General features: G+C 39.3%; 1 protein-coding gene across 2 annotated transcripts; it reads left to right on the top strand.

Annotated features, from left to right (window-relative positions):
- Positions 1-38,228: 38,228 nt before the first annotated feature.
- On the top strand, positions 38,229-70,456 carry LOC113019446 (uncharacterized). 2 transcript variants are annotated; one of them, XM_026163175.1, is made up of 20 exons: positions 38,229-38,615; positions 39,212-39,312; positions 40,879-40,948; positions 41,030-41,160; positions 41,246-41,334; positions 41,418-41,517; positions 41,818-41,861; positions 43,113-43,190; positions 45,623-45,819; positions 49,794-49,858; positions 50,007-50,113; positions 50,239-50,341; positions 51,503-51,602; positions 55,525-55,564; positions 55,717-55,768; positions 56,926-57,037; positions 61,436-61,519; positions 62,060-62,177; positions 66,633-66,723; positions 66,831-68,004. In XM_026163175.1, the coding sequence occupies exons 1-20, from the start codon at positions 38,363-38,365 to the stop codon at positions 67,152-67,154; spliced, it is 2,259 nt and encodes a 752-aa protein (XP_026018960.1). In that variant the 5' UTR covers positions 38,229-38,362; the 3' UTR covers positions 67,155-68,004. The 2 variants fall into 2 exon arrangements, with proteins under 2 accessions (XP_026018960.1, XP_026018961.1); XM_026163176.1 differs by lacking the exon at positions 66,831-68,004 and adding an exon at positions 69,009-70,456 and having other exon boundaries at positions 38,237-38,615.
- The last annotated feature ends 1,633 nt before the right edge of the window (positions 70,457-72,089 follow it).

Genomic DNA, 72,089 nt, shown 5'->3' with positions numbered 1-72,089 from the left:
TTGTCACCACCATCTGGTTCAGAGATTAAACACATGACAAAAGAAACCAATCACAATGGCACCACAGCTCTGTGCAGCCTACGGTGTCGTAGTGCCACATTAACACCCTTACGATGTTTGTTATGGAATCGGCACAGAAGTTCAATAACAGAACAACACTCAGTTTCAGTTCTGGCAGACCATTCCTCCTGATCAGCTTCTCCAGGTCTCATTGCCCTTTGACTGTGGCACTCAGGGGTGGAAGCCTTGGGAATCCAATCCCCATGAATTTCATTTTGCTTTTCTGGTAAATTGGGCTGTGAAGTTTTAAAATGAACTGCAAACACTTGGTGAGTGTGTTTTGCAGTGGGTTTAATAACACATTGCAATATGGAGAAACACTCTGGTCAAACACCAAAGTAGTCTCTGAAGATGGGTGTGGTTCGCTGTCTTATATGCTCTGACCAAACTCATAGAAAATTCCTGAACACATCACTCGTGTTGAGGCCATTTAGAGATTTAAAAGCAAACAAAAGACATTTTTTAAAAGGATTCTAAAATGTACAGACAGCCAGTGAAGGGAAATTGTCAGCACGAAGCACTGACAAGAACGTAGTATTGATGAGGCTTTTTTGCAGAATGAATAATTTGAAAAGATCAGCTACAAACAAGAACATCATCAGTGTTAGTGATATAGTGCATGTTGAAACTCCTGAAAAGTATTAAATTATTAAATATATTTATTTTTACTGTCTTCAACAGACCATGTTCATCAACTCTTCCTCAGCTCTCGGTGATCCTGTCTCAGTCTCCAGCTATTTAAACTTTAACTCCTCCAGATCATTCGAATGTCCCATAGTCGGTTATGTCATTTTCACCAGTTTCACCATCACAAACACCTTCTTCCTCTTTCCACTCTACATCTTCATATTCTACACGGGCTTTCAGCGTTGGAGGCATCGGCACAATGCACCTGCAGGGACGACAATGAGCCACTCTGACTTTTTCACATACAACATGATTATTGTGGAGATAATTGGTATTTTGGGATCAGTTCTCTCCACTATGGGCACTTTTACCATTAACATGAGAGTTCTTTCTCCTGGGAGGTACTTATTTGAAAATAGTTTTCCTGGACAGACTGTGTTTCACATGCTGACCTGTGTGGAGCGCTATCTGGCTGTTGTTCACCCCATCACCTACATGCGTCTACGGGAAACACGCGGGGTCAAGATTAGAAAAATCATCACTGTGTGTGTTTGGGTGCAGAATGTTGGATCGTATGGGATACTATGGTCTGCTAAGGATTCAGTGAAAGTACTGCTACTACTATCATATTCAGGTGTCTGCTTATTTGTCATAATTTTCTGCTGTTTGTCTGTTCTCCATGTTTTGTTTCGCTCAGGGCCGGGGGAGGTGCGTCGAAACAGTGAACGGATTGATCAGGCAAAGCAACGAGCTTTCCACATGATCGTGGTCATAATGGGAGCACTGCTGCTTAAATTTGCTAGCATCCTAATTTGTTCCATCGCAGACCAGTTATCATTGGTGGAAAAGACAGATTTATGTGTTGTGTGGAATGTAGTAAACTTGCTATCTGTCCCCAGCAGTCTGGTTCTTCCTCTGCTGTTTCTGCACAGAGGAAAAAAACTATGTTGTGTGAAGTAAACTGGATCAGGATAGAGTCAGAGGAATCAAGAGTTTATGGATGTTGAAAAATAATGGAGTGGTGGGATTTTAAAATATTGAAACCCTATGAGTTATTACAAGTTATGAGATTGTATACTCATTGAGTAACTAATTAAGGGTTTAGGTTTCAACTTTCAAAACAGAAAGTTGTGATTTCACATTGGTAATGTATCTGCTCAGAGGATCCTGGTTTATGTTCGTAAATAGGATTTTTGCACTTTATAGAGTTGTTAAACATAGAACGGGGTGTTTTATTTGTTGATCAGTCACTGTCAGTAAGATTAGGGTAGTTTAACTGAAGATTTGAAATATCAGCTAAATACTTCCTTGGTCTTGTTTGTGCTGCTATATCACACTATCACATTAACTGTGGATATATGAAGCAAAAAGCCATGCATTATTGCCTAGTAATCCATGCCAGCTAAAATTTAACAACTAAAATGCTGTTAAGTGCTGTCAGGGTCCATTTGTCTTGTCAAAGCAAAGCAACACAATTTTTTACTTCCAATTCAAGGTAAGAGACAAAAAGCATTGTCAGAAGAAAGTGAGAGCTGAAAGCTAAAAGCTATCTTAACTCTGAAATTAGATGTTTACCTACTTGTGTGATTTCTTTTCAATTCAATTGTATTTATATCATTCAGATCACAACAACCATTTCCACAAAGCTCTTTAAATTATAAGTACAATAATACAAACCCCAGCAGTGCTATTACATTTATTACTTTTGCTACATTTACTACTCATTTTTATATACTTGGTCAGAGATGATTTCTATATCCTAACTAACTGTATGTAGAGAGACTTGTTCCTTCTCAGTAGTAGTTGTGCAGGTTATCATTTTTACTTGTAAACAGTCACTGTCTGTGCTGAACTCTGCAGATGTTAGCTGTACCCATACACTGTAATAAAGAGGGATGACATGACTCTTGTTTCTGGACTCTATATCAAAGTCTTTTTTGCTGCCATCTTGTATTTTGAAACCAAATATGAAAATATTTGGAGCACAGGCTGGAGTCTGGGCTATCTGCTGATCCAGAAAAATGGACGATCCACTCAGATGCAGACTAAATATTGTTAAAAGCCATCAAATAAATTTTTTGCCCACTGGAACTATAGCATGAATGTCTTGAAGGATCTGTACCACACTGTAAGACATATCATTTGTTACATAATTCAATTAATGTTTTTTTTTCAAAATGTGCAAAAATACAGTCCTGAGTTCAAGCCCAGTGACTCCAGTTACTTAAAGTTCACCAGCAGAGAGCTAGTTGTGCTGTGACACTTGTCAGTGTCAAATAGACCACATGTCACGGTTGGCTGTGTGGCAGGCAAGCAGAAGTGGTGGACCCAAAATTGCAGGACTCTTGGAGACGGGAATAAACTGAAAACGCAGCTTTATTGCTGGAGGAATGATTCACAAAATAAAACTTACAAAAGCAAAACAAAACTCTAAACCGAGGTGCTGGAGGACAGGACATTACAAACACACAGCAAGTTGAGGGTACAACGCGACACTGACACAGAGAAACACAGGGCTTAAATACACAGACGGCAGTAATCAAGGGATGAGAGACAGGAGGGGAACACACCTGAGAGAAATCACAGCTGACAAGACAGGGGAAACGTAAACTGAGCACACTCACATACGACACAGACCTTCACAATAAAACAGGAAACTCAGACACAGGGAACCAGACAAGACGCTGAACTGAACAGACAGATTCACAAACAGACGGGGGGACACCATAGACAGACTGAGATACAGACGCAGACTCAGAGGCAGACCGAAGAGAACTCAAACAATAATAATCATCATAATAATAAACTGGAAAATGATAATAATAAACTTAAAGCGCTGGGTCACCGACCCAGGACCATGACACCACACCCTCTCTGAGTATCCAGATGAATTATTTACAAAAGAAAATCTGAACTAAGCCTCTGAAAATATGTTTAGTCCAAAGATACCAATCTTTTCTTAAGTCACAAAGCTAATCACACAAATGTGACTGGTCAGTAGTTAGAATAATACTGTATTACTGTGTATTGCATTAAGAAATAGAAGATAAACTGTTTGGGTGACTGTAAGCCAGGAGTCCAGTCCTAATATGCAAAACAACAGCCATGTCATAATGGTTAGTTTTGAATAATATGTACTTGATGTTAGATGAATGCATGTGGATTATTATTTCTGGCTCAGTTGCACTAATAACAACACTTGTTGGTATTAAACGGAGCTCCCCGCTGACGAACAACAGGACTCAGGTGAGTGACAGCATTTCTATAATTAGAAAATATTATTTGATAAGGGACTGTATAAGTCTTTAACCATCACTCATTTCTTTATATTTTAGCTTTAATCGTTTTTTATAAGGAGCCGGACTTAATGTTCTACATTTATAATTCTCCAGGCTTTTGTAAGATCTAAAGGGTTCGCACTCACTCCTCCTGTATATCTAGCTAAATGCCAATAATGACAACATCCCTGAGTCTGAGCGCCTCAAAGGAAGGAGAACGGAGCTGTCGAGTAAGATTTAAGGAAATTCAGCTCCTGTAAATACTCACATGAAAAATAAAGTCACCGGGCATTTTTTAATAAACTGCTAATCTCATTTATTTATATATGGATTAAATATGCTGGGACAAAGTTAATGTTTGGTCCTGATTATAACTCAAACTCAAGGAAAGGCAAATCCAAAAGAGACGTGCAGCTCAAAAAGTAAAGTAACAAAACAAAATTAAACCCTACAATGTTCAGTGGTACTATAAAGTATGCAGTGCATACACTAAATGTTGGATCTGGAGTTTAGAGAGATTAAGAGATTTTGTGCTACACTCAGACTGCTCAATACCTGGAGGTGCTAAGTCATAAAACAGTATGTGGCAGATTTAAATTACGGGCCATTAGTGGTTTTGAAACGTGCAAAGAACTAGCTCTTTTATTTGTTTTACGTCTTCCTCACATAACTATCCATCAACATGTGTTCTGATAGGTTAATTGAGACACTTTGAACAAGCAGCAAAGTGACACGTCTTCATTTATTAAGAAGAAACAAGAAGAATACAAATAAGGTTTGACTCTTTTAAAGCATGTAATGTTTCTAATACACTACGATGTAGGAACCCACATACAGCTGCAAACAGGTTTTGTTTCAAGGAAAAATGCTAAAGGCAAATTTTTAAAAACTGAAAACTTTGTAATTGTTCAAAAAGGAAAACATTATGAGAAGATAAAAACATTTTAAAGACAATGTGGATATTAGCAAAACCGAAGGCTTGCACCAGTGATGGAATTTTGCTTGGGTAATTACAACATGTTTAAATTTTGACCGTTTGTGATTTCTTCAAAAAGTTTCAGGTTCTTCATCTATTGGAGACTTCTGTCAATACTCTTACACTTTCAGAGACATTTTATGGTTCGGTAATTTAAAACCAGTCAATCTTGATAGTTATGAAGACTTACAATTTGATTATTATTTTTTTCCATACCATGTTGCAATAAATACAGTGGTCCCTAGTTTAAGGTGGGAGTTACGTTCTAAAAATAACCAGTGATAGGTGAAATCTGCAAAGTAGCCAACTTTAATGTATTTTTACAATTATTATAGATGTTTTAAGGCTGTAAAACCCCTCACGGCACACTTTATACACTTTTCTCAGACAGGGTTGAACATTTTCACACTTTTGTCTCATGTTTAAACACTCTCAAAGTTTAAACCTTCGTAGAAAAATAAATGCAGGTTCCTTTGGTGCAAAACGTTTCGTGTTTGTTTCAGTTTTGCCACAACTACACTGTGCTTGGCTTGCCAGTACCTGTCCGCTATGTCCAGAGCCCTGCAGGCTTACCGAGCACACTGCAGCCCCTTCTTTGTGCAGTCTACAGTATCCTAGTGCCACATGAACACCCTTACGGTGTTTACTATGGACAGGCTAGGATCAGCACAAAAGTCCAATAACAGATCAGGTAGGCCGATCCAGGTGATATATGTGAAAATTTGAAGTTGTAGGAAATGGCACTAATTAAACGCAGCACTGACAAGAACATATTACTGTTGAGTGTTTCTTTCAGGAGAATTAATGATTTTGTAAGGATCAGTTACAAACATGAACATCATCAGAATAAGTGATATAGTGTTGCACGTTGAAACTGCTGGAAAGTATTAAATGATCAAACATATTTATTCTTGGCGTCTTCAACAGACCATGTTCATCAACTCTTCCTCAGCTCTCAGTGATGTCTCCGGCCTTTTAAGCTCCTCCACTTCATCCGAATGTCCCACAGCAGGCATGGCCCTTTTCACCAGTTTCACCATCGCAAACACCTTCTTCCTCTTTCCACTCTACATCTTCATATTCTACACGGGCTTTCAGCGTTGGAGGCATCGGCACAATGCACCTGCAGGGACGACAATGAGCCACTCTGACTTTTTCACATACAACATGATTATTGTGGAGCTGTTTGTTGTTTTTGGAACACTTCTCTGTACTGTGGGCACTTTTACCAATAGGATGATAATCAAGTCTACTGGGGGGCGCTTGTTTGAAAATAGTTTTCCTGGACAGACTGTGTTTCACATGCTGACCTGTGTGGAGCGCTATCTGGCTGTTGTTCACCCCATCACCTACATGCGTCTACGGGAAACACACGGGGTCAAGATAAGAAACATCATCACTGTGTGTGTTTGGGTGCAGAACATTGGATGGTACGGGATAATTCAGTCTGTTGAGGAATCGGTCAAACTACAACTAGCATTTTCAGGTATCAGCTTAGTGGTCATTATTTTCTGCTGTTTGTCTGTTCTCCATGTTCTGATTCGCCGAGGACCGGGGGAGGTGCGTCAAAACAGTGAACGTATTGATCAGTCAAAGCAACGAGCTTTCCACATGATCGTGGTCATTATGGGAGCACTGCTGCTGAAATCTGCTGGCATTCTGATTTGTTCTGGCATAGAACAATTATCACTGATGGACATGAAAGTTTTATGTGTGATGTGGGAAGTAGCAAACTTGCTATCTGTCCCCAGCAGTCTGGTTCTTCCTCTGCTGTTTCTGCACAGAGCAAAAAAACTATGTTGTGCGAAGAAAACCGGATCAGGATAGAGAGTCAGAGGAATCAAGAGTTTTATGGAGTGATTAGATTTTAAAGTATTAGAACTTTATGAATTATAACAAGCCTGAAAGACTGTATACTCATTAGGTAAGTAATTAATGGTTAAGGTTTCAGCTTTCAAAACTGGAGTGAATTTCGTGGTGGTAACGTTTTTGCTCAGAGGATGTCTGCTTATGTTAATAAATGTAATTCTTGTACTGTGCAGTGATTTTAAGCATTGAAAGGTGGTTTTATTTGTAGATCGGTAAGTGTTTGTAGGATTAGGGTGGTTTGATAAAAGAAAAGAGGCCTTATATTGTAACGTAAATACCCTACAATCCTGGTGTTCTATATATACAACTGACAATTAGGTTTTTCCTTTTTTCTATACTTATTTCCACTGATAAACATTCCATCACTCCATCAATAACGTCATTCTTCCCATTCTTTTGTACTTTAGGTTTTTATCAATGTAAAGTGCCACCGGTCAATATCAAATACGCCACAGCATCTCTGCAGTATCCAGATGACTCAGAAAGAAAAAAATCTGAGTCAAGCCTTTGAGAATCTGACTAGTCCAATACAACCAATCTTTTCTTAAGTCACAAAGGTAATCACAACAATGTGACCAGTCAATGTTTTAAATGATATTGTATTGCTGTATATTATATTAAGATATACGCGATGAACTGTGACTGTAAGGCAGGTGTCCAGTCCTGATATGCAAAACACCAGCAGTGACCTAATCAACAGTTTTGAATATCATGTAATGCGTGTTAGAGCGTGTGTGGATTCTTTCTGGTTCAGCTGTGCTGAAGACGACACTTGTTGGCATTAGAGGAAGCAGCTGGCTGAGCTACATGGAGATTCAGGTGAGTAGCTTTAGAGATTTTTAGGAGATTGATTAATTTGAAATTAGTATTCAACAAATACTATTGTTCAAAATTATATATTCTTCATATATGTTGGTTTCAATTTAGGTTTTATTTTGTAAGAGCCAATTAATACTCAACTATGAATCATTCAAGCATAAAAAGGCACCTGACTCACAGGATATATTTGTCTAGACTTAACATAGAACTTACAAAAGAACCAATCTAGGTACTTTTTTTTTTTTTTTTACCCCTGAATCTATGAAAACCACCAAAGATGACACCATTTAAAATAGCACTGTTACACCAACGAGGTTATTCCCAAAGGATCCAAAAAGTAGTGTTATATTTTAACGTGATGTGTAGTGTGTTTTTAGAAATGTGAAAAAAATTGTGGACAAGTGGACAGACAAAAGAGGACGTGGCAGACCTAAAAGGTACAACAGTTTCTTAAAGTCAAGTTCTTAAGAAATAGAAAAGCATCCAACAACAACTTGACACATATCCTGGAAGATGCATCTGGTGCATCAGTGGATTAATCTATAGCTTGTTAGTAAAATATATGGTGGAGTTCAGGAGAGAGGTACAACATGTAAAACATGCTGCTGTCATGGTTTGAAGCTGCATGTTAGCCAGTGGTGTTGGGAATCTTGTCAAAATCAGAATCAGCTTTATTGACCAAGTGTGTGACACATACCTTCATTTTTTATTTGCTCTCAATGTACTAAAGAGAATACACAAACCTATAATACAGCCAACACGAATGGCAACATACTATAATATGCTATTAGAGCAAACTGACACAAAAATGAAGTAATATTATGTTATAAAATACTAATATAATTTCTTTACTAACTGATTAAATTTGCTGAAACAAAGTTGATTTTTAGCTGACTAGACTCAAATCAATTTGAATTCAATTCATATCACATCAACAGTTTCCTCAAGGAACCTTAAATTGTATGTAGTACAGAGAAAACTCAAAGCTGCACAAAACAGATGTATAGCTCAAAAAGTACTCTAACAGAAAAAAATAAAAATAATTCCAACACTTCTACAATAATATTATTGAATGTGAGTATGCATCATTAATGCATTTAGTTTTATACACAAAACCCTCTACACCTGAGGCACTAAAAGCATATTATAGTTTTCTAACATGCAAAGAACCTTCTTCTTCTTTTAAGGTATTTAAAGCATTTAATATTACATTTGATATACTGTTTAACAACTACCACAGCCTTGTTGAACCATCTATTGGGCTAGGAATGGGTTTTTTCATGCTAAATTGCATGAAATCTAAAAGATGTGACATTTGACATAAGGTCTTAGACTTTTCGTCCATGCAGTTTTTTTTTTTTGTTAAAAACTCTTCCAAAAATGAAACATTTCCAAAAACTTCAAACTAGAAAAATATATGATTAGAAAGTATGAATGTTTCAAAAGGTAACATCTATAAGAAAGATGTAGATGTTAGTTAAAATCAAACCTGAAGCTTAGTCATAACTTCAGTTGCGAATAACCTGAAGCATCTTAAGAGGTTTCTTCGTTATTATTAATATGTTTTATGGTAAATGGCCTGCATTTGTATAGCGCTTTTCTAGTCCCTAAGGACCCCAAAGAGCTTCACACTACATTCAGCCATTCACACACACATTCACACACTGGTGATGGCATTGTAGCCACAGCTGCCCTGGGGCACACTGACAGAGGCGAGGCTGCCAGACACTGGCGCCACCGGGCCCTCTGACCGCCACCAGTAGGCAAACATGGGGTTAGTATCTTGCCCAAGGATATTTGACATGCAGCCAGGAGGCAGCCTGGGATCGAACCACCGACCTTCTGATTAGTGGCTGACCTGCTCTGCCACCTGAGCTACAGCCACCCACCATGTTTTAGTATTATTATTCAGCCTCCTCTTTCATCCTCATATATGAAGACTTTTCTCTCAGGTAGCCGCTACCGGGCTACTGTCAAAACACGATAGTCTGAAAGACAAATCCCCAAAGGAAACAGTACAAACTAAAAAATGTTAGAAATTCATTTCTATGAATTGTTCCTGCAGGAGCACAGATGCTGGCTTGGTTAAAAACACGTCCATTGTCAGCATATGCAAAACTTTACTGTGTTTTCTAAACAACAATAAATTATTCCATATGTTACTGTTTTTTTCCTTTGCTGTCTTCCATAGGTCATGTTCATCAACACTTCCTCCTCTCTCTCATCCTTAAATTCCTCCGTTAACTCGTTTGAGTCAAAATGCCTGGATTCAAAAGTCAGCAAAGTTTTCTACACCATCTACACCTCCATGACCATCCTCCTCTTCCTTCCACTCTACATCTTCATCCTCTACATGGGCTTCCAACAGTGGTGTCAGAAATCTGCACATGCAGGGGCAACAACGACCAACTCCAACTTCTTCACCTACAACATGATGTGGGTGGAGAGTTTTGGAGCTTTTGGATCAGTCTTCTACACCCTGGGTGGTTATACCAATAAGATGACAATGATTTATGTTGGAATGTATATGTTTACCATCCTTCTTCCTGTAGAGACTTTGTTTCATGTCCTGACCTGTCTGGAGCGCTACCTGGCTGTTGTTCACCCCATCACCTATATGCATCTGCGCCAATCACATGGTGTCAGGATTAGAAACATCTGTGCTGTTTGTGCGTGGCTGCAGTGGGTTGCATGGTTGGGGATACATTTATTGCATGGGTATCAATTTTCAAATATGCTACTTCTGTCCTACTTGGGTGTCTGCATGGTGATTGTTGTTTTTTGCTGCCTATCTGTTCTTCATGTTCTCAATCTTCCAAGACCAGGGGATGTGGGCCACAACAAGGAGCATGTTGACCAATCAAAGCTCAAGGCTTTCCACATGATCATGGTGATAACAGCAGTGCTCCTGCTGAGATTTTTTGGGTTGATGATTTGTTATGTGATAAAAAATATGTCATTGATTGCTAACAAAGACTCATGCACTTTGATGGAATCATCTGTTTGGTTGAGTGTACCCAGCCGTCTGGTTCTTCCTCTGTTGTATTTGCACAAAGCAGGAAAACTGTCATGTTGTAGGGGGAAAAAAAATTCAGGATAGGGGCCTCCGCCCTGTGCTGTGGGCAGAGGCAGAGAAGTTGTCCTGCTGGTGCTCAGAAAATAGCCTGAAGCTTAATGTCCTTCAAACAACACAACTCATAATGGACTTTAGGTCCACTTCTACCTGATTATAAATGAGGAACGGGTAAAATTTGCCTCCACCTTCAGGTTTCTGGGCAGCCACATCTCCACTGATCTCATCTTGACACCTTGGTAAAGACATCCCAGCAGTTGCTGCACTTCTATCTTGTGCTGAGGAAAAAGCTTCTACTTCATGTTTGGTACACAGGGGCCACCACTGAGAACAGGAAGGCTACACAGCAGGTAATTAACACTGTCCGCCAAAATAACTGGCTGTTCACTGCTACTCCTGGAGACCATCAACAGATCCTCCTGTCTCAGAAAAATCACTGCTATCACAGGTCATCTCTACCCTGCCTACCACCTGTTTGACCGGCTGCTCCCGGTTGGCGCCTCACTAACAGCGTCTTCCCCAAGACCATTCAGACTGTCAACAGTATCACCCCACACACTCAGGCCACTCACATACAGCCTCTAAATTCAAACCAAGTCCGATGTGTGCTTTGCTATTGTTTGTTTGTTTGTTTTTTTATAAATTCTTCTTGATTGTATATATTTCGCGTGTTTTTTTTTTTAAATCTATTCTGCTGTCTTACTATTTATATTTGATTCCTGCACAGTTGGCATTGAGCATCCAACATTTTGTTGTGTATTTACAGCAACATTAAAGGGTTAGTCTATGCTATTCTATTTATTAGTAGTAGCATTTATTTCCAATATTGTTGTATTACTAATATTAGTTAAAAATTTACTACAAATACGCATAGGTGGGAGTTGGTTTTGATGGTTTTAGATGATGTATAATAGTTGCGTAAATTGAGAAAATTTGACAGCTTAGCTGTACAGACTTGTTAATACCTATAAACAGTACACATTTGTACTGAAGTCTATGGATCTTTGCTGTATCCATATACTACAATAAAGATGGATGTAATCACCAGTGTTGGAAAGGTTACTTTTAAAATGTATTCCATTACAGATTACAGAAAACACCGTTTCTGCTTGGTGACAGCTCGTACTTTTCCACTCTCCTTTTTCTCCCCCCTCGCGCTCACACACACATAACGTGAATGGCAGTCCATTCTCCCTGCAACACGGACTACACTGCCTATGATGCTACATTCTTTAGGGCTATGCCTGTAGCAATCTGCCTATTAGCTTAGCACAACAACAACAAAAAGGCACTCTCTCACCCAGAAAACACGCAGAGAGAGAGTGTCACCCTGTAACCATGGCAACCGTAACTCTGCCGCCTGGAACAACAGAACAAACTAAATCCAAACTGTCCTGATCCGTGACAATATGAAGCAGGAAAGTACCGCAGTGTAATCCATTTATTTCAACAAAGTAACTGTATTCTAAATACCACCTTTTTAAACGGTAACTGTAACGGAATACAGTTACTCATATTTTGTATTTTAAATACATAACGGCCGTACATGTATTCCGTTACTTCCCAACACTGGTAATCACCATGACACAACTAACTGGTTTGTGGATCATTGACGTTGTGGCTGTTGCTGATGTTCTCAAATGTGACCATATTTGGATTAAAAGATGGGGTGTAAGCTATCTAATAGTTGCTCACTTGGTTAACAAGCTTGATCCAGAAAATTTCCTGAGCTACAAAGGTGCAGTTTAAGTAGTTCCAGAAGCCAACAAGTACAGTTTTGCCGACCACTGAAGAATGAACTTCCTGAAAGATCTGTGACAGAAAACTCAATATATTATTTGTCAGTTAATCCCATCAAAATGTTCCAAAAGGTACCTATATGAAAAACACAACCAAGAAGTCCAGTTTGGTCACTCCAGTTGGCTTGGGACAGCAAATGGCTACAGCTGCCTGTGTCCCCCCTCCATTATCCACGTGGATCCATTATTAAAACATTTCCATATAGTTCTCATGAAGAGTAAACCTATTGATTGTGGCCTAAACAATGTCATGTTCATTTCAATAATCAAATTGGAAAGGAGCTTTGACCTAACCCTCTGAGAATCAGCTGATTCATGCAAAAGAACATTATCTCAACATTCACTTCTCCTTGGGTCATAGTGATCATATGGATGAAGGTGGATGTTTCTGAATTTAGCTCTGAAAAGTTTTGGCATTCAAGGAAGCTAAAGGAGGATTCAGATAAGTGATTAATATTACATTTCTATCATCTTGATTGATTTGATTAGCTTCTGTTACTTTAAAAGTTTTTGTGCGCCTCTAATACGATTGAAAAATTATTCAACTAAGTATAAAGGGTGAGTTTGGTTATTTTGATTATTATTTCTTTATTGGCCTATTAATAAAGATCATCATGGTTCAGTTCAACTAACTTGTGTCACTGAAGCCAGGGTCACTACTGAAAACAAATAATTAATTAAAATAGACCGTGTCTATTTGAGTTGCCTTTAAGGTAATGTAAAAACAAAAAAAAAATAGATGTCTACTTTGCACCTTTTTCTCCTACTTTTGCATTTTGTTAAAAAAAAATTGACTTAATAAGTCAAAGCGCTAATGAATTGAAAGGTCTTTAATTAACAACAAAAAAGCTTATGATTTTGGTCTTATAAATTTTAAATTCTTATTTTGTAAACTATGAATCTTCAATGGCAAGCCAACACTACTCTATTTAGTATGATGCCATGACATTATTGAATTAATGTGTTAAATGGACAAAGCAAACAAGAGGAATGCAGTTTTAAAATAACCTGTTTTATAACCTTTTAAACCATCCAGCCTTTAAATAATTCATGTACCTTATTACCATTTTCTTTATAATCAAAGTAATCTTACAGTATGAACAAACTCAATTCAATTTAATAATTTTTTTTTTTTTAACTCTGGTTTAATGGGGGAAAATTCAAAATAATGTCCAGTCAAATTTTCAGGGTTTCACCCCACAGTGCATGAAAACCAGTAGTTTGTGTTTAGATGTGATTTGGAGTATTGGCTGTCCAGCACATAACAGCAGGGTGCAAGATGCTAGAAGCCTGGGCATACAGTCATGGTCAAAAGTGTTGAGAATTACATAAATATTGGAAATTTGAAAAGTTGCTGCTTAAGTTTTTATAATAGCGATTTGCATATACTCCAGAATGATCCAGTGATCAGATGAATTGCATAGTCCTTCTTTGCCATGAAAATTAACTTAATCCCAAAACATCCCTTTCCACTGCTTTTTATTTCTGTCATTAAAGGACCTGCTGAGACCATTTCAGTAATCGTCTTGTTAACTCAGGTGAGAATGTTGATGAGCACAAGGCTGGAGATCATTATGTCTGAGGACTGGGGCAAAGTCATATTGTGATAAAGCGTGCAGGCAGGATGAGGACCCACTCGCAAACTCACGGAGGCAGGAATGAACTCAAAGCTTTATTTCTGGAGAGCAAAGCCATACAAACTAAACTGGGACACTATAAAGTATTACACAGAGAAACACACAGCCATGAATGAGGGAGAACACAACACAGAACTGAGAGAGACACGGACATAAATACTAGGGGTGCAACGATATTCGTATCGATATTGAACCGTTCGATACAGTGCTTTCGGTTCGGTACGCATATGTATCGAACAATACAACATTTGTAATTTATTTTATCAACTTTCCTTCTGACGATGCTGTCTGTGTTGAGCGCTCAGTGAATCTGCATTCGACTACTCCGCCTAGGCTCGACAGTGCAGCCTAGGCGGAGTAGTCGAATGCAGATTCACTGAGCACTCAACACAGACAGCATCGTCAGAAGGAAGAGCGCAGGGCAAGCTAGCGAGACAGAAGTTAAGCTCTCCTTGCAACATGGACCTCCCCCACCCTCATTCAGATCTGGCATTTGGAATTATTTTGGTTTTCATGTGACGTATGACCCTGAAGGTAAGCGAGTCATGGACTAAAGTAAAACAGTATGTTGGATGTGCCATGCAATGCTCAATTACATGGGTGGGAACTAGTGTGTTAGCGCAGTTAGCTCGTTAACGTGTTGGCCGTCTAGCCCCATGCACGGGCGATCGGCGGTAGCTCGTTAACGGAGATTTGCCGTGTTGTGGCTTTAAGGTCATTTCAACGAGATTAACCTGAAAGCACTAGTGGGAACACAACGAATATGACTGCACATTTACGCCGACATCATCCTAGTGCAAAGACAAGTGGAAGCAGAAAAAAAACAAGCAAGCATGCTACTAACTTTAGCCGAGTCATTTAGACAGCTGTTAGCACATGATTCTCCTTATATGTTTAATATGCTGCTGAGAATATAGCCCAGAAGAAGCGGATAGTATAGCTTTTATTTTGGAAAGAGACATTTCTCTGTAATAAACTCTCTTTTCCAAAGATGAGTGATTCTTCAGTCAGATACACGGCTTGCAATATCGCTAGCCCGACGTCCCGGGGCTAGCGATTTTTTCAGTCGGGCTACCAAAATCTATCTCTGCCCTGCCCGTCGGGCTATTGTAGGAAGGAAAAATATATGTCAATGCTTTTGCATTCTTTCAGAAATGTAGCTGGGTAATTATGTCATTGGCATCGGTGAGCCACTGTCAATATGTGACATATTGAAATCGCGTTTGAATTTGCGCTTGTTTTTTTGCGCTTGTTTTTTTGCTTTCACTTTGCAATCTTGCGAACTGTGTATAGAGAGCGACAGCACTGATCTGTGAGTGATGATAATTTGTGCACCAATTCCTCTGACATCGTCTTATTAATCGTTAGCTTACTATGCAAACATGACAAGTGAAATCTCCCGCAGCAAGCTTAAACATGTGAGAGGTTGATCGCGCAGAGAATCGCTGAGCTTATGTGAGTGCGTGTGTAAAAGCAGCAGGATATATATTTGACTACGATGACCTGGATGACTGAGAACCTTCACAGACAGATATATATTTTAGTTCTGCTGGGCCAAATAAGACAGGTCAGGGTGAAGAAGTGACAGTCAAAGAAAAGCTTACCACAAAACGGAGAAGTTATGACAAATCAGAATATAAGGCAAAAAGAAAGTGCAGCTTTATGGTTTCATGGACAAAAGAATTTCTGTGGCTGCAATATGACGAGCTAAATAACCAGGGCTGCACATAAGTGGTCCACAGGTGCGCATTCGCTGTCAAACACGCACAAGGGTTAGGGTTAAATTTAAAAACTGATAATCATAACGAGACACGGCAGGAGTAAACACAACACTGACGGGAGACTGTCAAAGTAAAACAGGAAGTACACAGAGGTGCAGACAGGAGGGGAGTAGAGAACACTGGGACAGCACAGACATAACGGGCTGAGGAAACATGGAATAAAACACAAGGAGGGGAGACGAGGGCTAACAGATACACAGAAGGGGTAAAGTCACAAGGGGAAATCAAATAAGGAACATAAAGAACAAAATACAAAACACACAAAAACTAACAATGCTGGGTATACATGACCCAGGATCATGACACATATTCTCCGATGAAGCCTCTTTCCGATGGCTTGGGGTATCTGGAAAAAGGCTTGTCCGGAGAAGAAAAGGTGAGCGCTACCATCAGTCCTGTGTCATGCCAACAGTAAAATATCCTGAGACCATTCTATGTGGGGTTGCTTCTCATCCAAGGAAGTGGGCTCACTCACAATTTTGCACAAAAGCACAGCCATGAATAAAGAATGGTACCAAAACACCCTCCAACAGCAACTTCTTCCAACAATCCAACAACAGTTTGGTGAAGAAAAATACATTTTCCAGCACGGTGGAGCACCGTGCCATAAGGCAAAGGTGATAACTAAGTGGCTCGTGGAACAAAACGTTGAAATTTTGGGTCCATGGGCTGGAAACTCCCCAGATCTTAATCCCATTGAGAACTTGTGGTCAATCCTCAAGAGGCGGGTGGACAAACAAAAACCCACTAATTCTGATAAACTCAAAGAAGTGATTATGACAGAATGGGTTGCTATCAGTCAGGATTTGGCCCAGAAGTTGATTGAGAGCATGCCCAGTCAAATTGCAGAGGTCCTGAAAAAGAAGGGCCGACACTGTAAATACGGACTCTTTGCATAAATGTCGTGTAATTGTCAATAAAAGACTTTAAAACGTATGAAGTGCTTGTAATTATATTTCAGTACATCACAGAAACAACTGAGACAAAGATCTAAAAGCAGTTTAGCAGCAAACTTTGTGAAAACTAATATTTGTGTCATTCTCAAAACTATTGGCCACGACTGTATACAGAAACATCTGTGCCGAATATAGCCTGGAAGTCCTGAGGTCAAAATGGGAGATGACCCCAAGGGTGGTGGAGAATGACCGAGCGAAGATCCTGTGGGACTTCAAGATACAGACGGACAAAATGGTGGCTAACCAACCGGACATAGTGGTGGTAGACGAACAGAAGAAGACGGCTGTAGTGATAGATGTAGCGGTTCCTAATGACAGTGTGGCACGTTGTTAAACACAGAGACATGAAGATAGTAGCCCCCCATTTTATTTTATGCTCAGAGACACTTTCTTTTAGTAAGTCCACTGTAATGTCAGCTTTACTGTTATATAAGTTCCACCAGCAGAGGGCGCTCAGTCTTGTACGCATCAGTAGCTGACGCTAAACTAGAAGAAGTAGTGTCAGTGGTGAATAGGGCTGGGTATCGTTTAGGTTTTATCCGATACCAGTACCAAACCGGTACTTTTGAAACGGTGCAGGTGCTTAAACGGTGCTCGAACCAGTGCTCGAACCGCTGCTTAAAGAATGGAGAACACAAAACTGGTCCAAAAACCTCTCATGTTCAGCTGTTTTTTTTTGTAAAAAGACAACAATGTTAGCCTTTTCTGCAGCTACAGGGCATATATGGTATCACTCTTGGCTGGAAGCAGTGCTTAAACAATGGAAAAAACACAAACTTTGTCCAAGAACCTCTCATGTTTAACTGTTTTCCACTTTTTCTTTGGTCATTTTAGCCTTTTTGGCCAGGGTGAAGGGAGTATCTGCCATCAAACAAGAAGACAGCCGCATGTAGCTATGATGATGTTTGCTAGTTCACCTTACATGCATTAATGTAATAACGTCGTTAGCCTACTCAAGGTAAATTACACATGAACAACATTAAGCTACTCACGCAGAGAAGAACGGCTGCTGCTGCCATCATCATCCGTCATCATTTCTGCTACACTGGCAGGGCTAGGGGCCAGGACTCCCCTCTTCGGGTTTTTGGGGGATGTTGCTAACTCCCTGTCTGATAACAGGCACCACACCTGCAGTAGATGTGCTCGGTGTGAGGTCTCGCAGCAAGCTATCAAATACGGCGCATTTCTCGGCTTTTAACAAAATGCTGTACGTCGCCAGGTGTTTCATCAGATTTGAGGAGTTACCTCCTTTGCACAGTATCAGCTTAAAGCACTTGTTGCAGGTTGCTGAGTTTGCATTTTTTGCTGTGAAGTACAGCCAGACTTTCGCCTTGGGCATTTTTAATCTGTAGCTCTGCTCTAAAAGAACGTACGTACCTGGACCCACCTACTACACTTGCAAAGGTAAAATGATTGGCTAGAATCCAAAGTGTGTGACATCTCAGGAAAAAAAAGCACAGAAATAAAGCATCGAAATGTGCGCTGCTTTTCGGTCTGGTTACTACCGTTTATGTCAGAACCGGATACCGGTATCCATCCCTAGTGGTGAATAGGCAGCGTACGGTCCGCGCGCCGAAAGAAATGATTAATGACATCTTTTTCTGTCTTTACAGTTTTCTGTAAAAAATGTTGCACGGGAGATGAGTTGGCCCATCATTTCAGCGGTGTAACATATTTTGGTGAGGCAGCGCTAGTGAGTCAACACCATCACCAACCACCTTCTTTCCCAAGAGACGAACCTTGAATCAAAAGAAATGGAATCTCTGCAACCATTGCGTGATGAAGTGAGTGAAGTCTTGTGGCAGTTGGAGAGAGAGAGCATCTTGTGGACGTCTGCAGGCGACTGAAATGTTCTGGCCAGGACAGCGCAGAGTCTCACAGCAAGACCAAGAGAACACTCATCAGGTTGGCAGAGGGCATGTTTGATGATGTGGAGAAAAGTGAGGAAGAGGATCAAGTAAAACAGTGTTATAAAGACATTGCTGTATACATCCAGAGACTAAGCAAAGGAGAGTGTCAGTCAGAAAGGGAACCCCATGGCACAGAGTCTGGGCAAAGAAAGATCTTGAGAACACCGCATGTGCTACTCCATTTCATATTGCAGATTACTCACCCAGAGCCCGACCAGAGGCGATGCGAAGTCTTCAAGAGGTAACACTGAAGAGGGAGTTTAAAATCTGTGGGCAGATTGGAGAGCATGGGCAGAAGGATAAGTTATTCTATCTCAGCCTGATTCGCCAGATTGGCTCACCATATTAAAGGGACAATATAGGGTAGACAGCCCCACTGAGCTTTACCATCAGCTCCTCAATATCTCCCAAGAGCCCAAAGAGACTCCCTTAAACTTTGTATTTCGTGCCATTGAACTTAAAGAGAAGTTGTTATGGAAAGCGGCAAATGAGGAGACAGATGAACTGTATAGCAGAGCCACCATGCAGCGCAAATTCCTCCGCTCCATTGAAACTGGGTTGCTCAGTGACTCTATCAAGTATCAGCTACTGTCCCCCCTAAACGACATAACCATAACAGAGAGGGCCACTACTCCCGTGGATGCCGAGCACCGAGACTTTCATCGGGACCGTGGGCTTTGGACTACTGAGATAGGACCAACAGTAGTCCAAAGCCCATGGTCCCATAACAAACAGCCAAGCTCACCGATCTCTTCCAAAGAAACTGCAGCTAGTGTCCCATCAGCGGTAACTGAGGTTCACTATCTACCCCCTCAACGAAAGTCATGGCTAGTAAGCCTGGTAGGAAACAGATATACTGTAAACTGTTTTATGGACAATCACCCAGCCAAGGTGTTATGGGATTCAGGGGCACAGTCCAGTATAGTAAATGAAAACTGGCGGCAAAACCATCTCCCTCACACGGTTGTCAGACCCGTTTCAGAACTGCTAGACAATGAGACGCTCAAAGTGTTTAAAGCAAATGACACACCCATTCCCTACATTGGCTGGATAGAAGTCAGCTTCAGACTAGGCAGCGATTTGTCTCCAACCAATGAGCTGCAAGTCCCAGTACTTGTATCCAGTGACCCGGCTGTGGCTAGCAATCCCATCATTGGCTACAATGTCATTGAAGCTATCGTGAATCAGGAAGATGTAAAAAACAAAGGAGGAAGAAAACAGCTAGCACACTATGTGAGTAAAGCATTTCAAATAACTGTATGCACTGCACATAATGTTGTCAAGCTTGTGCAGAACAGCAGTGAATGCCCAGAGACAGGTGTGGTAAGGACTGGCATAAGAAGAGTTCCTTTGTCAGCAAACCAAGTCACCACAGTTTATTTACGGGCACACGTTGGTTCACATGCCCGGGGCCAAGACATACTCTTTCTGCCTGATGGGGCTGACCCACCACCAGAGGGCATAATATTCAATGACGTATTGGAGAAAATCCCAGACAGAAAAGTACCATATGTGCCCATCCCTGGGACTTACACTACAGACCACACCATTTATCTGGAGAGCCATAAAGTGATTGGATACCTTAAACCAGTAAAGACTGTATACGCAGCTGGCATCCAGACTAAAGTAAACAAGCTGACACGAGAGAACAAAAACGGTAAAGAGCTAAAGTCACACAACCCGAGTAACACACAGACACAAGAAAACCAACAGAGACCAAAGTCATGGGACCCACCAGTGGATCCCCAGCATCTGGACGAAAATCAGCGAGCGGCTGCGAGGAAGATGTTGCGAGAGGAATGTGGGGCATTTGCATATGACCGTGATGATGTTGGCATACCATCTCTGAGGATGCATATAAGCCTCCATGACACAAGTCCTGTGAAAAAGACCAACATGTCCATTAGGGCTGGGCAATATGGCCTAAAATCCATATCGCGGTATAATTCGAAGCACTTGCGGTAACGATATATATTGCGATATATTCTTTTCTTCTGTATAACGGAGCTTGCAAAGAAAAGCGTCTGGACTTCTTTAAGTTGCTTAAAGAAGCAGCTTAAAGAAGTCCAGACGCTTTTCTTTGCAAGCTCCTTTGACTACGATGACCTGGATGACTGAGAACCTTCACAGACTTCTGTATAACGTATTTTCCACACTATAAGGCACACTTAAAATCCTTTAATTTTCTCAAAACTCGAGGTGTGCCTTATGTATGAATTCTGGTTGTGCTTACTGACCTCGAACTGATTTTGGCGTGCAGAAATCTGTTAAAAAATGTTTTAGTACAACTTTGGTAAGGTGCACTGCTTGATGGATTGTCAGAGCTTGCTGCTTTACCAGGTGTAACAATTAAGTTTAACATCCAGGTATCCATGAAAACAGAATTTATTAAATTTAATGGAGTTAGAAGTTAATAGGAAGTTAGCTCGCTAGTTTCCCCCTAAACATGATATACCATGTTCTGACTGAGAGATTTTTGAAACTAATTAAAACGTACAGCTCTGCTACCACTTCCAACATAGATGAAGACAGAAAACTAAACAGCAGTGGCGTTTGCAGGGTTACTGAAGTTGGACTACCTGATATGTAATGTTGTGCTACGCGATTGCTAGCGACATAGTTATGTTAGCATAACATTAGCACATTGAAGCTGGAGGATGAACGCCAACTTTTTTTTCCACTCGATAAAAGTAACGTGAGGGATTCTGGTGGTTAGGGACAAATGCAATCGCATAGCAGGATGCTATACACGGGCTAAACTTCAGTCAGGAGAACAACTGAGATTATTCATTCACAATACGAGGTTAGTTATTAAAAAATAAACTTTTGTAAATAACACATTATTAACTAACATTTCCTGTCTTTATGTCATTTATGTTTTTACCCAATCCTTCATCCTGAATCCATTTTCTTCCTAAAATATAATAGTTTTCCTGCTCTATGCAGGTGTTCTTAAAGGTCGAAACACTGTAGCTGTCCTTAGAGCAGATCATTTAAAAAGTTTGTATTCAAAGTCTGCTGGTGTCAGTAGACTTTACTGCCTTTAAGTTACTTTACATGAATAGTTTCCAAGAACATTAATGTTACCATCACTCAACAAAATTGCAAGACAGGCACGCAGCCTGAGAAAACAAAATAAGATACAAGCGACATGGACGAGGAACTGCAAAGTAATGATAAGACTAAATGGCAATCCCGAAGAAGCGAAAGTTGTGATGATAAGAGAACTCAAAGACTTAGAGCAATATAAATAATCAGGAATCTGTTATGGAATCTATTGGAAAAGTGACGATTGGATAATGAACAATGGGTATGGAAAGTGTTTCTGGCCTTATGGCTCAAAAACAATGGAAACAACAACAACAAAAACACATAAATGACAAGTTTGGACACAGATTATAGGTTTCCATTCGGAGATATTGAAGAGGAAGACTTTGATTATGAAAAGGACTGTCAAGGTGGTTATTTTGCCACACACGCTGAGAAAACGAACTTCAAAACGTTTAACTATGCAGAGCACAACATGAATGACCCTGAAAGTAACATTGACCCAGATACCCACTTCTACAATAACACCAATAATACTTGTGAGTACTATACAGATGACCAATTCAATGTGAATATTAATATGGCAAATGCATTGTCGGTCATACATTTCAATAGTAGAAGCCTGTATAAAATATTTTCTAAAATTACAGAATGTTTAAGTAAGTTAAAAAAGTTTAACATAATTGCAATATCAGAAACATGGCTCGATAATGAGAAAGTTAGTGAAATGGGACTGGGAGGATATGAATTATTTACAATGAACAGGGTGAATAAAAAAGGAGGCGGTGTTGCTTTATATGTAGATAAAGTTTTGAAATGTAGTCTGATTGAATGCATGTCAAGCACCATAGATAACATATTGGAATGTGTCACTATTGAAATTCATGTTGAAAAAGCTAACAATATAATTATAAGTTGCATCTATAGGACACCAGGTTCATGCCTTGAGATATTCAATGAAAAACTTGCTGCTATGTTTAGCAACCTAAATGATAAAAAAGTGCAAATAATTTGTGGTGATTTTAATATAGATTTGCTAAACCCAAATGGACATCAGAAAACAACAGATTTCATTAATACAATGTAGAGTAATTCCCTTTTCCCTGTAATTATAAAACCAAGTAGAATAACAATTGATACAGCTACATTGATAGATAATATATTCACAAATAAAATTGACCATGAAATAGTAGGTGGACTTCTTATAACTGATATAAGCGATCATCTTCCTGTTTTTGCAATTTTTCAAAATTATTTTGGGATTAAAACTAAACAAAAGAATCAAATATTTGATATGATACGACATAGAACAACAAGAGCCATTGCTGCCCTCCAGGTGGACTTAAAGGAACACAATTGGAATGAGGTTTTTGCAAATGAAGATTCAAATAGTACGTATGATGCATTCTTATCAACTGTAATTTCACTATATGAAAAACACTGTCCTTTAATGAAAATCACTAGAAAGCATCACAGATCAAATAAGCCATGGATCACAAAGGGGATAGAAGATGCATGTAAAAAGAAAAATAATCTATATAAGAGATTCATAAAACAGAGGACAAAAGATGCTGAAATAAAGTACAAGTTATATAAAAATAGATTAGTAAATATTATAAGAACAAGTAAGAAAGAATATTACCACAAATTATTGGAGCAAAGTAGAAGTAACACACAAGAAACATGGAGGATATTAAACAGTATAATCAAAAAGGGCTCAAAAAATAAGAATTATCCAGATTATTTTTAAAAAGATAAAGATATTGTGCTTGATAAAACTAAAGACATTGCAAATGAATTTAATGATTTCTTTGTAAATGTTGGCTTTAATTTAGCAAAAGAAATTCCAGAGTCAAGAAATAATAACGACCTAAATAAACATATTACTCAGAACGTGTCCTCCATGTTTATTGGTGCTGCAACTCATAGAGAAATAATTAACATTGTGAAGACATTTAAAAATAAAAAGTCCACTGACTGTTTTGGTATTGACATGATATTAGTTAAAAGTATTATAGAATATATAGTGCAACCTTTCGCATACATTTGTAATCTGTCCTTTCAAACTGGTGTGTTTCCCTCACAAATGAAAATAGCAAAAGTTATTCCAATCCATAAAAACGGAGAGAGATGTCAGTTTACCAATTATAGGCCAATATCACTACTCCCACAGTTCTCAAAAATTTTAGGAAAGTTATTTGTTAATAGACTTGATAAATATATTGAGAAGCATAATCTCCTAAGTGATAACCAATATGGCTTTAGAGTGAAAAGGTCCACTTCAATGGCAGTGATGGAACTTGTTGAAGGGATATCTAATGCAATAGATAATAAGGAATATACTGTTGGTGTTTTTATAGACTTAAAAAAGGCGTTTGATACAATTGATCATTCTATATTAATGAATAAACTAGAGAGATATGGCATAAGAGGGATAGCATACAAGTGGATGAAAAGTTACCTGGATGAAAGATATCAATATGTCGAATTCAATAATGTAAAATCTAAGCAGTTGAAGGTAACTTGTGGTGTTCCTCAGGGCTCTGTGCTGGGCCCTAAATTATTTATATTATATATAAATGACATATGTAGTGTTTCCAAACTGTTAAAATGTGTATTGTTTGCTGATGACACCACTCTGTACTGCTCAGGTAAAAACTTAGAACAGCTTCTGACTACAGCGGAAAAGGAGTTAAATATATTAAAAAACTGGTTTGATGTAAATAAGTTATCATTAAATATAAAGAAAACAAAATTGATTATTTTTGGCACTAGACAAATGAAAAATGTATCTAAAATAAGGGTTAATGGAATTGAAATTGAAAGAGTGTACGAAAATAAATTTCTTGGAGTGATAATTGATGATAAGCTGAGTTGGAAGTCTCATATAAACCACGTGAAAACAAAAATGTCAAAAACCATTGCTATTCTCTATAAAACAAAGCATGTCCTGAACAAAAAATCATTATACACACTTTATTGTTCTCTGTTGCTTCCATATATGACTTACTGTCTGGAGATATGGGGTAATGCATATAAAACGAACACTCTTCATATTTTCAAGTTACAAAAAAAAGCTATAAGAATTATAAACCAATCAAACTATATAGAACCAACTAACATTTTGTTTATTAATCTGAATACCCTGAAATTTTATGATTTAGTTGAATATAAAATGGCACAGATAATGTATAAAGCACAAAATAACTTGCTTTGCCCCAGTACTCAGAAGCTGTTCAAAGTCAGAGAGAGTCAATATGACTTAAGGGGAACAGATTTCTTTAAAAAAAACAAGATAAGGACAAATATAAAGCAGAGATGTGTTTCTGTTAGAGGAGTTAACCTGTGGAATAGTTATGACAGTGATTTAAAAAGGTGTAGTTCATTTTCCTTGTTTAAAAACATGTTTAAAAATAGAGTAATAGAAAAATATATAAATCAAGAATGAAAAGAGCAAAAAGGAGAAAAAAAAACAACCTCTTGATTCTTTTGCTTTGATGTAGTTACTTATCTAAGGTGGAAAGTTTTTTTTTCTTTGTTTTTGTTTGTTTGTTTGTTTGTTTGTTTGTTTGTTTGTTTGTTTGGTTGGTTGGTTGGTTGGTTGGTTGGTTGGTTGGTTGGTTTTTGCTTTGTTTTATTATTTTCTTCAAGCCCTGTGTACAGGAGCTGCATACAAAAAGATATTTTGTGAAAAGGGTTGGCGTAATAAGCAAATGCTTCAGCCAATACCTTTTGATTAGCCTTGTCTCATGATTTCTTTCTTTATGGTAGATTTTTGTTCTGTTTTCACTGTTTGTTTGGTTTGTTTTTTTTCACTGTTTTCACTGAGATTTGAATTTGAATGCTAATCAATAAAATCAAAATCAAAAATCAAATCAAAGAAACTGTTGGACCTGTACATCTTTAGTATTTTTCATGGTACATAAAACAGTCAAGCAAAACACTGGTAATGAAGCCTATCTATGGTGGGGTGTGGTTTGTGGCTTAGCTGCAGGGGAGGAGTGGAGAAGTGCATTCAGGGTGCGGTGTCAGGGGAGGCTGACACACACCTGAGGTCCATCACATGATCATGTCTCCCCTGTGAAAGATGAGGTGTGTGGTTGTGCTTTTAGCAAAAAGACAGAGCCAATACAAACTGTGTGAAACTGCAAACACAGTTGTCGTCACATCTGTCATTTTCACACTATCAAAAATAATTATTCATCAAATCTTGATTGCAGAATTTTTGTTTGTTTCTTGGCATGTCTCTTTCTGTTTTTTTCCCATACACTGCCATAGACCACTGTCCTGTAACAATAATAGCTTGTTCAAATAGGTGTGTCTGGAAAAATTTCTAAATAAACAGAAGCAGCAGTTCTTTGCATGCTGAAAGAGCTCTGACTGCAAATTTAAATTTTATATGTGCCAGTGGCCAAGTAAAGAACATTTAGTGGCTCAGGGTGAGGATGGATTTGAATATAGAATACCGTCTCTTCAGTCTATCCCAGTGACAAAACAATCCACAATCCAGTAAATAATAAATCCACTGTTTCTACATCACGCAACAGTAAGGATCGTTCACACAAATAAGATGTGAACCAGTTCAAAGAAGACCTAGATGTACCCACCCAGTGTCTCAGCCTATTTAGCAAACTATGAAGGTCAACAGTGTCATAGGCAGATGTCAGATCCAACATCAGCAAAACAGAGCATTCTCCTGCATCACATCTCATCACGATGTCACCGGAGACTCCAACAAGTGTAGTTTCAGTAGAGTGAGCTCTATGGAAGCCAGATTGGAAAAAAGTGTGAGCTTTGCACTAATGACATCTTATTCAAATGCGATGTGCATCCCTGGCCACAAGACAATCATTTAGTGGTTGTAGGTGTGGATATATTTGTGTTTTGAGAGGTGTCACATAATAAACTCATACCCGGTATTTGGTGTAGTGCTCAAATTTGGGCCATCAAACATTAAAAAAATCCAGTTATTTTCACGGTGAAGAGAAATCCCCTCACAACAGTCAACCAAGTGAACAACACTCTCGGTGCGCCTGCTTGCTGCTGAAGTCAAAGTAAACTTTATTGTCATCTCCGCTGCATGCAGTACACTATAGAGAGAGACGAGACGACGAGGCTCCAGTTACAGCAGTGCAAGTAAACAAACAATAAATATAAGAAGAGTAAGAAAATAAATATACACTTTAGGACCAGGGGTAAAGGGATCAATAACAATTTAAAATTTATATTTTATATTTTGATGATTTAATGTCTCACACACAACCCGTGGAAAGGGGAGGAAGACCTGCTCCCTCCAAATAGAGCACATTTCATTCATAATGTTGTAAATCCAAGCCCATTATGTATTCATGATTTGAATCCTGGGTTGTGTGAAATCCCAGAAATACACCTTAGACAAAGTGAATCTGTGAACTAAGGTGTAGGTCTATTAGGTTATGCTGTGGTGATTCTCGGGTTGGTGGATTTGTGTTCATACTGGAGTGCAAAATTAAAACCAATGGAAGATGGACAAGAAAAGTTCAAAGCCATCGGGTGCTCAGTTTAGAAAAAATAGAAAAGAAGAGGAGGAGAAACGAGCAAAAGATGCAGGTAAGCAGATGTGTCACTTTATAATGGCAGGTCATCCTGAAACAACCAGAATCAGAATACTTTATTAAACCCTAAGAAAATAATATGGATTACAGTTGCTCCAAGAAGAAATGGTAAAAACAGTAACAGTAACAGACTAAACTCCAAACAATACATTATGTTACAGATTTTAATATTAATTAGTGATTGTCAGTTGTTGATTTGTCCTGTTCTCAATGTATGACGAATTATGATGGCTGTTTGGTAGCTGTTTGCATACAATGCATACTCTCCCTCTCTTCATGTGTGTGTGTGTGCTTCTCTGGTGAATTTCGACAACAGTTTTATGTTAATGTACAATCCTTAATATGTTTTATGTGTGTGTATGCATGTGTGTGGGGGGGGGGCAGGCTAGGACCGCCACTGGCCTCAAGAATAGAAAGCCTAGATTATTTAAATAAGACCCAGCACAGTTCTGGAAAAACATTCTTTGGACAAATGAGACCAAGATCAATGGCAAAAAAAAAAAGGTATGGAGAAGGTGTGGAACAGCTCATGATCCAAAGCATACCTTTACATCAGTTGTAAAACACGGCGGAGGCAGTGTCATTGCTTAGGCATACAGGGCTGTCATTGGTGTTGGGACACTAGTGTTTAATGATGATGTGACATTGGACAAAATGAGCCAAATTAATTCTGATGTGTTCAGAGACAATGTAGTCACACTGACTGGGCGGTGTTTCATAAAACAGATGGACAATGCATCACAGTACTGGGTCTGCGACCCAGTGTTTTGCGTATTTTAGTTTTATTCTTAGAATATTGTATGTTCTTAGTGTTTCCTGCTTTATTTTGAAAGAGTTTGGTGCATCTTTGTCATTGTATTTAGGTTCACTTTCCCTGTGACGTCATTAGGTTCATTTGTGTCAGCTGTTTCCTCATGTGTTTCCACTTCCCCTGATTACCCCTTGTGTGTATTTAGTCTGTGTGTTTTTGCTCACTCATTGTGAAGTCGTCTGTTATGCCAAACCATAGTCTCGTCATAGCTTTCATAGTTTTGTCAGAGTTTCATAGTTCTCATAGCCTATTCTCAGTTTAGCAGTGGTTTCTGATTTTACCTTAATGTTAATGTTGTTGTTTTTCATCAGCCCAAATAAAGGCTCGCTTTTGGTTTAAGTTAAGTTCTGTCTCCTACAGTATCTGCTCTTGAGTCCTTTGCAAAATACTGGCACACCCCGCTGTGACACAATGATCCAAAAGATGAAGCCAAAGCAACCCAGGAGTTTATTAAAGGCAAAGAAGTGGAATATTCTTGAATGGTTTTGGCTCCTATGCATGTCAAAAAAAATGCTCAACTCTTTATGTCATCTTTCTGAAGTTAGTATCGTAATGTAATATCATAGTACACAACAAGAAGCAGACTAAAACTTTCTAAACTAAACTAATCCAGCTGGTATTACTGATAGTTATGTTGGTTCCATGTACCAAAATGATAATTAGCAACATAAACTATCTCTGAGGAGATACAGTACATTTAAAACACTAAAACATCAATGAGCCATAGAAACTTCAGTTACTTCACAGGTGCCTCTTATATCGTGATTTTTTTTATTTTATTCTTTTTTTTTTTCCTACAACATGCCAGTTTTCCTACTTTGTGCAGAAAAAGCAGAGGAAGAACGAGGCGGCTGGGTACACTCAACCAAACTGCTAATTCAGTCAAAACGCACAATTCTTTCAATGAAAAATATTGCAATACAAACAAAAAAATCAACCCAGCAAATCTCAGCAGGAGCACTCCTGTTATCACCATGATCATGCGGAAAGCCTTGAGCTTTGGTTGGTCAAACTGTTCCTTGTGTTTGCCCACATCCCCTGGTCTTGGGCGACTCAGAACATGAAGAACAGATAGGCAACAAAAAACAACAACAACCATGCAGACACCCAAGTAGGACAGAAGTAGCATATTTAAATATTGAGACCCAAGCAAGAAACGTATCCCCAACCATGCAACCCACTGCAGCCACGCACAAACAGCACAGATGTTTCTAATCCTGACACCATGTGATTCTCGTAGATGCATATAGGTGATGGGGTGAACAACAGCCAGGTAGCGCTCCAGACAGGTCAGGACATGAAACAAAGTCTCTACAGGAAAAAGGATGGTAAACATAAAAATCCCTACAGTGATCATTATTATGTTATTGGTATAACCACCCACGGTATAGAAGACCAATCCTAAAGCTCCAAAACTCTCCACCCACATCATGTTGTAGGTGAAGAAGTTGGAGTTGGTCATTGTTGCCCCTGCATGTGCAGATTTCTGACACCACTGTTGGAAGCCCATGTAGAGGATGAAGATGTAGAGTGGAAGGAAGAGGAGGATGGTCATGGAGGTGTAGATGGTAAAGACTGTTGAATTATGGCATGTTGACTCAAACGAGTTAACGGAGGAATTTAAGGATGAGAGGGAGGAGGAAGTGTTGATGAACATGACCTATGGAAGAGAGCAAAAATAGTAAATAATGTCATGTTGTGTGAAAACTAAAACATGCTGTAAGTTATTCGATACGGTTGCAGTGATGAAGTTTTTAACAGAGTCTCACAAAATATATTTGTGCTTCTGCAAGAAAAACTCTTAATAGATTTCTTTTAAGTCTATTAGCTCCTCCCCTTAATGGTCGCCACAGTGGATAATCTGCCTCCATTTCATCCTATCACCAGTATCCTCCTCTGTTTTCCCAACCTTCTGTGTGCCCTGCATTACATCCATGAATCTTTTCTTTAGTCTTTCCCTTTTCCTCCTGCCTGACACCTCCACATTTGACATTATCCATTACTCCTCATCTGCAAATGTCCAGACCGTCTTACCCTTGCCTCTCTAACTTTACCTCTAACCTTAACTGTCCCTCTGATATATTCTTTTCTAATCTTATCCATCCTTGTCACTCCCAACAAAAATCTCACCTCCAGCTCAGCTTCATGTCTTTTTCTTAGTTCCACCATCTCCACAACATGCATCATAGGAGATCCCACTATGATATTGTAAATCTTCCATTTCACTATTGCTAACATCCTTTTGTCACAACACCAATCACCCTGGACACTTGTCTCCAACTACTCCACCCTGTCTGTACTCTCTTGTGCACTGTCCATTGCTGCGAATTCCAGGTATTTAGGTATTTGATTGATTGATTGATTGATTGATTGATTGATTGATTGGTAATTTATTTCAAGCATGTAAACAATATACAGATACATTTAGAAAAGAAAAGAGAGAAAACAAAATACTATACAAAAAAACCAATACATTTCAATATAGCTACCGTTCTTATTAATTTACATGTTGAAAGGGAGAGGTGAGAAGGAAACACTTATTTAATCCCACCCCTTTGCCATAAATTATTAGTTAATATTTAGTCAGCTTCCTTACTGATATAATTTGTAATAAAAATAGTGAACAGATATCTGATATACTATATACTATAATATCACATCATGAATTTTTTATAGATTTTTTTTTAAATAGAGACATTCACTTAATTTCAATATTTTCCTTTTCTTTATAGTTTGAGAAGATCATATTTTTATAACTCTTTTTGAACAGTTTTATGTTTGGACATTGCTTTAATTCCATATTCAGACTGTTCCACAGTTTCACAGAAACACAAAAGCCTTTTCTTGTAGTACGCACCTTCCCTGTTTTCAAGTTACAAAAACCCCTTAAGTTATAACATCCTTCTTTCAAAAAAAACATACTCAGAATATTACCTGGCAGTTCTTTGTTTTTTGCTTTGAATAGAATTTGTGCTGTTTGGAATTTCACTAGATCGTCAATTTTCAATATTTCAGACTGCAAAAATAGTGAGTTTGTATGTTCCCTATAACCTGCATTGTGGATGATTCGAAGTGCTTTTTTTTCTGAAGAGTAAAAAGTGAATGTAATGTGGTTTTATAGTTATTGCCCCAGACCTCTGCGCAATAGCTGTCATGGTCCTGGGTCGTTGACCCAGTGTTTTGTGTTTTGTGATTATTTTCCTCTGTTCTAGTTATTCTGTGTCCTCCCCCCTTGTGTCCGGTTTGGGTCCTAGATTTCCTGTTTGTTCTGAAAGGTCTTGTGTCTGTTGTTCATTGTGTTTAGCTTGTTCTCTGGTCCTCATGTTATTCAGATTCAGCTGTTCTTCCCTCCTGGTTGTGATTACCTGATTACCTTGTGTGTGTATATTTAGTGGGTGTCGGTCTGTGTTCGTTGTTGGCTCGTCTGCGTTCATCTGCATTCATCCGTGTATCTCTGCGTTTTTGGTATCCTCCGTCAGTCTGCGTCTCTCTGCCTTTCACCCCGTGTCCTGAGGATTTCTAGTTGCTCTTTAGTTTAGTTTAGATTCCGTTAGTGTCTCATGATTCGTTGTCTGGTTCCTGCCACTGTCAAACCTGTAAATAAACTCTCACTATATTTCATCAGTCAGCTGTCTGCATTTTGGGTCCTCCTTTTCCTCCACACCACACGGCTCAACCCGCCAGCCGTGACAATAGCTTAAGTATGGTGAAACCAGTGAACAGTATAGTATATGATAGTATGTAGTATATGAAGTGATGTTCTGTCGAATACCTGTTTTGCCTTGTTTAGGACTGCAATGCTCTGTGATACTTTGGAATGAATACACTACGTGAGCTCTCCAGTTAGTTTTGTCATCTATTATTACCCCAGAATTTATTTTCACTGGGACTCTTTCAATAATCGGACCATTTATTTTGAATCTTAGCATTTGTATTTAAACTACTATTTCCGAATAACATAAGTTTAGATTTATTCAGTCATATCCTCCAATAAATTCTGCAGATCATCACCAGAGCAAAAAAATGTTTGTATTGTCAACAAAGAGAACCCATTTTTAATACTTTGGACACTTTACAAGATGTCGTTAATGACAAGATTGAAGAATTTTGGACCTAATACTGACCCTTGGGGTACACCACAAGCAATGTCCATACATAAGGAGCAACCACCATTTAATTTCACAAACTGCTTCCTGTCACCCAAATAACTCCGGACCCAATCTAAAGCTACCCATAGCTCTACACGGGTCACCAGAAATTTGGTAACTGTTTTACAAAAGGTTAAATAGAATATTAGAATTAATATTAGACACTATGAATACCTTAAAACAGTCAAACCTTATCTGTAGTCTACTTATTTCTTCTTAATAAATGAGGATGTGTCCGTTTCCTGTTTCTTCAAACTCTCATATACCGGTGTCCTGTCCAAATATATGTTGAAAAATGTGTGTGTGTGTGTGTGTGTGTGACAATTAATTAAAGCTGGGGGTTCTTTGCATGTCACAAAACCATGAGCTCTAATTCAAATGTGGTACGTGCCATCTTATCATTTAGTGGTTCCAGGTGCATCCAAGATTACATCATCAAGAGCAATGCAAACTGCGGGATCAAGTGGTGTCTAGTAGATGGCCAGAGGTGTGTTCTCTGGAGTGACAAATTATGCTTTTCTATCTGGCAATCCAATAGACAAGTCTGGGGGTTTTCAGGAGTTGGGCTCATCCCTTAGCTCCAGTGAAGGGAACTCTTAATACTTGAGCATACAAAAACATGCCCAAATCTTTGTGGGAACAGTTTGGCCCCTTCTTGTTCCACCATGACTGTGGATGAGTGCACAAAACACAAAGCACGGTCCATAAAGACATGGATGAGCAAGTTTGGTGTGGACAAACTTCACTGGCACAGTCCTGACCTCAACCTGTTAGAACGCCTTAGGGATTCGGGCGGAGACTGCACGCAAGGCAATAGTCCAAATGGCCTGACTCAAAAACACTCTTCTGGAAGAATGGTTAAAAATATATATATCTTTCACACTTATTGAAATAAATCAAAAACAAGGATGTCACAGGTTTTTTGTTTGCTTTACTTTAGTTTCCATGTATATATAATACAGTCAGATTCTCTCGACTTAGCTAAACTCTATTTGTGGATTGTTTTGGAGTTTTACGTTTATCCTGATATCGCAAATGGCAACATGGCCATCACAGCCACAATAGTAATAAATAATTATTCAAATCTGCATTTCATTTAAAGAGTGGAGACCACCGTATGGCTACAACCAACATAATAAAATGTCCAATGCCCTAGTGAATGCATTTTGCAAAGTGTAAAAATTGGAGTGACATAGTCATGAGCATCAATATAATGCACTGATATTTTTTACATTAACAAATACATCAGTGACCTTGGCCGGAGTTATGGACAAGTCACTCATTTGTCCCCAGACTTTTATTCCTCTACAGAATGCATCAAAAATATTTGTGGAAACTCTTATTCCACCACCATACTGTGTCCCAGTTCAGTAGCATTCCATTCTCACTAGGGACCTCAGTAAGTATGAGCAACAATAGCTTAGGGACAGTTTCTACAATAAAGAGGATTTCATCATCTGCTGTTCGTCAAAAAGTGCCGTATTAAAAACAATTCAGCAGACCCTCAGAGTGCTGATACAAACTGTTTTCAGCTGTAGAGGTAGAGGTACGCTTCATGTACTTATCAACATACAGTTTAGAGGTTTGCATTAGAGTGCCTTGGTGCTTGGGCCTCTTTTATTTAGCACGGTTATACCATTGTGAATTTAGCTATATAAATATGCTCAAGAGTCTATCATATGTTTGACATGCAACTAAAAATTCGAAAATATATATTTTTTAAATCAGTAACTTTGCAAATTTAGAGGAAATGTTTTCGGACAACATATGTGTCACGTTTTAAACAGGTTTTGAATAATTAGCACTGACATACAGACATTTATGCCCTGGGTATAACAGACATGCTTACCTTGTGAAAGGCCCTCGGATTTCTTGGAGCAGAGAAACACTCTGTATTGTTGCTTTTCTCTATTGTATAAGCAGCGCCCGACTGCCAGAAACGCTCTGTGCGGGTAGCAAAGTCGGCTCCAACGCACATTCAAGTGAAAAAATAAAAAGTTAAAACGATATACCTTGCGGCAGTTGTGAAGTTCTGAGGAAAATACTGTGTGTCTGATGGGGTGTTTTTATATAGGTGGGGCTACTTTCAGTTGACCTCTGAGATGTAGAGATAAAAGAGTGTGATGTAAGGAAGAAAGGTGGAAAGTCTTTGGAGACTCTGTTGGTCATGGTTTCTGCTGGCCTCTGACATGATAAGACTAGTTGCATTAAAGCCATTAACTGTTTGTGAGAAAACACCTTTGGGCTGGGATACTCTTGATAAGGAGCATCTTTTGTTTGCTTCATACCTTCTTTTGCAGACTGTTGGGAGCCTAACTGTTACAGAGTGTGTGAATATGTGTTTTTTAGAAGTATCACAGCTTATTTCTAAAAGAAATACATGTTGTTTGCGGTGCTCTATTTAAAACTATTGGCCTGTGAAACCTTTAGAAAAGTGAAATGCCCCTAAAGTAGTTAAATCATCTATGTGTAATCAGCGAGTCTAACTGTTGCAGCCTAGTAGATAATTATAAGACTGGTTGCATTAAAGCTACATTGAGGTTGATACAGCTCTAGTGTGAATATGTACTTTTAGAAGTATCACAGTTTATTTCTAAAGGGATACATGTTGTTTGTGGTGCTCTATTTAAAAAAACTATTAGCCTGTGAAACTATTAGAAAAGTGAAATCTTCCTAAACTAGCTAAATTAAATGCTGTGTGGGAATACACGGTTTTTAGAAGTATCACTGTTTATTTCTAAAGGGATACCTGTTATTTGATCCTAAATAGCACTGAAGAAAATGCAAAAGGCTCCTAACTAGTTAAAATACCCCTAAAGTAGTTAAATTAAATCATCTATGTCTAAATAACAGAACTCTGAGACCTATACAATCCTTTAAAAAGAGTTTAATTAAAACACATAATGGTTTCATTAAATAATACTCTATTAAACACATGTGAACTCATATGACCTCTGGACACACACGCACATGCAAAAAGTCCGTTCTCGCGCACGTGCACGTGGGGAAAATGCCCTCGGGGTGTGGGGGGGCAAAAATAGGTATAGGTATATTACTACTTGTCTTCTATAGGTCATATCCATCGACTCCTCGTCCTCCCTCAGTTTTACTCCACCTCTTTTTTCGTACACCTCCATCAACACCTCCATTTCTTCTGACTTTGCATGCCAACACTCAGCATCCAGCATAGTAATGCATACAATTTACACCGTCGGCAGCATCCTCCTCCTCTTACTGCTCTACATCCTCATCCTCTACATGGGTTTCTAGCATTGGCGCCGTCAGCGCTCTACACCTGCAGGGATGACAATGAGCCACTCAGACTCAGACTCCTGCATCTCTTGTATAAGCATCTTGAGGCCCCCCACACCCATGCAAGATTATTATTTGCTTCTTCTCCCCTTTGGTTTTCTTTCTTTCTCTCCACCTCTTTCTTTCATTCTTTCCCCCTGTCCTATTAAAAAAAAAAAAGAAAAAAAGAAAAAAAGATGACAAAGGATGAACTGAAGCTCCGCCATCACGTGATGTCACATGCTGCTGTTTCTGATGTCACTTAAAAAAAAAAAAAAAAAAAAAAAGATTATTATTTGCTGACTTTTCATCTGCATTTAATACAATTCAACCCCTCTTACTTGCTGACAGGCTTTACAATCATTTCAAGCTTGACACTAGTCTGGTCGGCTGGGTGACAGACTTTCTGACTAATAGGTCACAATGTGTGAGGGTGAATAATGTCTTTTCTGATGTGCTCTCCTCCTCTACTGGATCACCCCAGGGTTGCTGCCTCTCCCCCCTTCTGTTCATTCTGTACACAAATGAGTGTCGCAGCAATTTCACAAACAGACACATCCTGAAGTTTGCTGACGACACAGTGATCGTCAGTCTTCTAGTGGGGGATGAGTCAGGCCATGGACAGGTTGTAGATGATTTTGTGAATTGGTGTGATGAGTCCTTCCTCTCACTTAATGTGTCAAAAACTAAAGACATGATTATTGATTTTAGGAAGTCCTCTTATAGCTCATCACCCACTATCATTAAAACTGCCGATATTGGGATCGTTGAGAGTTATAAACATCTAGGTGTGGTACTTGACCATAAACTGTGTTTTGAATCTCATGCTGATGCCACTACTAAAAAAGTTCAACAAAGACTGTTCTTTTTAAGCAAAATGAGATCTTTTAATGTCTTATCTGAGATGTTGTCTTTGTTTTATAGAAGTTTTATCGAATCTGTGATGTCTTTTTGTATCACTGCCTGGTTTGGTAACCTGACGGTGAAGAATAAGAATCGGTTGGGACTTCTGGTAAAAACCACTAGCATTTTTCAGGGCGCTGGCAAGATGGACTTTTGGCCATTTACAATAGAAACGTGCTTAGAAAGGCTCATTCTATTATTAATTGTGTGAACCATCCACTTCACAGTGAGTTTGAGTTGTTGCCTTCCGGCCGCCATTTTAGAGTACCTCCGAGGAGGACTAAAAGACTCCAGGTCTCTTTTATAGTATTGTTCTGTTGTTCTTATCCTCCTGCTGCTAAACTAATTTCCCCTTGTGGGACAATAAAGAAAACTGAATTGAATTGAATTGAATTGACTTCTTCACCTACAACTTGATGATTTTAGAGATTTTTGGAGTCTTTGTTAGAGTCCTCAATAATGTGTACAAATATAATGGTAATAACACACTGTTTGTGTTAGGGCAGTATTTCTCCAGCATTACATTACCTGTACAGGTTATGTTTCATCTCCTGACCTGTTTGGAGTGCTATCTGGCTAATGTTCACCCCATCACATACAGGCATCTGCGAGAATCTCATGGGATCAAGATTAGAAACATCATCACTGTGTGTGTTTGGGTGGTGGGCTTGGGTGGATGGGGGTAGAACACTTGTACTGGCCAAATTTTCCTGCAATACCATTTTTCTCCAACATGGGCATCTGCATATTACTTATTCCTTTCTGCTGCCTGTCTGTACTTCACACTCTGATTCCTCCGGGGCCAGGGGAGGTGGGCGGGAACAAGGGGCGGGTTGACCAATCAAGGCAAAGAGCTTTCCACATGATTGTGGCCATAACAGGAGTGCTGGTGTTGAGATTTGCTGGGATCCTGATTTTTTTTCTGATACAAAATGCACTACCGGACGGTTGATACTAAAGAGCACTGTGTGGCAGTGGAGTCAGCAGTTCGGCTGAGTGTACCCAGCCGTCTGGTTCTTCCTCTGCTGTTTCTGCACAGAGCAGGAAAACTGTCATGCATTAAAATTTCCAATTTAGACTGATGTTACATGACATGTTCTCTAAACAACGTTGCATCGGGTGTCAAAGTCACATCACCCTGAGTAATATTAACAGAAGGGCAGATGCTGCTATAGAAACCTAAATAAAACTTGTATTTCTTATTTGAGTGAAATGTACTCAAATTGCATCAAGCAATGCTAAATAACTTTTTTTTAAAACTTGAGTTGGATTTACTTGGCATAAACATACACTACCCGAATGTAATAAATAATAATAAAAAGATTGTGTGTCATAGAAAGTTTCATTAATGACACTTGCACGTATCATTAATGAAATATTGGACATTTTGTAATAGATTCAAAATATTATTTTATATTGACACAGTTTCAAAGTTTGAATATTTTCCGTCATTTTCTGTGTATCTAAATAAAAATACTGCTGTAGACATATATGTACTATTGTAAATTTAAGTTTTCTTTTATTTACTTACTTGTTACATTTGTTTAATTAATTAAATATAATAAAAAATTACAAAGAGTTGTGTTTTCCTTTCCGAACCACAGTAAAGCTGTTTCTTTTCTTGCATCCAAAATAAACAGGAAATCATCCGGAATGAGCGGAAAAACTGTGACGCGTTTCCCGTCGGACTGTTTTCATAGTTGTACCGGTGCACCTTGAACTTGTCTGGGTGGATTTCTCAGTTTTCTCGCACTTTAGCTCCATAAATAATTTTTTTTCACGATGTCCAACTTTCCGCAGTTACTCCGAGCCGCGCCTGCGCCCTTCAGGCGGCTCTCTTGTGGCAGAGGCGCAAAAGGGAGCCTCAGTTTCAGTGTTAGCGGAAACTTTTTGCGCCTGCGCTCCTCAGCTGCGTTGTCATCCAGCCCGGAGCACCGAAACAGACCCAGAACCCGGGGCTACGCGGGCTACAGCCGCAGGGAGCCGGTCCGGATCGGCTGTGCCTCCGGGTTCTGGGGGGACACGGCCACCTCAGGTAGGCCATCACGTCACCATCCATCACGATAACGCCGTGTAGATGTAGCTAAAAAAAAAGGGTAAAACGTTATTGCTTTTATTGTTATTATTGTTGCAGTTTTTGGTTTTACGTAGATGGTGATGGATGCCTTTCGTTTGTTGTCAAGTAAGTAAGTAAAATGTAATAATTAAGCACATTTAACATTTTCCCTCACCAAATTGCTGCACAGAGTATGCACGTTTATACTATACTTTATACTAAACCTTTATACTTTTTATTACCAGTCGTAAAAGGCTGACGGGGTATTGTTGTCATCCTTCCCGGTGCTGTTTTAAATCGTTACTTGACGTAGGAGCAGCACAGGTGCATATTAAGGGGCAGGGAGATGATTTGGGTTTTTTCTTTTACCTAAATAAAGACATTCCTACCTTAAACTGCTGTGTATTTAAAAAATCACCACTGCAGGAAATTGAATCTGTGACGTTTGTATTAAAAAACAGAAACGTCAGCTGGTTTCGGAGGGTTTAAGAGGAGCCTCAGAGTGAGCTGTTTCACTCATTCTGTCATCGAAGTATTCGTGCTTTGCTGCTGAGCCTCTTCTCCTGTGCTTTCAGTGCCTCAGCTGATCCACAGCGGGAAGCTGGACTTTCTGGTGTTTGACTACCTCAGTGAGATCACCATGTCTCTGCTCACCGCTGCCAAAACCAAAATGCCAGTGAGTTCCTGCATTTCCATAACCAAGTTTTTACCACCTGCAGAGATGCAGAAATATAAAAACAAATAACAGAAGAATTTAAATGAACATCTTTACAAACATATACACACAGTGCTAAAATATTCATGCAGCTGCTTGTGTTAAAAACTTCAGGGAAGATTTTTTATTTAGTTTTTTGTAGCTTAAAAATTCTACATTTAATTTTTGTAAAAGTTCACATTGAAAATAGCCACTGACTCACAATCGGTAAGTTGTCTATGGAGTCCAAACAAAACGTGTGTGGTTTGCAGATTTATTGTAAAATGATCAACTTACCGTATTTTTCGGACCATAAGGCGCACTGGATTATAAGATGCACTGTCGATGAGCGGGTCTGTTTTCATCCATAAGGCACATTAAGGGAAACAAAACAGTCAGAAAAGTCAAACTTTACTCAGCTCATTCTTCTTGCTTCTGTACCAGTGATTCATTAATGTTGAATTCTCTGGCAGCTGCTCTATTCTCATGTTGTTGCAGTATATTAATGACTTTCCGTCATTTTCTGTGTATCTAAATAAAGATACTGCTGTATTGTGGATGGATTATCTCAGTTGTTCTCCGGACTGAAGTTTGGTCCGTTTACAGCATCCTGCCATGCGATTGCATTTCTCACTAACCATCGGGAACCCTCACGTTGGTTTTTATTGAGTGGAAAAAAGTTAGCATTCATCCTCCAGCCTCACTGTTTATATTATGCTAACATAGCTGTGTCGCTAGTGATCACGTAGCACATCATTATTTACCAGCCAGTCCAACTTCAGTAACCCTACAAACGTCACTGCTGTTTAGTTTTCTGTCTTCATTTATGTTGGAAGTGATGACAGAGCTGTACGTTTTTCAGAAATCTCTAGGTCAGAACATGATATGTCATGCTTAGGTGGAAACTAGCGAGCTAACTTCCTTTTAACTTCTAACTTCCTTACGTTTAATACATTTTGTTTTCATTGATGCCTGGATGTTAAACTTGATTGTTACACTTGGTAGAGCAGCAACACTGATCATTTTATTAAAGATGAAAGAATTTAGACAGTTTTTAACTCTCAGTTAAAAAGTCAAACAGTGTTTGTTTGACTTTGGGATGTGAGGCGGAGTTTATTCTGCAAGGCTTCTGACTAAATGGTAAATAAATGGTAAATTGTCTGTATTTATATAGTGCTTTACTAGTCCCTAAGGACCCCAAAGCGCTTTACATATCCAGTCATCCACCCATTCACACACACATTCACACACACATTCACACACACATTCACACACAGTACACTACAGTAGCTGTAATCCTTCAAGCGGTCTCCAGAGGCCTGGTAATGAACCAGTCAATTGATTCAGGTGTGTTGACCCAGGGTGATATCTAAAACCTGCAGGACACCGGCCCTCGAAGCCTGGAGTTGCACACCCCAGCTCTAAGAGGAGAAATGGGGTTTGTAGGAGGGTTTTCTGCCTGCTGTTGCAGCTCTGTGCCAGCAGGGAGCAGCGCTGCTTCACCTCTCTCCCCACCTCTGCATTAACATCTGACTCTTGCTCTTGCAGAACCTCGGTTACGCTCCAGACTTTGTCCAGGTTGCTCTGGCTCCCTTCATCAATGACATCCACAGGAAAGGTGAGTAAACAGCATAGCGGGAAGTGTGTTTCCATAGCAACAGGTGATCTCGTGATCAACGGCAACCTCCTCTCTCATCAGGTATCCGCGTGGTCAGTAATGCGGGTGGCGTGAACCCTCTGGCCTGCGCTGAAGCCATACAGGAAGTAACCAAGAAGGCCGGCCTTGAACTCAAGGTCGCCGTGGTGACCGGTGATGACCTCATGCCTCATGTAATGCGCCTCTGACATCATCACTCCCTATTTAGTGTGATTGATTAGACGTTTAATCCTCTCCTTTCTTCTTCTCTTCTCTCAGAGGAGCAGCCTGCCTGACGTAAAGATGCCGGACGGCAGTGGCAGACAGCAGCTGCCTAAAACCCTGCACAGCATGAATGCCTACCTCGGGTACGGACGCCCTGCTTCGTGTTACAGATTTCAGCTGCAGCCCAAACAGCTGCTGAAAGCCTCTGCCATGTCTCCATTTCCAGGGCCGTCCCTATCCGCCGCTGCCTTGATCTCGGAGCGGACATCGTGGTGACGGGACGCTGTGTGGACAGCGCCGTGGCCCTGGGGCCGCTCATGCACGCTGTAGGTTTTTAATTTCTAACATTTATTGAAATTCTTCCAGCATTTCTCCAAGAAGGGATCACACTTTGTCATCCTGCTGCACGTTTTTGTTTTTTCTTTCCCTTTTGGACACCATGAGAGCCACAGCGAGGATCAGGAACGAGCAGGCGTGCAAACAGCTGCAATTCCGTTAGTGGCCACTTGAGGCAGACTTGATTCAAACACACTTATTTATTTACCTTCTACCAACAATCTGTTCGTGTGTTTGCTTGAGTCGCCGCCAGAGACGTGATGTCTGTGTGTGTTTCTTATCTGCTGCAGTTTGGATGGGAGAGAAACGACTACGATCTGCTGGCAGCCGGAAGGTACACGCACGCACACACGCACACACACAGACACGCACACACACAGACACGCACGCACACACACAGACACGCACACACACACACAGACACGCATGGACACACACGCACAGACATGCACACACACGCACAGACATGCACACACACAGACATGCATGGACACACGCACAGACATGCACACACACAGACATGCATGGACACACGCACAGACATGCACACACACAGACATGCATGGACACACACGCACAGACATGCACACACACACACAGACACGCACACACACAGACACGCATGGACACACGCACAGACACGCACACACACAGACACGCATGGACACACGCACAGACACGCACACACACAGACACGCATGGACACACAACGCACACACACACACAGACACGCACACACACAGACACGCACACACACACACACACACACACACACACAGACACGCACACACACACACGCACAGACAGCGGTATTTGTGACACTATGTTAGGTGTGAGTCAAAAACTGTAGTTAAAACCTTGAATTAAGATTAAAGTTAACAAATAAAATACCAAAAAGTTGCAATAAAACAAAAATTTTAATTAAGACTCCAAACTGTTAAAAGCCACAAACAGTGAAGCTGAATAAATTACAATTAAGCTTTTGCAAATAAATACAATTTAAATAATGTTATAATTTTTTTATGATGCAGTTAATACAATTATATTTTACTATTATTAATTAATATAAAATATAACAATAACATTTGAGGAAGTCCAAACTATTTTTAAAAAATGAAAATCAAATAATTTTTTAAAAAGTGAAAAAGATAAATGATGTTTTAAAAGGCCGTAAAATATTTAAATATTTAAAAGCAAGAAGAAAGTTATACTTGTTCCAAAAAATACTGAAAAAACTACAAAAATGTAAAATAATGTTTCAAAAACCTATAAATAAATTCAATTACAATTTAATGCATTAAAACAAAAATAACTCTGAAATATTTGAATATTTAATAATATAGGTTACAAACACAACACAAATTAGAACAAAGCTAAATAAGGTTGACAACAAAAACAATCACGATATAACTGAATAAAATTTAAATTTGGTGATTAAATTTTCTATTCTGAACAAACGTTCGAAGATAAAGAAATGATTCTTGAAATTGTTTTTTATGATATTTGCTTGCGATGAAAATACTGTTTAAGCCGTCTCTGAACTTCAGATCATTTTGGTTTATAGTCGTTGTTTTCTGTGTTCCAGTCTCGCGGGTCACCTGATCGAGTGCGGCGCTCAGAGCACAGGAGGCATCTTCACAGACTGGCATAAAGTTCCCGATTGGTAAGAATTTTATGGTTTTCAACACACTTTTCAAACCAGATCTGTGAATACAGCTCACGGGGTCAGAGAGTCAATGTTTGAATTATTTTCTTCACTTTAAAAGGTTTAAATAAGTAAACGGTAAGTTTTTACTTTTCAGAGTACAAACTGTGAATGAAAGTTTTGAGAACAGTTTCAGAATAGATCCAGTTTCAGTCGTAGACTCCAACAAAGTTTTTTGCTGGCTTGACTTTGACAACTCTTTGATAACTTTCAGCATGATATTACCTAAACAGCTTGGAAGTAGAGATACACATATACATATACAGCCCACTTTGATCTTAAGTGATCTTAGGTCGTGTGAAACTTCACTCTCTGTCAGAGACATTTAACTACACATTTAATATGTTAATATGAATTTCAGCAGTTTTTCTACATTATAAATTACACCAAATTACACCAATTACAATTTTGGTGTAAAATTACACCAAAAATTCTGGTAGTTCACTGCTCACATGGTCTGCAGTTATAAAAAATAAAGGTTTTGTTGATTCATGGGCTTCTATTGTAGACAGTGAAAAGCAGGAATATTTCTTTTGTTTATAGACTGCACTGATGTAGTATGATCAGCAGAATACCCTGTGAACCCTGTGTGTTAACCCTTTAAGACCTACCATAGAACCAAGTCTGCCAGAGCTTCATATTTTTACATGCTGTAGTGACATTTTTGGCAGCATTTCAAGTTGCTATACATCAATACAACCATTATAGCCCAAATTGTAATAATATGTCTGCATTAAGTCCATAATAACTACATAAATTGCAAAAAAGTACAATAAACCACAATAAAATTGAAAATTGTTTTTGTTTTTTTAACTTATATTGCTAGTTAGAGAAATTTAAGAGGCTTATACCTCAAAAGTGTAAATACAAAAAAGTTGCAAAAAAAGTTTCCAACAACAGAAAATTTAATTTGAGTGTCTTTATAATTTTATTTTTGAGATTCATCAATTTTATATACTGCAGAAAAAACAAAAAGAAATATTATAATGCAAATTTGCATAAAAAAAAGCCAGGGTTAAAAATACAGTTAAAACCCCCAAAAAGTATGCCCTCCTTCATATATTTTATAGTCGTGTGGTGGACCAGATCTGAGTCTTTGCGGGGCCGATTCTGGTCCCGGGGCCCTATGTTTGACACCCCTGAGTTAGGCCTTTCTGCTTCTCAGTTTGTAATGAACCTTCACTGGTCACTCGTCCACTCTCTCACTTAATGTGAACAATTGGAAATGGGTAGATATTCAAAAGCTATGAAGTTAAAGATCAAATAGTTTTCTGACATTTAAATTAAGTTTAGTTTGTTGTTTTCAGCTTACAGTTAAAAAAAAGCAGCTTAATTTTTTATTAGCTTGTCAGGGCTGCAGGTTGTTAATCTTAACAGTTAGTAGCCTTGAGCTCCTTTTAGACTCCAACATTGATCACAGACTAAATTTGTGCTTAAGGGTAAAATGACTCTTAACTGTTCTGTCTGTATAAATCATTAAAGTCAAATTATCCTCACTATGGAAGGGAGTTTTTCCTTCCTGCTGTCTCCAAGTGTTTGCTCGTAGGGGGTCATTGGATTGTTGGGTTTTTCTCTGCATTATTGTGGGGTCTTTACCCTAACATATAAAGCTCCTGTGGGAACTGTTATTCTATATAAATAGAATTAAACTGATTGAAGGTAAAACAGAACTTTTAAGCCACAATTAGCAGTGATGTGCACATAGTTTCATGAAGAGAAAATCCTCTTCAACCGTTTAAACCCATCATGCTTTGGGCTTGTGTCGCAGCCAGCGGCAAAAGAAATATTTCACCATCAGAGGCAAGAATGCATTGAATTAAAGGTCAGCAGATCCTTGAAGCAGACATCAGTGTGTCATAAATCAGAAGCTGGAAAACCCTCCAAATCCACAGCGGACTACCTCAGGAGGTTTTTCCATGGTTTATTTCCATGGTTGCTAATGTTCAAGGACACGGAAATCAGATCTCTCAAATAAGCACAGTGAGATAGACCCCAAAAATCTCAAGGAGGTAGGAACATACTGGATGAATAACACATGAAAATTCAACAACATTAAGGCAGTGATGTCTGCCAAAGAGGCTGTTAGTAAGTACTAAAGCAGGTTGCCAAACCTTCTTTCAACCTTTGCCTTAGGAATTTAAGTTATTGTTGTTTAGAAACTGTAAAGTATCTAAACTTAAAAAAAACCCAGTTGCTTTATAGTATTAAACAAATGCTTAAAAACCTTCACATCAAGACGAGGCGTGAAACCTTAAGGAGTTCCTAAAATGTCTTTTCTACACTGAAGACCTTCCATACTGTTGTCATTCAGAGCAACAACAAAGTGAAAATCTAAAAACGGAAACAATTTCAGTAGAAAGTCAAAGCCTGGCCTTTGATTTGGGTCTCAGGGACAACATGGGTTTCCCGGTGGTCGAATGTTCCAGCGACGGCTCCTTCGTTCTCTCCAAACCGCCCAAAACCGGCGGCCTCGTTTCCTTTGGCACTGTCGCCGAGCAACTGGTATACGAGATCGGAGACCCACGGCGATACCTGCTGCCAGACGTCATCTGCGACTTCAGCCAGGTGGTGATCCAGGAGGTACCAGGTACTGCACACAAACACAACCTCACACATACTGTTGAGGACATGACCGGCAGCTGAACTTTTGACTGTTTTCATAACCCTCAAGAACTCCTCAAACAAACCCATCTGGAGCTTTGACTCGACCCTTGATTGAACCCAACACCCTCCGCTGAACCTCCAATAAACTGTTCGTCAGCTCATCATTAGCAAATTATTCTCCTTAATATCAATCAACCCAGAGTGAACCCATCTCGAGCTGTGCTACAGTGTCTAACCTTCGGGTGAACTCCAGAACCATTGCCTGAACTCCCACTGAACTCTGCTTCTCTGATAAAAACCTCCGCTTTGCCCGATTTGAGTAATTAAATTTTTTCCATTTTGATTTTATTTGAGAGAAAACACTGATGTGCCCAAATTTGGGGGATTTCTTTTACACTCCTACTCCTCTGCTTGAAAAACTAACTAGAATCATGTACACTGTATACGTTTGAAGAAAATCTTGAATATTTCAAAAACATAACTCAACATAACTCAGTTTTGGGATGTAGGAGACAGGGAAAGTTTAGGTGTGAACAAATAACTTATATTTTTATTGTTTTTATGCATAAAAACACCCAAAACATGGACTGTTTGACATACTACTTTTTTCTCCTAGTCATAACTGATCTCATAGACACATTCTGTGGATACCAGCACAGATAAACATCCATAAATCCAACTGAGATTAAGGGGGAAAAAAATACAGTTCAGAATTTGCCTGGAAATTTCCATGTTTTTACATCTTCTTCAGTATTAAAGCAATTCAGTGAGAGTTTTCTTTCCTTGTATGCTTTTACGTCAGTGTTTGTGAGCAGTAGTTCTCCATCCAACTTGCTGAGACTGAACCTGGTCCTTATAGATGTGGTTATATAAAGAAAAAGAAAAAAATGATTTTTCAATCTTTTTTATTTTTTTTACCTAGTCTAATCTTGGCACATCTCAGCTTGGTGTGTATTTTGTCCTTAAACACTGAGGAAGCTGGAGAAGTGGAAGACAAAACAGATAAACTGTATCTAAAAATAATGAGTTTAAAAAAAGACAGGCCTGAGAGATGGGTCTGGCCCTTTAGTATCTTAAGTTTCCCGTATTAGAGCACTATCAGTCATAGGTTGGCCTCCAGAGAGCCCGGACATCACCATTATTAAAGTGGTGTGGGATCATCTTGACAGAGAACTGAAGAAAAGGCAGCCAACAGAAAAAGAGCTCTGAATGGTCTTCAACAAGCCTGAAGACTATTCCAATCTTATAATTAAGGAATTTACAAGAAAGCTTGTCTAAGACATTTCAGGTTGTGCTGACGAATCAAGTCATTCTAAATATTGACTTTCAAGTTTGTTATAATTGTGCACATATTCCAGGTGTATTTGCACGTCGTGATAAATTGCTGCATCTTTTTCCCATTTCCCTAGCAAAATACAAAAAGTGAGGGATGTTATTTGAAAAAATATTGACCTATCGCCAACAAACTGCTTGTTTCCCCATTTCTTCAATATCTGACGCTTTAAAATGACTAGAAAAATGTAGGTGCTCACAGCCAAGCTGGAGACCATAGTTAATGAGAGGTGTATAACATTTTGACCATGATTAAGAAACTTAATTAAGAAACTCTTTTTGCTTTTAAACGAATTAACAAGGAGAGCTTGAGCTGAGGTTGTGAGTACTCCATCTGGTTACTCTGGTTGTAGTTTTCCGTGTCAATGCACATTTTGCTAAAAGTAAAGTTTAAGTACAGAAAACCTGTTGTTGTCTATTTTTTTTTTTTTTGTTTTTCTGTTTTATCACTTGGAGGAAGTGGTGACATGCCAAGTGTCAGATGAGGTCAGTAAGGTTAACTAGGTGGATGCAATGTTGTGCTTACTATTTGCATCATGGAAACTTTATTTACAGTCGCTGGAACAAATAAACGGTAAAGGGAGCACTAAAATCTATAAATATGAGCTCATTCAATATTTTTTTTCTTCATTTAATGGAAATCAAATTTATAGTTTCCAATTTTATCAAACTGCTTTCTTTTTCCCTGTAATTATTCTATATATGTCTGTAAAATCCAATGAATGGGATTCCTGAACTGAGAGAAAAGTCTGCTGTAATGCATACTTTGTTCAGATGTGTGGTAGCAGTAAGTGGATCGGCTCCTGTACAGTGTCCCACTTCAGAGGGGGAAATGAACTTTTGGCTCTCACTGTTGCTAAAAATGTAAATATTTCAGTCTAATTGAGCTCCGGCTGAACTCCCGAGAGCCGTTTGACCACTCGAAGACCCGCTGCCCTCATCGGCTGTTTATTTTCTAACATGAAGGAGTCAGGAGAGTGGACCGGTGGTAAGTCTGCAGTCCGGTTCAAACAGGGGTGAACAAAGTGCTGCGTGATGTTTTCAGTGTACAGAGGGAGATATGAGGAGGTGAAAGATGGCGTTGAAAGATGGGGGATGAGAGGCAGAAGCGTCTCCCTCCTGTCTGTATATTTAAGTTCAGCGAGGTCAATGAACTATTTATTAAAACACAAAGCAGCTTAAAGGTCAAGCATGAAAAAACTACGAAGTAACTGGAAAACATTAAAGGAAACCCTTGAAAACACATCAACTCTCACCGAGAGTCTATACAACATCTATACTGGGAAATGTGTCAGGAAAGAAGAGATGCCACATCAACAATTTGATGAAAATGATCAAACTACAGGGGGCTGAATTTAAGGGCACCTTGGAAATCAAAGTAAGATAATGTGGCAGCTTAGCCCATTTTGCCAGAGTTGTTTTTCATTGCAACAACTCAAAATGGTATTCAGTAGTTTGATGGCCCCCCTGTGCAGGCAGTTCCTTCGTCCTTCAGGAACTGCCTGCACACCCTCACCACATGAGACTGGGCATTGTCATGCACCTGGAGGAACCCAAGGCTCAGTGCACCAGTGTGCCAGTGTAGGGTCTGACAGTGGGTCCGGGGATTTAAGCCTGATAGCTAATGGCACTCAGGGTGCCGTTGCCTAGCCTGTAGGTGTCTGTGTGTCTCCATGCAGGCCATCAATGACCCACCACCAAACCTGTCATCCTGAATGATGTTACAGGCAGCATAGCGGCCTCCATGATTTCTCCAGAGCCTCTCTCTTCTGTCACATGTGCTCAGGGTGAACCTGCTCTCTGTGGAAAGCACAGGAGGCCATTGATGGACCTGACAATTCTGGTATTCTATGGCAAATGCCAACCTTGTTGGACACTGAGTATCAGGCAAACTAAAGGATGTCAGGTTCTCAGGCAACACTCATGAAGTTTGTTTCTGGTTGTTTGGTCAGAGACATTCACACCAGTGTCCTTCTGGAAGTCCTTTTGTTGCTCTGTTCCTCAAAGCAGAAAGCAGCAGATACCAGTTCTCTGAAAGGGTTAAGGGCCTCCTATGGCACTCTCCAGCTCTCCTAGAGTAAATGCTTTTCTCCTGAATTCTCCTCCGTGATCTTAAGACTATGCTGAGAGAAATTCTAAAATGTTTTTTAAAAATATGGGAAATAATAGTAAGAAACTAGAATAGAAAGAATGTACAAATTTAAAATTAAACTACGTTTAATTTAATAATCTACAAAGTTTTTTATAAACAATTATAGATTTTTAAATGAGATTAATAAAAAATAAATAAAAATTAAACAAACTAAAATTAAATGACATGAAATTAAAAGATTGATAAAATTTCAATATAATGCAATAAAATAAAAAATATGCAATAAATATTTTAAACAAAAATACAATAAATTAAAATGATAAAAGCAAGAAACAAAACAAAACAAAAAGAATTTTTAATTAAGAAATGTTTGTAAATGTATGTTTTTCTTAGAAATGTAAAAATTAAATAATTCTTCAATTTTTCCAATTTTCCAATCAACCATTCCAATACCATTAAAGTAATTACATTACATTGTTTTATTAACACATGACATTTTGATGTTGTGAAGTTGTTTTTGTTTGTGTTTTCAGGTGATGAGGGGGGAGCTGTCAGAGTAACTGGGGCGCAGGGCTTCGCCCCGTCACATGACTACAAGGTAAAAAAAACAAACTGTATTTGATTCTTATTTTGATATAATATGTCGATAATGTGGAATATCGAGTGCCACACAGGTCAACTTTTTAAATAATATTTTACTGTAATTTAGAGTTTGGGTCCTGTCACCTTCACCATCCTCCTTACAGGTTTGTGCGACTTACATGGACGGGTTCAGGGCGACCGCCGTGTGTCCGGTCACCGGGCCGAGAGCAGCGAAGAAGGCCAGAAGAACGGCAGAGAGCATCATCAAACGGTGGGAACAAGAATCACAGCTCCGTGTACTCTGAACTGTGTGGATTTAAACATTAACTGCTGTGTGTGTGTGTGTGTGTGTGTGTGTGTGTGTGTGTGTGTGTGTGTGTGTGTGTGTGTGGTTAGGACAAAGAAGATGTTTAAACAGTTGGGACTGGAAGATTTCAGCTCGGTTAACATCCAGGTCCTCGGAGCTGAAGACACATACGGTGCCAATGCTCGCTATAAGGTAACAGACTAAAAAAGCTGCAGTTCCTCTAATGTCCACTTGAGGCTCCAACAGCAGGTCAGTCTCCATCACTCTCATGTTAACTTGACACATTTTTTAAAAAATATTTAAAAAATGAAATGATAATATCTTAGATCAGCCGTCCCAAACCTTTTATGCGCCCCGGACCAGTTTACCTTCTACAATATTTTCACGACCCAGCCTTTAAGATGTCGCCAATAAATACAACAAAATAAAACCAGTACTGGTACCAAAAAAAGAAGATTAATTCATAAAATACAGGAAAAGACTCAGGGAAACTGAGTTAACGATAGAAACGATAAAAAATAACAATAAAAACTGATAAAAACCCGGAAAACCATAAATTTCACACCCGAGCCTGAACTCTCGCGGCCTGGTACCAAACGACTCACAGACCGGGCGCGGGCGTTGGGGACCACTGTTTTAGATAAATAAAACATAGACTTAATAAGACGTAACAGGAAAAAAATTACATAGAATATAAAAACACTTAGTGTGGCTGTGTCCTTGCTTTATATTCAAAGCTCTGCCCTGTCAGCTGACTTTTATTTTTTCATAAAATTGAATAATAAGATGAAGATTCTCTGCAGGAAACAGGAACCTTGTATTTTATACAAAGCAGTAGAAACTGGAGTTGCTGGAGGAAAAAACGTCATGGCAGACATGAGAACAGAAACCCCTCAGAGTTGTAGTGTACATGGCTCAGTGTGGGCTCAGATCCAGGAGCCTCGGCAGACCGTTAAGATCTCACATAAGAACAGAAGCTGAACAAGCTGCTGGACGCCTTCTCTGTTTCTTTTGGTACAACCCCCCTCATTTTTTTTTTTTAGTGTTTACTGATCAATGGATTTCCTTCATCTTAGTTTTCCTTCTTTTGTTTCTCTGCATCCTTTCCCTTCCTAAGGGTTAAGGGTTGCAGTTAAGCTTGTTTCAAGTCTCTAAATGCCCCCTTCTATCACCCGCTTCAACTTGACACAATCCCGCTGTTCTACATCCAACCTTCACATCTCCTTTACCACAAGTAGGTGAAGGGTCGCAGTAAAGCCTGTTTCATGCCTCTTATTTTGACTCCTTTCACCACTTTCACCTCTTAGACTATCTCCAGTGATCATTAAATTTACGTTTCTTGTCTTTTTCCAGGACTCCCGGGAGGCTGTGATCTGGTTGGCCGTCCACCACAAACAGAAGAAAGCTCTGGAGCTTTTCTCCAGAGAAGTGGCTCCTGCGGGGACCGGCATGGGTACGACTAACCCCGTTATCTCCTCTTTAAACTCTCTAAACTTGTTCATAGTACGCAAAGACCTTTACGATGAGATCTGAGGACATCTGGATGTGGTAGCAGCTGCTTATATAAGTGTCTTTTCATGGTTATTAGAAGGAGAACAGAGTTGTCTATACAGTAGTGAATAATGCATCCACACTGGAGGCTTGTTTGATGGATAAGATTACCACTGTTAGTAAAATATTTAATTACAAATTCAAACACAGTCCGTATTCTTTCTTGCTGTTAGTGCGGCCTGAGAAAACTGGGATACACTTCTTTGCTTGTCTTACTGACCTTATTACGTCTTACTATAGAAAATATAGAGATCGTATCGTTAGAAACTTATGTTAATTGATCTGAGCATGTAGCAGCAGCTGCTTACATAAGGACAACATGATTATCTTTCATCAAAGTTCTCCCATATGCATCCTACCCCTCAGCTGTAAAGGCCTGATGCGATAACTCGAGAACCATGTGATGTAGGAGCTTAAAATTGATGCCACTGATGCAGCTATTGAAAATCTCAGAAGTGTTTTCAATATAACATTTTTAAATATGCTGTTTTTCTTTAGAAAGCATAAACAGTTTCTATGTTTTAAGGCTCTGAAAAAACAAACTTTTTGTTGCCACTGCTGTGCAAGACTTTGCCAGACTCAGAGCTTTTTAAATAAAGTTAAAACTAGAGATGGACCAATCCGATATTACGTATCGGTATCGGTCCGATACTGAACTAAATTACTGGCTCGGATATCGGAGCGAAATAAAAATTTTAATCCGATCCATTAAGTATCACAAAAGCACCTCACAAAACTTGCACCATGGCATAACTCAGCTCATAACCGTAGCACGTCGGAGCAGTGTGCATCACGTGATAGAGCGGCTGTGTGTATTTGGAGCATCGCTACCAAACCAGCATTTCATCTCCGAGAAAGTGATCCCAGAGAGAAGTAAAGCAAGTGCGTAAGTTCATCTCTGAATGTTTGTAAAGCATTCCTGCGTTAAGCTTAACAACCAATATATGGAGCGACTGCCTCTTCTTGCTGCTACTTCAGTCATGAAACTGCTTAATGATCAGCTGATCGGCTTTTCTGTCGCGACTCCATCTCTCTTCTTTGTTTTTGGCCCACTTTGTGCCAGAAAGAGGAAACCAGCGGCTGAACAACAGCAGCACGTTTAAGCTTGATAAGCTGTTGTTAGAATTTATTTAATATTACTTTCTACTCCAGGATCTTTTTCTACGTAGCTGACGGCTGTAACTGTGCAGGGGCGCATCTAGCAAAGTTTAGCCAGGGGGGCCGATAGGGCATGAACAGGGAAAAGGGGGCACAAAGACATACTTTTCTTTCTTATTCTCATTTAAAATGTCTAGCTTTTAATAAATAATTATCTGAATCTTACACCCAAAGTTCTTATCTGATGTAAAATGTATAGAAGTCCATTACTGTATATAGTAACTGTTAAGTCTAATATACCCTAGTAAGCTATAGTACTTTTTCCTTTGGGAAGGTACCATCTGTGCAGTCTGCAATTCTGTTGAAGAAAGATGTTGAATCTATTTAATATTTCTTGAAAAATAATTGATTTCTGTGCATTTTTTTTTTTACACTGCATTAAATTAAGGTTGATTACGTCGATTAAGCATCATGAGGTGGAGCGTGAGGGGTGGTTCCCTATTATTTTTGCTGGAGTTGGGCACCCTGTTAGTTAGGTTGTTTAATATTTCCACTAAGTACTTTTTAAAATACCAGAATAGGGAGGATGGTGTAGGTTTAGGTTTATTACATAGATCAGTGTTGCTGAACTATGAAATATTTTGGGTGCAGTGTATTTTTTGCATATAGGTATAACAAAATAGCTTTAGTGTTTTGTTTTGTTTTTTAAACTTGAGTATGAACTTATACAAAATGCAGAAAGATATAAAAGAAAACAGTTTTGTTGATTACAAGATGAACTATCGGATTCATATCGATATCAGCAGATATCCAAATTTATGATATCGGTATCGGACATAAAAAAGTGGTATCGTGCCATCTCTAGTTAAAACTGAGGGTTGAAAACATTAGTAAAACCTAAAATAAAAGAAATGAATGCAGACTTGACCAAAAGAATTGTTGATGCTCATAAAGCAGGAGATGGATGTACAACGTGTTCAAGAACTGGCGTGAGAGCTACACCGCTCATAACAAGCTTAGCAGAGGTTGGAAGCAAAAGATTTGAAAGACTCTGAAAAGAAAACTGAAAACTGTCTAAAGACCCCAGAACACAGAACCACGTCTGCAACTGTAGTAAAGATGACAGTCACTTGAACTCAGCACAGGAATGGCCAGTGAGAAGAAAAAAAGACAACCTGGAGAAACATTAGGCTTGCTGGAAGAGCATAAACTGGTCATATGAGACTAACCTGGTGCTCCTTATGTTTTGAGAAAGAAGGAAGAGGCGTGCAACCCAAAGTACAGTGAAGCGCAGTGACACAAGTATTATGTCGTAAGGATGCTTCATTGTGTCAAGCTGGAAGGAACCACGAAGATAAAAGTATATGTGAAGATTTTGAAAGTGTGGGTTGTTGATCTGTCTTCTAACACGCCAGTGACCCAAAACATTTGCTTCTCCTGGTAAATGGCTTAACTCCAGAAGACCAAACTGGACGTTTCTGACTGACCTCCACAGAGCCCTGTCTTCAATCTCACTGAAAATCTGTCGGTCAGAAGGCCATCAAGCTTGAGAGGTTTGCTGAAGAATAGTGGAGTGTGATCGCTCATGAGACGTGTATGTGTGTGAGACTTGTTGAAAACTATGACAACCAACAGACTGTTGTCCAGTAAAACTGATACACAGACCAGTTGGTTAATGGAGTTTGCTGGCAGGTGCAAAGAAGGTGCTTCACTTGTGATTGCTTTGCTCTGCAGGAAATTGCTGCGGTTGTTCATATTTTCATTTGAGCAAACACTCACCACCTACTCGCTAAGCAGGAACAGTACTTGGGAAGGTGTGACATAAACTGGAAATGGTAACTATGCAGCTTTGAAATAAAACCTTTTAAATAATGTTGGTTACTTCAGCAAAGCACTTTATTTTGAAGGCGAGGGTTCATATGACATTACATATGACATATGACAAATTAGTCACAATGAGTAGGAAATACACCAGGTATTGAATTCTCATTTTATGAAAAGAAAGTTAAAAACAGTCCAAAACTGAGTCAAAGAAAAGCATAAATCCACCCATAAATCAGAGGAAAGTCCAGGATTTCACGTTGGCACGGTCAGAAGGGTTTATCTGAAAAATATTTGAAATGATAAATGATCCTAAGAAAACACATGGAGCAAAAACCTGAGGTGAGAAACAGGCTGTTAAACAGAAATAAATTGAACAAATGAATTATGTAGGTATGTCAGAGTACATCCACTTATCAATAATAACAACCAACCACTGAACAGCAGTCTCAGCACAGTTTTCAGCTTTCAGGGAAAATTATGTAAGTGTGCTGAATCTGAATCGTTAATATTCTGAGCATGTGAACCACATTCCCTTAAACCGTCATGCTTCATGTGCTTGTTTAATGTTGTAATGCGTGTGTTATTACATTAGCTGGACTCACACAGCTGAGCTCTGTGCTGTGATGGAAGGCACATATACGGATGTGCCTTCCACTGTGAAGCGGGAGTCTCCCGCCTGCAGATAAGGAGGGTCGTGACCTCATGAAGCAGAAGATGTTTTTGTTTATGGTGGCAGGTCCAGTTCAGTGTGAACTCTGTGTGACTCCCGGGAAGCTGATGATTCACACTGTCAGTGTTGCTGAACTCGAATTAGGACAGGAAGGAGGCGCTGCACCTGCTACAACTTTCCTTAAAACTGTCAGCTTTTCATTTCTTTTTCTCTCATTTTTTCACATTCATAGCTCCCGGACTCACCGGCATTGTGGGCGGACGACCCAGAGTGTGAGTTTAAAAAATGTTTTTCCAATTTCTGCTTTTTATTTTCTTTTTTCTTTTTCTTTTTTACCTACATGTGGAGAAAATACACCGTCCCCATACACCATCTCTTGTCACGTGAGGTTTCCTGTTGTTTATTCCATTTTTGTGGCTTCCAGGTCTCCTGTCCTAAAGCCATTTTTCTTCTTGCATCCCAAATCTCAGCTGAAGGTGAGTGTGATCATAAAAATAAAAGGATGATGTTATTTTAAGGAGTAACTTGATGACTCAAAGCTAAAAGAGAAGCCTCATTATCTGGAAATAATGTTCAGGTTTAGTCTGTCGAATATAAAAAATGAAGAATGTAAAGACTTTATATAAAAGATGCATATCCTAGGGCTGTTCGATATAACGATATATATCGGATGACGATATAAAAACATCTATCGTTTCATTTTACGCTATCGTTTCTTTCGTGGTGTCGCAAAATAAACTGTTTACAGCAATATTTTTTTCATCGTTTTGATGGTGACTGTAGTGGCTATATTAATTTTGTAAAGTTCTCTCTTTCTCTTATATTTAATATAACCACACTACAGACAGACAAGCGCCTGTTTTTATGCGTTGTTGTTAGCAACAACGATGGTAAAACCACCGCGTGTCCGCTTGTTCCACATAAACCTTTCACAATAAAGCTCAAGATCCTGTTGAGACTTTTCAAAATAAACTGAATCACGTGAAAGATGCAGAGTGTTTACGGATGAGAATTAAAAAAGAGCCGCCAGGTGCTAAAAAAGAAACCTTAGACTCAAACGTTAGAACAGGCTTTTCCCCGCAGCACGCCGTGTAATAAATACTCACAAAGAAAACGGCGGCCTTTACAACTTATGTCTAAAAATGTATCGTTTCATGCATCGGTTAAAACACTCGACTCCAGCTACATGACGCGCAGCTGGAAACACTTAATGCAGGTCGAGCTGCCCGAGATTCACAGAATTTACAGAAAGTGTTACATTTTTGTGATTTATATCGTTATCGGACGATAGATATCTTATATCGGGATATGAGACTTTGGTCCTATCGCACAGCCCTAACACATACTAAAGTTAATGTATATGAAGCTGTTTCACAAAAGCTGTAAACTGGATGTGTTATAAAGCTTTAACATTACAAAACCTTTATATAAAGTGACTATAAAGATAAATACCTTTAAAACTGTATATATTGATATTATGTCAAGTACAGTTATATAAAGATAAAAGGTAATACTGTAACTGGTTTTACTAATATTTAAATACATAATAAATGTTTTTTAATAAAGTCACAATATATTAAAAAAGATTGGGTCTATAGAGTCGTTACATCTGTAAGTTTTGATGTCCTGGTAGGTGGACATTCACATCGGTGGAGAGCTGGTGGAGTCTCTGTCAGAGGAGGAACCAGACACACCTGTGCAGGATGAAGCCCCTCCTACTTCAGTAGAGGATGTACCTGATGCAGGTAAACAAACATGCACTTTAATTACAGCACCAGAGAGATTAATACCAGTTTTTGGTTACTTATACCGGTTACTGAAGCAGCATTTGTTATAATTACCTGATAACCACACGTTGTGATCACACATTGTGAGCTCTGGTGTACACAAACAAGTGAATCAGGTATTGTAAAAACTACAATATCTGATTCACTTGTCAGCCAATCAGAGAGCAGGCTTTCCTGTTGTTTTTAGTGGTTAATTTACTTTATTATTAAAGTATGGTTGAATGTTTAGAGTTCTTGGTTATCTTTAAGAGGTTGTAGTGATAGTTTGAGAACTTTTACATGTAAAAGTTCAAGAAGAAAGAACTTAGAGGTCCTTCAGGGTACTTTTTGAGGTCATCTTATGTCGAATTTGAGTAAGATTTTTACTGCCTTGATCGGCCAGTTTACCAGTGAGTGTGTTTAGACTTTTTCCACATTTGTTTCTGTTTCTGAGAAAATTCAGCCTTAAGACTCCCAAGGCTCATTTATGCTCACCTTTCTCACCCTCACGAACGGTTTCCAACCTGGCATGTTTGCCACCTTCGTCACAGCTTTTTCAAATTAGACCAGCCTGAAGCCAGACTATGTGAGCAAGTCCACCTGTACAGGCCTTCTCAGTTAGCACAAAACTCACAGAGGGAGATTTCCACATAAGTTCTGCAAAAGATTACAAATGGACAAAAGAAAGTGGCTGTGTGATGCTGTCACATTGACGCATGAAGCAACCAATGCGGCGAGGATGAATGGGCTATTGAGGTTAGTGGGATCCTTGAGGGCTCAACCAGTCCTTGAGGAGGATCCATGGTTTGTTTAGAAGTGTAACTCCAAGCATCATGACTAGAATATTCTGGACCTTGAACGAGTCCAAACAACTTCCAGATGTTTATATGCCAATCACCAAGTTAGAATTGGCATATATCTCTGTTAACAACACCCTGCATTATATTTTCTGTATATGTAAATAATGGCTAAGATTTTTTGGGGGGGCATCCAAATAACAAGAAAATAGCAACAAAACATAACAGATCTTTTGAATAAGGATTATTTTGGTACGAAATTAGCCAGGTGAGCCACTTGGTTGTCTAAGCCACAACTTCTATTTAGTCAATATTTCAAGATACAGTTCAAACTAAATCATCAGCCTAACCTGCCATCAGCAATGAATGGCTACCACTGAAATGCCACCTTGATTAATCAGAGCTTCATAATGTTTTGTCTCCATATGCACACCATTCTAGTGATGAGGACTTAGAAGATTGATCTTCTTTGTTATTCACTTAACCAGACTTAAATAATGAGATCCGGATCTGCCAAAGGAAGTGCTGAGTTGCTCAGGTCTCCTAACACTTCCTACGTTGGAATAGACGTCAGCGCGAACAGTCGCATGTCCGCCATTACCTGCCTGAAACTGGAAGTGACGTCATTTCATGGAAATGCAGGGGTTTTTTTTGCGCCACGGACCGGTTTGTGCCCGACAATATTTTCACGGACCAGCCTTTAAGGTGTCGCGGATAAATACAACAAAATAAAACTAGTACCGGTACCGAAAAAAAGAAGATTTATTCATAACACACGTGAAAAAAGCCAGGAAAACCAAGTTAACGATAAAAACGATAACAAAATAACGCTGAAAACCGATAAAAACCCTGAAAACCATACATTTCACGCCTGAGCCTCAACTCTCGTGGCCCGTTACCAAACGACTCACGGACCGGTACCGGTCCGAGGCCCGGAGGTTGGGGACCACTGCCTTAAAGTCATTAGGTGCTCACAGAGGTCACAGATCAGGTGAGTACAGTATTTCCCTCATAGATTTCTGTACCATTGCACTTCTGTTTGGAACCAGAGGAGTCACCCTGTGTTGGCCAAAGCAATGAACATTCAAAATGCTTCAACATTGGATTCACAAACCACTCCACACCAACAAACCAAAGCCCACTTAACACAATCAAGATTTAAGTATTTAAAAAAATCTCGTTAAAAAACCTCAAACTGCAAAAGTTAATAGACTTTCAGATCAGTCATGAGGTTGTGAGAAACAGTTCAGCTATGCAGGATTGCTGCTCTGTGTTTGTGAGGCTGTCTGAATCTGGGATTCCTAAGAAGTACAAGCTGTGCCACTTTTTATCCTTTCACCCTTTCAACCAGAGCTTCCTTCACATGGCCCTGGACAGCAATCACAGCAGAATTTAGGACACTCGTGCGAAGCTGTGACAAGATACAAACTGAAGCCGAGAAACGTTATTTACAAAAACACACTCTTATAAATTCCTGACTGAGAAGAGTCTCCAGTTACAAAGACCAAAACAAGTGAAGAGCCAGAAGACAGTTTCTGGTTTTAATATTTATTCATATGGTTCCATTTAGAAATCAGTCACTGACTGAGTTTAGTTGCAATTTATCTGCCTATTATTAATTACTGATTAGAACATGTGGGCAGAAAGAAATACTTCAAAGTCACTTTAGCAAACACAAATTAAAGATTGGACAAAATCATATTTCATGGGTTTAATGTGATTTTAGGTACGTGGTCATAATTAACAGAGTGAGTGTTTTGAGTGTTACAGGTACAGTTTGTCTGGCTGAACATCAGATCTTTAAAACAGCAGACATAATTCTTTCCAGTGTCCTGCAGACTATCCACAAGTTCCCGACACTCATCTTTGAGAGTCCTTTTTTTTTTTTTTTAAATCATTGGTGGCAACATGGACAGCTAAAGCAGAGTCAGAGTTGTTGGTTTCTGTCAGTTACAGAGTGGTTGTAGTAATATTGTAGATGTAGGCACTAGGATGATTAATGAGAGTTTAGAGGTTTAAAGCTGTCCTTAAGACGGACTTACAAGTTCTTCAATAGTGTGGGAGCTGTTCATAGCAAGGTTCAAGAACTGAGTTTGTACAATTCTAATGAGCTTGAAAGTCAATATTTGGTATGACCAAATTTATTCTTCAACACAGCCTGAGCTCTCTTAGCCAAGCTTTCTTGTCATTTCTTTAAGTTGTCTTCAGGAATAATCCTCCAACCTTCTTGAAGAAGGTTCAAAACTCTTGGATGTTGGCCACCTTTCATTCATTAGACTGGGTCACACTGTTTCAATAATGTTGTGGTCTTGACAATCCATGACTGATTATGTTTTACTGTGTGTTTTTCTATCCAGGGTGTGCTTTTACTCCATTGACAGTGTGTTTGGGATCATTGTTACACTGAAAAATGAAGTTGTAACCAATTAGATGCTTTCCAGCTTGTACTGCACGGTGAATCAGAATCTGGTGGCACATTTCTGCGTTCATAGTTCCATCAATTTTAACAAGATCTCCAACTGAACTGCAGCCCTAAACCATTACAATCTGTTACCTGCACAGTGTTTTCCACTTGTACAAAGGTACAACAGACTGTTGAACCTCTCTCTTGATCTCATCTGTACATACTGACAGTGATTTGAATCAAACATTTCAAATTTGGATTCATCACGTCATAGGACCTGTTGCAACTGATTTTCAGTCCAGTTCTAGCGTAATCTAGCACACCTCAGACTTTTTTCATTAAAAATGGCTGCCACACTTCCACTGAGACCATTTGGGCAATCTACTGTTAACTGGGCCTTCAGTTAACAGTAGATTGATCAACTGATGGTCCAGATGACTGTCAGGTCCTGTGTCAGATCTTTAATGGACTGTTTTCAAAGGATATGACTCTCTGATACTGTTTATCTGCGGTATTTAGTTTTTTAGGTCTGTCACTTCTTCTTTTGTCCATACTGGACAATTTTCTTTGTCCAGCTTCCTTGACTTTTTTTTTACAAATGCAAAGCAAAAGCAAGAAATGCTAGGTTTTCAGTGAATAGCACTTGGAAGTCACCTTGCTGGTGCAAGAATACTATTTCATGTCTATAACCCGTGTTATTGTTGGTGTTTTTCATAGAATCAACGAAATAAACTGGAACGAATTAGGTTTGTTTTGTTTTTTGCAACAGGCTGATAAACATACAAAGACCGTACTGAAAGTGAATAAAAAAGCAGCCAAAGCAAACCAAAGTCCAAAACTTTGAAAAACCTTGGGAAAACCTGGAGAACTGCTGTTCCAGTTTAAACAATTACAAAAACTACATATAACAATACCATTCAACATAAATATATGCAACAATGGATTTAAGGTCATTAAAACATATCAAAGGTCTTTGCAGGTATTTGAAAGGTCCATGAAAAGGTTAGCTCTTTTAACAGGTCCAAGGGTTTGTCGAGGAGCCCTTGAGGCTCTTTAATTGTCACTTGAAGGCTTAGTCCTCAGTTGAAATGCTGACGTTGAGCTGGTTTCTGCGTTTTATCAGAAGCCAAGGAAAGAAATTTGAAGGCATTTTTGTTTTTTTTGTTCTTTGCCCAGACCTGCCCAGTGGACCACACAGCTACAGGCTGGATGAGCTGGCGTACGCGAGGAGTGGCGACAAAGGAGACTCTGCTAACATTGGTGAGAACAAATAAACCTCAGGAATGATATTCAGAAATATACAACACTGATTCAAACTAAATTAAATCCTGTCTAACCTCCAGTTCACCACACAAATCTGACTGTCTCAAAATTACAGCCAATGAGAGGCCAGGAATCTCTGTGTGTGTCAGTTTGGAGTCTGATTGAGAAGTCCTTGAAGGTTCAGCAGGTTATTGTTGGAGATGTTATTCGTGCTTCATTAAAATCTTCCAAGTGAGCCCATTTGTTGTTTAGAGAGTTCTTTAGAAAATCCTTAACAAGACTCAAATGTCTTCAAAGGGTCAGTGACGTCGTTCAGTGTTCAAAGGAAAGACGAAAAGGAGGCCAATTATAAAGACGAAGGTTTACAGTAACCGTTTACGGTTTACTGCTCTAAGCACTCTTTGTTTGGAAAAATATTCAGGCATAGTATAGTAAAGCCCTGTTTTTGATTTTGTATTTTAATGAGCAAAACACGAGTGATTGTTTTAATCCCAGAGAAATTAAAATCGCCACATCTGTGCATCTCTGTCTCTGTAGGAGTCGTAGCTCGCCATCCACTCTACTTCCCCTATCTGAAGAAACACCTGACTTCTTCTGTAGTGGAGGAATACTTCTCCCACCTCATCAAGCCAGGAGTGAAGAATGCCGTCACACGGTGAGCAGGAGGGGAAAAGGCTGTTTGTTGTGAGAGTCACAGAGGAATAAAGATACACTCAGGTCCTTATTTTACTTTTGCCTCTGTGCACCACTATTTTAAATCAGTCAGTAGACTAGAATACAGTTTCCAACATGTAAATATAACTAAAATATCAAGATGCAGATGTTCAGCTTTTGTTCAAGAGGTAATAATGATAAAATATACATCATAGTATATGGTCTACAGTTAATTCAATTTATATTTGGATACTGACACAAGTTTTGTGGGTTTTTTACCTGTTTACTGAAACATATTCCAATTCATTTGAGGGTGTCCACATTTACAGATGATGAAGAGTTTAGAAGTTTCAGCTCCTTAACCACCCTCTTTTTAAAGGGATCAAAAGTCAGTGGACAGTTGGCTCGAAGGCTATTTCATGGGTAGCTGTGGGTAATTCCTTCGTTATGTCATTATCCATTAAGAAGATTAAAGGCCTGGAGTTGATTTGAGGTGTGATGCTTGCATTTGGAAGATTTTGCTGTGAACAGACAACAAATGTTTAAAGGAGCTGCCCATGCAGGTGAAACAAGTCATAATTAATTTGCAAAAACAGGAAAAAAAAACATCAGAGAAGTTGCTACAATATTAGGAGTGGCAAATCTACAGTTTGGTCAATCCTGAGAAAGAAAGAAAGCACCAGTAAACTCAGCAACGCAAAAAGACCCTGGACGTCAGTAAAAGACTACAGTGGTGGATGATCTCTTGAATGATCAGGTCCCATCTTATCTTAATGACCTTGTAGTACCATATCACCCTATTAGAGCACTTCGCTCTCGCTCTGCAGGCCTACTTGTTGTTCCTAGAGTATTTAAAAGTAGAATGGGAGGGAGAGCCTTCAGTTTTCAGGGCCCTCTTCTGTGGAACCAGCTTCCAGTTTGGATTCGGGAGACAGACACTATCTCTACTTTTAAGATTAAGCTTAAAACTTTCCTTTTTGCTAAAGCATATAGTTAGGGCTGGACCAGGTGACCCTGAATCCTCCCTTAGTTATGTTGCAATAGACGTAGGCTGCCGGGGGATTCCCATGATGCATTGAGTTTTTCCTTTCCAGTCACCTTTCTCACTCACTATGTGTATATACACCTCTCTGCTTTTAATTATTAGTTATTATTAATCTCTGACTCTCTTCCGCAATATTTTGCGACAGATGGCCCTGAGCCTGATTCATCCTGTTAAAAGGGAGTTTTTCCCTTTCCATTTTAAGGGAAGTCAGTCTTTTAAATGTGTAGGATTTAAAATAACAAAACAAAAGGAGATTTAACAATGTACTGATTTGTTGAAAATGAAAACAGTTGCTAGGTAAATGAGCTAAAGTGCTTTGTGCCTTTCCGATCAGTTGCTTTTTGATTTGGTAATGCTCCACAGCTGTTCATTGTGTTGTGTCTGCCGGGATAACAAGAGGAAACCTAAAATCCTACTTAAAACATCATCACCAGGCCTTCGGCTCAGTTTTCAAACCCCACAAATACCACACTGACAAAGATTTAACAGAGTGCTGAAGACACTGAAGGATGGCTGTGGCCGAAACCCTCATGCTGTAGTCATGAAAAAAAGCCCACAACATACTGATGGAAACCAGGAGCATGACTTCCACTAAAACTGAGATACAACACCATGAACACAGCTCACTGTCAGAGCCCTCCTCCTCGAGGTAATCACCCTGTAATGACACAGCAGAGGAGACGTAATAGAAACCAGGGCTTTGGTGTTTGATAGCCGGAGGCGGTGGATGACCAGGTTGTCTCCAAACAGAAGAATCTCAAGGTTCAGTGTTTTTATTTACTCCTCACAAAGAGACGAGTTTTCTGCAAGATTATAAACAGTTTATCCGCTGCCTGTTAGATTAGTAGCAGACACAATTTGTGTAAGATAAGATACACTCTGTTTACCCCAAAGCTGAGAAATTCCTTTGTTAAAGCAGATAAAAGTCAAGTTAAACGCAAGCAGCTCAAATAAGCAGGAAGACATGTATCTATTTACCAGGGTAAAAACCTGAAATCATGAATTCAAATATAGATTTTGTAGTATATCGATATACGTTGTATATATTCAACTTTCTAAACAGTAGGTAATGAATGACAGCTGTTTTTGGGGTCAACTTGAAAAAAAGGCAGATGTGAAATGTAAAAATGAGGTCAGAGGTCAAATGTGATGTCATATTTGGATGCAAACTGTGATGTGAAATTTACAATGCCCAATACCAGCATCATTTCCTAAAGGTTGTCAATTTTGGAAAAAAAAACAACGTAGATATTTAGCATAGTTTTAAAGATAAAAGATGTAAAAGTTTGAACTTATTTGACCTTGAAAAAGAGGTCGGAGGTCAAAAGTGACATGATATTTAGAATCCACATGTTTATTCTTTATTACACATTCTTTATATGCCTACAATGACAGTAAGGAACATAGATCTAAATAGCTTTATATAACATTATTATCACTCTAACCTTCAGATCAACCTATTGACCTTCAAAGAGAGGTTAGAGGTCAAATGTGATGAGATATAGACAATCTTTTTTTTGTCACTTTTCCTCCAATAAATCATGAAGTTGACCTTGAAGACCTTGGAGGAAAAGCTCTGTACAGTAGTTTAGTGTTAAAGGTGCCGTATGGCTGAAAAAAAGAGCTGTTATATTAATAAAGTTTATGCAATTTGAAGGCACTGATGGTCACTGTAGTGGCTCTATTAATTTCTTGAAGTTCTCTCTTTCTCTTATATTTAATATAACCACACTACAGACAGACAAGCGCCTGTTTTTTATGCGTTGTCGTTAGCAACAACGACGGTAAAACCATCGCACGTCCACTTGTTTATTTTCCACATAAACCTTTCACAATAAAGCTCAAGATCCTGTTGAGACTTTCCAAACTAAACTGAATCACGTGAAAGATGCAGATTATTTACGGATGAGAAGTAAAAAAGAGCCGCCAGGTGCTAAAAAAGAAACCTTAGACTCAAACGTTAGAACAGGCTTTTCCCCGCAGCACGCCGTGTAATAAATACTGACAATGAAAACGGCGGCCGTTACAACTTATGTCTAAAAATGTATAGTTTCATGCATCGGTTAAAACACTCGACTCCAGGTACACTATGCGCAGCTGGAAACACTTCACGCAGGTCGAGCTGCCCGAGATTCACAGAATTTTCAGAAAATGTAAAATTTTTGTGATTTATATCGTTATCGGACGATAGAATTCTTATATCGGGATATAAGATTTTGGTCATATTGCACAGCCCTAATTCTAATGTATGCTCAGTCTACCTGCAACCTCCACAAGCACAAATAGGTGTCCCAATTTATATAATAATACTTACAGAACAGCAAAGTTATTGTAAAATTGTTTGTTAGCCCATTCAATTAGCAGCATAAGTTGCCATGGTGATGTAATCCAGTAAGAAGCAACACCACCTTTGTAGAAAAAAAAAACCTGGGGTTAACCTCAAACCTCAAATAAAACAAAATCCTGCCTCAAATAAACATCTGCCAGCTCAAACATGTGGATACGCCTACTCTGGCTCTTCTATTAAGTCGTTAATAAAGGAACAGCTGAAAGTAGCTATTCTGATCTACTGTCATTACCACTTGTGGCCAGAGAGGGTGCTATTCACCAGAAGTTAAACTAAGGTATCAAGCTAACGCTGCGGTTGCCACCATTTGACCTCTGATGTTATGAACCTGATTCACTACTCCCGTGTTAAAATCTGGACATTTTTAATATGGCTCTATGGATTGACTCAATTTAGGAGCGAGCCCAGAGTGACAGTTAGAGGAACTGCAGGTTTTTGGTATTTATTATATTTATTGTATATTTTGTAATTATTATCATTGGATTGGCTGGAGGTTGTTGAATTTCCTTGACGAGACGAGCAGCACTAGCTTAGTGGGCGTGGCTGTACCTGAGCATGTATAGGGCCACGGCGGACATGTTTGAGCGGTGACTCAGCGCGCGGTGTGTTAGCGATTAACGTAATGAAGAGATGGAGGCCATAAAGCTCGCTGACCTGCGTCTCCTCTCGCACCCTGAAACGCCTCCCTGCCGCCGCAGACGCTTCATTAGTGCACCTCCGGCACTCGTCAACCCAGTGGGAGGCCATGCACACACACACACTCACACACACATGCACACACACAGTTAACTGCTTACAGACAGAGGCACGCACACACACACACTTTACTAGTAAACCACACGTTTAACTGCTCACACATCAAAAGCCCGCTTGGTACATTAACGTGTGCAATAAACTGCCAAACCAGCACATGGTGTGTGTGTGTGTGTGTGTGTGTGTGTGTGTGTGTGTGTGTGTGTGTGTGTTTTTAAGACATATGGTTGACCGTGTGTGTGGTTTTAAAGTGTTGGTTACCATGGTTATGAGTGTGGTTTTTTTAGTTTTTTCTTCCTTGTCATTCACAGATACACTCTGCCAGGAATCCACGGCCTTAACTTTGTCCTGCAGAGCTCACTGGGAGGTGGAGGAGTGGCCTCTCTGCGCAGTGACCCCCAGGTATCACATGGCCACACACACACACACACACATCTATACATACAGACCCTTCCTGGATCTGTGAGGGCACTTAATGACATTAAACCTTCTACTTTAACCTGAATCAGATCCTCGGCCGAACCCCTGAAGCAGTTGGTTTAAAGAAAGAAATATCCCCACCTTCCACCACCTCTCCTCTCCCTCTTCAGCCATTCACTGCCTGTAAAAGTTTAATGAGAAAGTTCAGTCTCTCCAGATCTCATGTAATGGGCGAGGAAGGGGGCAGCTGGTTCAAAGTGGGTCTACAGCTTAATTTCAGTCTGTATGCACCTGAAAACCATCGCGGTTCTCACGTTTCTTCACCAGAACAACATAAAATCTCTTTTCTTCTGCATCGTCATTCAGTTGGCTGTGAAGGAACCTGTATTGTTTTTTTATTACTAACAAAATAAAAATAAAAACACACTCATGAGATTTACACCAATTATTAAAAAGCTCAATCTCAGGGTATGTTTGTATGACTCACATGTCCAGGGTGAGAGACAAGGATTGTTTTGAACCCTTCAGTTCATCCTCTGTCTGAATCCATTTTATGCTCCTCCCTCTTTAGGCCAACTCAGTTTGGATTGGCTGCCCCTCATTCATATAAGAACATCTCCAAACTATGGTGTAATGTAAATATACAAGAGCAAATCCATGGCCTGAGGTGTTCCTTTAGTCTGCTGTTTGTGTTTCAACTGCAGTATCAAACTTTAAAAACAAATGCTTTTCCTTCTTCATCCTGCTTTAGCTCTCTCTTTGTCTCTGCACTTCATCAGAGATGTAATATTCCCCTCAAAATATCTGCACCACCCCACTGATCCATTTCTAGCTCCTATTTTTGATCCAGTGTTTTAAATATCATTCATATTATATTGTTTCGCAGCAGCAGTCCACAAGATTCATTGATTAGAGAGAACCTCGTCAATCAGGAGATCCTCTTTGAGCAACACTTGATAGCAGTGGGGAGAAGGAACCCCCTTTTAAAAGGAAATGACCACCAACAGAACCAAGCTCGGGGAAGGGTAGCCTCCTCTGAATTTAACCAATCAGCACCCAGAGGATTTTAGGGCCGATCAGGCGCACATATCCCGAGTCAGTACAGGGACGTTCTCATGGTGGGTACATGAAATTGTGATCAAAAACCAATATTTAAGTTCCTGCAACATCCTCCCCTCTGTCCTTCAATTCTCTCTGGTCACTATGGTAACGCATAAATATTTTTTTCAAAATAAGACACACAACTACAACACGGGAAAAGACCCAGGGAAACCGAGTTAATGATTAAAAACCCTGAAAACCATACATTTCAGCCCGAGCTTCACCTCTCACGGCCTGGCACCAAACGACTCATGGACCAGTGCCAGTTCGTGGCCTGGGGGTTGGGGACCATTTGCAAGTATATAATATGAGCATTCACAATTATAAGAGTATGTCTATGGCAAAAGAGAAGGTTGAGTCTGTGTAAAATGTAAATTCAAAACAGAATGCAATGATTTACTAATGTCATAAACTCGTGTTTATTCAGAATAGAAGATGGAAAACAGATCCAGTGTTTGAAATGACTGTGTATGACAACATATTTCTGCTGCTATCATGACACAGACCCAGTAAATTTACTGCAATATCTTCTGACTTTATATCAAATTAACAACAACACTCTGTGTGACTTCGTGTCTCCACCAAGCTCTGATCACTGTGTTCAAAGACCTCCGTCGCCCACTGATGTAAACCCAATCAATTAAAAACCAAACCTTGCACTTTTAACACTTTAATGTCTTCTAGAACACAGATTTCTTTTCTACAGCAGTGTTTCTTCATCATATAGAAATCGGTTGATGCATGCGGTTGAAATTCCGGCTCTTTTTTAATATTGGGATATCTCAGGGATTAAATATGCAGTTATGACAGAAAGCGTATTTTCACTGGTCCGGCTCACTTAAAATCAAAATGTACGTGTAAACGATGGCTTAAGATGAGTCTGACAACCCTGGTGTAAGGTAGAGACAGCAGAGCAGCTCCAGGCCCTCTAAAAGGTGGGAAAACCTCTCGTCATACTTAAGGTCGTGTCCTTTATCATCAAAGCTTTTCTCCTCCCTTGTTTCTGCTTTTTCTTTCCCCCTCATTGTTTATCAGAGGCATTGGTAAAGTTTCTTTTTCTCTCTGCTGCACATCAAAGAAACTCTTTTAACACCTCGCACAGCCGTAAAGCTCAACGACTCCAAGGTGGAAGCATGCACACTTTCACATTTCCTGTCTCTCCTCAGGGCAAAGCCTATGGTCAGATGCTGCTGGACTTGAAGCTGAGAGGACTGCCTGACCTCAAGTCTCTGGTGGACTGAGAGTCGAACAGAGGGAGAGAAAAAGAGCTGGAGGCAAACGGAGATGTAAAAGAGAGTTCGCGAAAAGTGAGACTTTTTACCTCAAGAGAAACACAAAGGGAGCATTTATAGATCCAGATCACGTCCACATCTGAAACCTGAAGAGCACAAGATCATTTTATACATAAATTAGATTAGAGCTTCACGATGTTTACAACATGTGGGTCACCACAACTCAAATCATCATGGGCCGTCTGCTCAGCCGTCTCCAATTGGCCTAAAAATGTTACAGTTCCAAGTCTGGGGATATAAAATGATTGCTGTGAGAGTTGTAGTTTCATATACCAAGTACTCTTCAAGACCTCTATATTTTTTTTAAATAGTCCACTAATCAACTTCCAGCATGTTTTTCTCACACTTTGAAATCTGAGGCAATGTGTGAATGTGAATGACTCAAAAACCATGAAATGTAAAAGTCTTTCTTATCATAAAAAACAATCAGGATCTGTATTTTATATACATGCGCAAACTTTAAACCACAAAATATTCAGGTACCTCCGATATGGCTGAGCGGGGCATGTAGACTAAGACTCTAAGACTCGGCAACCCAAGATCTGCCACAGATTTAGATCATCTAAAGGAGCATCCACATAAAAACAGCTGGACTCAGCTGGATACACCTCGATAAAATTTAAGACAAACAAGTTTACACGGGGGCCTTAATCCTCTGAAATCCAAGTTATCATTGCTGATGAGTGTAACCCTTTGCAGTCAGAATGAATAATGCTGAAATTCAAATTCAAGGACATGGACATTTTTCCCTCGTGTCTTGAAAAAGTGTTTACGCCTCACGCAGATTAACTGGTAGCTAACAGTTACTAAATGCTAACATTTAAAGACTGCCATGTTGTTTTTTTTGGTGTTCCATATTTGTAGTGAAGCGTTATCACAAGCAAGTTTACCGAGCACTCTTCATCCGTAGGCTGTACAGAGAACACAACCTGCTAATTAATGCTAAAAGGCTAATGAAATATTCAAATTTTATTCACCACAACTAGACCACAGACTTGTTAGCCGATATGGACATTTAACTGCACAGCAGCCATATACAGTCAACACAGTCCGGAGTCAACACAGCTCATTTAAATATTTATTTAATTTAATAACAAAAAGTCACCCCTGCTCAGTTGCTATTAACTAAACCAGGGTTTCAGTTTCTGACTTATTTTTGGAGCCAGCCTCTAGTGGACATTAGAGGAACTACATTTTTGAGTCGTAATGACTGATAATACTGACCTGTTAAATCGAGAGCATTAGATCTACAATTTGCTAACGCGTTAATGAGCTAACCGCGCTAATGCGTTGCCGCTGTGCAGCCCCATGCACGGGGTGATCCGCGCTAACTCGCTAACGGAGATTTGCTGCGATTAACGCTGACAGCACTAATTTTGAATCTCAAGTTCAAAGAGGAAACCTAGCAAAACAGAGTGGAATCACCTGAAAGGCAGCCAAACTGCCAACAACTCTCCAAACTACTTTTTTTTTCTTGCATTTTACTTTCATGCAATTGGGTTAAAAGTTGTGAAAGCGTCATCACGCTGTATTGGATTTGATTTGAACTCAGTGACTGATTGAATGAATCAATAGAGTTTCCTCACCCCAGAGCCACAGATGTTGGCAATACAGGAAAATGTTTGGAGGCCGATTGTTCGCATCAGCCTCATAATCTTGACTTGCCCTGACCTCTGACCTCCCAGGGAACAAGGAGAGCTGGTTTGGGTTTCCCTCACGGGGTAAACAAAGTGTTTTCTGTGAGCTATCAGAGGAGACACACGATGGGCACGACGCCTGGTTCTCCCCGTCTCGTTCACCTTGGCGTGACCCGGCTCCTCCGATGTTCGCCGCCCCGCAGGAATGCACGTCTCCTTCAACCAAACTGACTCTCTGCCTTCCAGCCGGTTTAGTCATAATTGCAAACAGACTGAATTTGGAGTCGGAGTCACTCAGCAGCTTCCGTCGAGGCTCGAATCTCATAAAATCCTCCACCTCTGAATCATATCCCCCTTTCCACAAAATCTTCATACTCAAATTTCTTTGTTAAGTGACTTCTGTTTTTTCCCTAAACTTTGACTCAAACTTTGAGAGTTTGAGTTTACAGTCAGAAATGTAAAACGGATCAAAGTATGTTCATGACCGAATGATCGCAAACACAGAGAAGGAGCCACATTAGAGAGCCTGCCTAAAACAATAAATAAACAGTTGTCCTGTAAATGGGCATTCAAAGAGCTTGGTGCACAATAAAACCATAAGAAATGACAGCAAGACAAATCCTTCCAGACATGAATTGAGAGCAGAGCAGCACGAGGATAAATTGTGCCAAAGTCACACGGGAAAAGTTCAAATCAATCGGCTGGTCTTTCGAATTTAAGGGACGACTGAGCATCGTGTCAAAGTCAGAGCTTGAAATGGTGCTTCCCATAAAACCCCCAAACCAAAAGAAGTTACAAGCCGCAAGTGTCGCCACTTTGCATGTAAATCTGGAAATGTGCTCACATCTCAATGATGAAGGGAGCAAAACTCTAGATTCACATCTGCCCTCCACATTGCTTCCCATGAAACATTTGTCGTAATCGTGTGGAGAAACCCTTCATCATTGTAGAACAACACCACCTCCCCAAAACACATGGACTCTAAGATTTATGAGCGTGTACAGAAAAGATTTCCAAACAATCGATGCTCATTTTCTGGCATGTTTACTCAATTTGCACGCCTTTATGTCAATATAGACTTCCTCAGCTAGTTTTGAGTCATACCTGGAGCGACTGATGCAAAGCCTGTTCAACCTCCTGACTTCACCTGGTCGTTTTCAGTAGTGGTACGGGCCATCCTAACCAAGACTGTTTTGAGTCGAGATTATTTTAATAATTTAACTATATCACTGCTTGTTCATTTATCAAAAATGAAGGTTCTGTGATGGTGTCCTGTAAAATAAGTGCTACATTTTTGCTTCAAGGTTTAATTTGGGCA

This window comes from Astatotilapia calliptera, chromosome 3, assembly GCF_900246225.1.
Source record: "Astatotilapia calliptera chromosome 3, fAstCal1.2, whole genome shotgun sequence".
NCBI lineage: Eukaryota > Metazoa > Chordata > Actinopteri > Cichliformes > Cichlidae > Astatotilapia > Astatotilapia calliptera.
The sequence above is the reverse complement of the archived record's forward strand: the minus strand, read 5'-3'. Positions and strand labels throughout refer to the sequence as shown.

Coding starts and splice junctions, on each gene's coding strand:
- LOC113019446 (XM_026163175.1), top strand. CDS start 38,363: ATGTCCAACTTTCCGCAGTTACTCCGAGCCGCGCCTGCGCCCTTCAGG. Junction 41,161..41,245: donor GTGATGACCTCATGCCTCAT/GTAATGCGCCTC, acceptor CTCTTCTCTCAG/AGGAGCAGCCTGCCTGACGT. Junction 41,335..41,417: donor AGCATGAATGCCTACCTCGG/GTACGGACGCCC, acceptor CTCCATTTCCAG/GGCCGTCCCTATCCGCCGCT.